Genomic DNA, 72,089 nt, shown 5'->3' with positions numbered 1-72,089 from the left:
TTTAAGAGTTATTTTCCTCAGCATTTTTTGGGTCTCCTTTAGCAAGCAGTTGACTCGTCTTGCATCACTCTCATTTCTTTTCCCAATTTTTGCTCTACTTCTCTTAATTGATTCTCAAAATTCTTTTTGAGCTCTTCCATGGCCTGAGATCAATTCATATTTTTCTTGGGGGCTTTGGGTGGAGAAGCTTTGACTTTGTTTTCTTCTGTTTGTGTGCTTTGGTCTTCCTTGTCACCAAAGTTAGATTCTATACTCTGATTCTCTTTCCAGTTTTTGCTCATTTTCCCAGCCATTTACTTGACTTTTGATCTCTTTGTCAAGGTAGATCTCTGCTTTCCCTGGAAGTGAGGGGGTGGTGGTGGAGTGTAATGTCAGCCACTTTATCCCCCCACAATCTGTGGGCCTAGAGCTCCAGAAGCAGTGGTTACAGCTTCCCCTTCTGCTCTCATCATTCTGTGGGTTAAGCAGCTCCAGAATTTATTTAGAGCCATTTTTTACAAGCTTTTGGCTGGGCTTGGTGGGAGCACTCTAGAAGTCCATGTTGTTACTCTGCTATCTTGGCTCTCTACATTTTAATTTCTTAGAGGCAGTAATTGAAGCATAAGCCTTGTAACATATGATGGTAGTATTAAAAAACACTCAATAGGTTTAAGTAACAGAAGACTAACAGAGATCCCATCCGTGAACTGGTTAAGCATTTCTCCTTTGTCATAGGCTTAACAGGGAAGGGAGGGAAGGAAATAAGCATTTATATAATGTCTACTATGTGTCAGGCACTGTGCTATGAACTTTTTTCTTTTACAAATACTATCTCATTTAATTCTTGCAATAACCTTGTGAGGGAGGTGCTATTATCCCCACTTTACATTTCAGGAAACTAAGTCAAATAGAAATGATTTGCCCAGGGTCACACAGCTAGGAGATCAACTAAGCAGCGCAATAAATAGAGTAGTGGGTTTGGAATCAGGAAGACTCATCTTCATGAGTTCAAATCTGGTCTCAGATACTTGCTAGCTCTGTTACCCTGGGTAGGTCACTTAACCCTGTTTGTCTTAGTTACTCATCTGTAAAATAAGTTGGACGAAGAAATGGCAAGCTCCCCCATTGTCTTTGCCAATAAAATCCCAAAATGGAACCACAAAGACTTGGATATGATTGAAATGACTGAACAACAGTCCATTTAGGTAGTGTCAGTGGCTGAATTTGAACTCAGTTCTTTCTGATTCTAGGCTTGGCATACTATCTATCAGGCCATCAAGCTGCCTACTATTTTCAAATTAACAGTCCTGGATATTTTCTATACTCACAATTGAAAAAACATATACAACAATAAAAATTCAAATAAAACAAGTTTAGAATTCATGTTGGCCACTTTAATATGGAAAAAAGTAAGTTTCTTAATTGTTCTATTAGCCTCATGCTGTATGTCAATAAGACAATAAATATTCAACGAAGCATTAGACACAGAAAATCCCAATTAACATTCATCTGCTTCTTAGAGGAAAATCCAAACTTTCATTTCCAATGTTCCCTTCTTCCTTGAAGGAAAAACAAAAGTCAACTACTCTCACAGGCACCAAATGCTTCCTAACTTTTCTAAGAGTAGATATAGATGCACCAGGATTAGCATTTTAGCACTATGAACCGATATAAAGTTAGAAGCTAGAATTATAAAACACTGTATATCAGAGTTTGAAGTGACCTTAGAATCCCAGATCCAAAAAATGTTGGAGTGGGAAGGTACCATGTTATCACAGAATTTTAGACATGGAAGGGCACTTAGATAATAAAACATCAGAGCTAGAAGGGAAGAACAAAGAATTTTTTCATCTTACACATAAAGTGAGGTCTTGAGAAGAAAAACTGACATATCTCAAGTCACACAATTTAGTGGCAAAAACAGGATTAGAACTCCTTTAGTTATTGCCAGATTGTTATTCTGTTCACATTGTGTCCAAGGAAGTTCATTTCATTCCTTTTCCGAATTTGCCTGGAGACATCTACTTCAGTGAGAGTTTTTCCCTTCCTGATGCCAAAGAAAATTCCCCTATAAGCATCTCACAGCCTTTATTATCCTTGCAGCAAGTGGTCCTTTGGGGAAAAACATGAAATACTAACTTAAAGTGTATGCCAAGTACTAAGAGAGAGAACAAAATCAAGCAGGATGACTAAAGAACATGCTGATTCCAGCCCTTTCTTCTCAATAAGGGCTGTAAAATATACCCTTCTCTCTGAAATAGATTTGACTTCATATAATTAAAAATTCTGTTTAGGTGTCCCTATTTTAGAGGCATAGCAATACGCAAAGTAGGAATAGGGCATTTTAGAAAGGCTGCACAACTTAAAAAAGCTAATTCCATGGTTCCCAAAGTCTAACTCCTTCCATAATTTCAATGTAATAATAATAGTTTAAATTTCTACAGCTTTTGGCAATCCATAAAGTACTTTCCTCAAAACAATCCTACCATATAGACAATGCAAGGGTCATTCCCTTGGAAAAATGAGGATGCAGAAACTTAGAGAAACTAAGTTGCTTGCTCAGAGTTGAAAAGTTAGCAAAGTCAAAATGCTAAAAGTGAAAAATGAAGTCCTCTGTCTAGGGCTCATTCCATACTACTTTCCCATTGTAGTGGGAAAAATCATTAAATTAGGAAGCTATAGACAAGTGTTTTAGTCTTTGCCTTGTTATTTACTGGTTATATGACCTCAGTTAAGTCATTTAAGCCTCTTTGAGTCTCAGAATTAGAGAATGTTAAAGGTAGAAGAAGCTTCAGAAAAGACTCTCCATTTTACAGGTAAAGAAACTAAGCCCTGGGGTAGGGGGTCAAGTACCATACCCAAGGTCGTAGAATCAGTTAGTTTCAGAGCTGGAGCCCATGAGGGTTCTGACTCTTTAGCCAATGTTCTTACCCAGGTACTTCATACATAAAATGGGGAAATGATGATAATTCTTTTTCAAATATAAATATGTTATAATTATTGTTAGTAAGTTTTTATTTTTGCTTCATCATCATCATCATCATCATCATCATCATCATCATCATCATCATCATCATTATCATAAATCACCACCATTCTTTGTGGTACTTTCCAACTCTAATATCAATAAATGTATCTTTGATTCATGTTTTAAGTGAAAAATGAATTTACACCAGCACATCCCATGTGACCAAGGAATTTAAAAAGGTGTGTGTGAGGTGAGGGGAGGAGAAATAGTTTGGAGAAAGGATGGTTCTTTTTTTTTTTTTTTTTTTTTTTTTTGGACATGACCATGGGAGCTTATTTTGCTTGGTAATGTATGCAAATTTGTTACATTATTCTTAATTCCTTTTCATTTGGGGAATGGGTTAAGGGAGAAAAAATGGCTAAAACAAAACAAAAATACAGGTTCTTTCCACCATACATTGAATTTCCCATTGATCCCAATGAGGATCAATCAAAATAAAAAATAAAAAGGACAAAGAACATTTAGCCTATAGAAGACTTGGGTAGAACATCAATAGCACTGAGGATTTTAAAATTGCTTTTTTTCTTCTTGAATACAACACTAGCTCAAAATTAACTAGAGAGGCAAATTTCAGCTTAATATTCAGGAAAAAGATCCTAAAAATTAGATGTTTTAAATGGAATGGGCTGCCTCAAAAGATCGGTTCCTCACCACTGGAGGTCTTTGAATCTAAATGACTTGTCATGGATATTATTGTAGAGGATTCTCATGTTTCAGATATAAATTTGGATAAACTATCTCTGAGGAGACATCTCTTCCATATCTTAGGAGCATGGATAGAAATTTTTTCTCCAGTCAGAAAAACCTTTATTTCTTATTCTTGAAAATGCCTCCTTTGGCGTCAATATTCTAAGGCTGTTAAGACTAATTTTAAACAGATACTGCATTTTCACATAGCTCTTTTTTTTTTGTAGTTAGGTACTTTGTCAAACTTACATAAGACATCCCTCATTTTAGGTGACCACTTAAGTCTCTTTTTCTAAGATAACTAAAAATGTCTTTTTCAAACATATAGAATCATAAAACTAGAACTAAAAGGGATCCCTTACACTGCAAATAAAGAAACTGAGGCCCACATAAGTTACTTGACCATGGTCAAATATAACAGTAACCGAGAGAAACAGGATTCAAACTCAGTTCCTATGACAACTTCAAGTTCAGTGAATTTTCTATTGCACCAGTGCTCTTGGTTCAACACTCCTCACCTCCAACAAAATAATCACATTGCCCTAAATTATCATTTGTAAGGAATAGCATAAATTCACTACTGGAGGAATAGCATAAATTGGGAGGGATAGCTCTTTAAGGGAGAAAAAACATTCTGTAATCAGTATTAGAAGAACAGCTTTGTCTGGATTTTTGTTTCTCTTTTCTTGTTACTTTCCTTGCTACTAACAAGAAAGACCAGATAAGCAATTTACTTCTGTGAAATCATGTTTAGCGTTGCAGGCAACTGAAAGCCCTGATACCTTGTGTTACTCTCTTATGAGGGTGAGTCACTGTGTGCATGTTTCTGCCATGCTTTGTAATCTGCTTCAGAACCCTGATGACTATGAAGAGATAAAAATGCAATATCAATACAGTGTTATACAGGGGAAATATCACTGACTCTTTAGTCAGGGGACCTGGGTGCATTGTTTTCCTTAAATTGTGTAACCTTGTGTAGAAATCTTTCTTTTAGCTTGCTCATGTGTAAAACAGAGGGGATTAGGATAGAACTTGCTGTAAAGTGCTTTGAATCTATAGGTCTTGAAATCACTGCTTGATTCCACAAGTGTTAATTGAGTGCCCACTATATCCAGACCATCAAATTAGGCACAGAGGGGTTGTAGATTGGGATTGACCAGGCTGGTCTGGTACCGAAGGTTCAATATTAGAACAAAATGCAATGCTTGTAGAAGTTCTAAGAGTGAACAAAAGGAGATTTACTTAACCATAGAAGGGGAAGGATGTTCAACTAAGGATATCTGGAAAGTATACAATATAGATACAACTGAGCCTAGCTCTCTTGCTTCTATGTTACTAGGTTCTTACTAGTGAGAAACATCAGGGACCAACAGCTGGGACTCCTTGTGACCTTCCCACCTCCCACCCTCAGGCATCTAGGAATCCATTTCAATAATCTTAGCCTTAGTTCCTCGGAACAGTTAAATCTCAAGGACAGTTTCAATATCTTTTAAGGAAAAAAAAAAAACCTAAGATGCAAGGCATGAGGATATTGTTCCACCACAGAGGAGGAATAAAGTAAGATATAGAAGGATTTTTCAGTCTAGTGGGAGAGATAGTATGTGGACTCAAAAAACTGTAACATAAACTAGAATGTGGCAAATGTTATAGGGTGTTAGTATTGCAAGGGGCATTTGAAGTTATATAATCATATAGCCATTATAAGATGAAGCACCTGTACCCCAGGGAACCTAAGTGACTTGCTTCAGGGAACATACGAAATTGGTGGCAGAACTGGAACTTGAACCTGGATCTTCCAACTTCTAGTACAGGGGCCTTATCATTGTCCCAGGCTGTTGCCCTAAACCTGAAACTAAAATGTAACTCAAATGTCACTTTTCACATTAAGACTTCCATGATGGTTACCCTGTTGCAAACAACTTTCTACCCAGAAGTTATATAGCACTTAATTTATTTTTTTTTAAATTTTTTTTAAAATTTTCACAATATTTTAAAATATTGCTTTCTTATTTATTTTTCAACATTCATTTCCACAAGATTTTGAGTTCTAAATTTTCTGCCCATCTCTACCCTCTGCCCACTCCAGAACAGCATGCATTCTGATTACCCCTTTCCCCAGTCTACCCTCCCTTCTGTCACACCCTCTCTTCCCTTATCCCTATCTTCTCTATTTTCTTGTAGGGAAAGATAGATTTCCATACCTAATTATCTGTATATTTTATTTCCCAGTTCCACATAAAAATAATTTTTAGCATTTGTTTTTAAAACTTTGAGTTCCAACTTCTTTCCCTTCCCATCCATTCCCACCGAAAAAACATGCAATTAGATATGTTACACATGTATAATTATGCAAAAGACTTCCATAAAAGTCATGTTGTAAAAGACTAACTGTATTTCCCTCCACCCTATCCTGCCCCCCCATTTATTCTATTCTCTCTTTTGACCCTATCCCTCCTCAAAAGTGTTTACTTCTAATCACCCCTCCTCCCATTTGTCCTCCCTGATGTCATCCCCCTCTACACTCTGCTTATGCAGTTCTCCCCTACTTTCCTGTAGTGTAAGATAGATTTTCATAGCAAATCGAATCTGCTTGTTATTCCCTCTTTAAGCTAAATATGATGAAAGTAAGGCTCACTTTTTCCCCCCACCTAACCCATTGAAAAAGCTTTTTCTTGCCTCTTTCATGTTAGAGATGATTTGCCACATTCTATTTCTACCTTTCTCCTCCCAATATATTTCTCTCACCCCTAATTTTATTTTTTAGATATCATCCCTTCCTATTCAACATAGTCCCATAATTTTTAAATTATCTCTCCTGGATCTATTTTCCAGGTCAGTTGTTTATTCAATGAGATATTTCACATTGTCTTCTATCTACTTGTCTTCAACTACTCTAATACTGAAAAATCTCAAGAAGTACAAATATGATCTTTCCATGTGGGAATGTAAACAATTCAACTTTAGTAAGTCCCTTATGATTTCACTTCCCTGTGTAACTTTTCATGTTTCTGTTGATTCTTGTGTTTGAAAGTGAAATTTTCTATTCAGCTCCATTCTTTTCATCAAGAATGTTTGAAAGTCCTCTATTTCATTAAATGACCATTTTTCCTGTGAAGTATTATACTTAGTTTTTCTGAGTAGGTGATTCTTGGTTTTAATCTTATCTTCTTTGACCTTTGGAATATCATATTCCAAGTCCTCTGATCTCTTAATATAGAAGCTGCTAGATCTTGTGTTATCCTGATTGTATTTCCACAATACTTGAATTATTTCTTCCTGGCTGCTTGCAATATTTCTCCTTGACCTGGGAACTCTGGAATTTGACTACAATATTCTTAGGAGTTTCTCTTTTCAGATCCCTTTCAGTAGGTGATTGGTGGATTCTTTTAATATTTATTTTACCCTCTGGTTCTAGAATATCAGGGCAGAGTTCCTTGATAATTTCATGACAGATTATGTCTAGGCTCTTTTTTTGATCATGGCTTCAGATAGTCCCATAATTTTTAAATTATCTCTCCTGGATCTATTTTCCAGGTCAGTTGTTTATTCAATGAGATATTTCACATTGTCTTCTATTTTTTCATTCCTTTGGTTTTGTTTTGTAATTTTGTGGTTTCTCCTAAAGTTATTAGCTTCCATCTACTCTGTTCTAATTTTTAAAAAACTTTTCTTCAGTGACCTTTTGAACCTCCTTTTCCATTTGGCTAATTCTGCTTTTAAAAGCATTCTTCTCCTCATTGATTTTTTGGACCTCTTTTGTCATTTGAGTTAGTCTATTTTTAAAGGTGTTATTTTCTTCAGCAATTTTTTTTAGCTTTTCATGATTATCTTGCATCACTCTCATTTCTCTTCTCAATTTTTCCTCCATCTCTCTTATTTGATTTTCAAAATCCTTTTTGAGCTTTTCCATGACCTGAGACCATTGCATATTTATTACGGATGCTTTGGATGCAGAAGCCTTGACTTTTATGTCTTCCTCTGATGTCATGCATTGTTCTTCCTCATCTGAAAGGATAGAAGAAAATACCTGTTCACCAAGAAAGTAACCTTCTACAGTCTTATTTTTCCCCCTTTTGGGGGATTTTTCCAGCCAGTTACTTGACTTTTGAGTCCTTTGTCAAGTGGAGGGTATATTCCAGGGACCTGTAAGTTCTCAGTTCTTCCAAGGTGGCACAATCAAGGGAGAGGGTGAGCTACCACTCAACGTTGAGATCTAGATCAGCTGCTCAATTGCCCTAGGGTCTCTAGACCTAGGGTTCCAAAAATGGATACTGTGTGGCAGTGGCTGCTGCTACCCTGGGGCCAGGGCTAGGGCCAGACCCTGCTCCCTTTTCACCCAGGTGAAAGAGGTTTATCACTGACCTTTGAAGCAGTCTTTGGCATTTGTGAGGTGAGAAATCTCAGAACTGCAGCTGCTGCCCATAATTCTGCCACTCTGAAGCCTGCTCCAGTCCTGTCCCTGTTGAGCCATGCAGCCAAGGCTGGGCTGCACTCTGCTCTGAACCCAGTGAGATAGACCTTTCCTGCTGGCCTTCCAGGCTGTCTTGGGCTGGCAATCTCTTTCACTCTGTAGTTTTGTGGCTTCTGTTGCTCTAGAATTTGCTTAGAGTCATTTTTTTAGAGGTATTTTATGGGCTGTGGGGGGAGAGCTTCTACAGATATTTCCTTCTACTCCACTCATATTTTGTAAATTTTACAGTGATATGTGAATGTACTATCATTATTAGGTTTTGTTTCTTATTCTCCTGCTATTGTATAACTTTCATAGGGCAGGGAATGTCTTATTTGAATTTCCTATTTCCCTCAGTGTATAACACCATGCCCTGCTTATAGATGATGCTTAATAAATATTTAATTGAAATATGTGCATAAATAATCAAACTGCTCTGAGTAACATCACATTTTTCTTATCTGTAAAATGGAGATTTATATTTGCCTCGGCCTAACTAACCAAATTCAGGTGAAGAGCAAACAAAATAAGATCTGTTAAAGTAATTTATAAGATACAAAGTTTGTGTGTGTGTGTACATGTGTGTATGTGTGGATACAATACATATGTCCAAATAATATATATGTGCAAATAATATATGTTGCACAAATAAAATACATGTGCAAATAATATATGTAATATATGCACAATAATATATTACACATATACATATGCAAATAATGATATTATTAGTGTTATTCTTAAAGAAGAATAGCAAAGAAAGAGTTATTGAAATACTTTCATTTCAGTAGGGAGAAAGTACTAGGTATTGATTCAAATGACCTGGGTTTCAATCTTGTCCCTCTTATATGCTGCCTATATGTGAGCTTAAGCAAATTGCTTCTTCCCTCTGATGATCCCGTTCTTTTTCATCTGAAAATGAGGAAATTGGATTACATGATTGCTAAGGTCCTTTCCAACTGTAAATACTATGGTTCCATAACATACAAGGAGAAGAAAACATCAAAATATGGGGACCAAATGAGCAAAAGTAAGAATCAGGAAAGTGGAGAGAATGCTTATGGAATAATGAGTAGCCTAGTTTGTCTTGAGCATGGGATACATGTTAGAAAGTAGTACAAGGCTGCCAAGGTAGTGTGGTACTAGTTTGTAAAGGACTTTGAATGATAGGACAATGAGTTTGGACTTTATTAAATCAATAATGGAGGTAAAAGTGGAAGGACTAGAAGGGTTGCTCTATAACAGCAACAAAGTTAATAATGAAACAACAAAATTAACATCCATTTTTATTGAACATCTATCTTTTATTGAACATCTCCTATATTCATATCTGAAATTGGATTCAGTTAGAATCCTTAGGACCTTACAATTCTGGGATTATAGAATTTTAATTTTTAAAGGAAACTTAGATGAGTATAATACAAAATTTTAGTTCTGGAAGTGGCCAGATCATCTGATCCCATTTGAGACTAGTTTTCAACCCTACCACCACATACCACCTGAGGTTCTCAATGATCTATTCAGTAAATTCAAAGATCTTTTTCAGTACTCATCTTCTATTATCTTTCGTTTGAATTTAACATTGATGACCATCCAGAGAAGAAAACTAAGGCCCAAAGATAGAAAGTGATTTGTTTAAAGTCAAATAGCTAAACAGTGGTAGAGGTAGGGTTTTCTAAGTCAAAATCCAGTAGTCTTTTTATTTCTGTTATGTCATCACATGCAAATTGTGACAATTGTTCATAGTTTCAGCTTTTTGCTTCTGGCAATAAATAAATGGCTTGCAGCATTTGGATACAGGTGAAGGGAAGGAAGTAAACAAAATATTGTTTGACTATCACTTCATGCAGTGACAGTCAAAGGAATCAGAAATTATGGTAGAATGTACAGCTAAAGGAGGTGGTTGTTCAGGGGAAACAATTGAGATTGTGTTTTTATAAGTCACTGATCTGATCAGGGTAATTAGCTTAAAACTATAGAATCAAGAAATCCTCAGATTCTGGTGACCCAGTTAACTAATATTTTTAAGCTTTGCTGAGTGAGATTATTTTGGACCATGAACTTTTTTTCCATAATTGGGATACTTTCACAATAAGGTGTCATGAGATCCAGGGAATCATTCTACTATAATATTCTCTTTTTAAACTATTTTATATATGTGTGTGTGTGTATGTGTGAATTTTTTGCCTCTGTATGTGTGTGTGTGTGTGTGTGTGTGTGTGTTATATTTTCTTTCTGGGTCAGTTTCTTAAATTCAAGAGTTTGCTTTTCTTTGAGGGAGATTTGTATCCTCAGTACCTGGAACAAGGTTATACATAAAGTATTACATTAATGAATGTTTGCCAAAATAAATGACCTTAGCAAAGTAGCAGAATACACGACTATCCTCAAAAATGTCATCTTTATTTTAATATGCCCGCACCAAGAGTGAAGGGAAGCTGACAGAAAAAGAAAAATACCCTTTATAATCAGGACAAAATATGTCAGATATGTAGACAGTTAACTTATCAAGATAAACTAGACAGCTATGTAGAGATAACTAAATGATTTTTAACAGAAATTAAAAAAGAATTTAACAAATGCAAAGGCATCCCTGATTCATTGTTAGGTCTATCTGTCAATCATCAAGAATTTATCAAAGGCTTACTACTGGTAGGCACGTGTGCTATGGGAATGTAAATACAAGCAAAAAGAAAGACAGTCCCTACCCTAAACCTACCTTAAAGGAGTTTACATTCCAATGGGGAAAACAACACATGAAAACAAACTGAAGGGGTGGGGCAAAAAAGGCACCCAGCCTTGGACTATAATGGTAAAATCTGGAGGAGTGTAGTCTAATAGAAAATGCCTGGGGACACTTCTTCAGTTTCTAGAAGACTTCTAATCAGAGGGAAGATGCCCATGGGTGGAGGAATGATCTTGAAAGAAGAGGTTGCTTGGGCCTGGTGGAGAAATCTGGGAAAGTGCAACATATTGGGAAAGGAAGGATAAGCAGACATAATAAAAATAAGAAATACTTTTCAAACTAATTTACAGATTTAATACAGGACTAATGAAAGCATCAATAGATTACTTCATGGAAATAGGTAAAATCATAATAAGATTCTTATGAAAAAATTAACAGGTAAAAATATTAAGATCTATGAAAAAAGATAAAGGTGTATTAGACATCAATACAGCAATAATCGTAGTACCTAACACTCAAAAATGGATAGACTAATAGAACAGGACAAGGAACCCAGGAATAGACCCAAATTATTATTAAAAATTAGTGCTTAGAAAATCCTTACTCAGAAAACAATGACAACTACAAGAAATCATTGTGGGACAGAATAGCAAGTTAATTAAAACTGCTAGGAAAACTAGATAGTGGTATAGCAAAACAATTTTCACATGGTTTGTTTCTGTACCTTACACTATACAACACAATAAACTCAATTACATAAGTGCTCTAAAATAATTTTAAATTACAAATTAGAAAGAAAGAGAATAATAAGGTTGTCTAAATTCTGAAAAAGAGGCACATTTTTATCAATAGAATTCATAAATCATCATACAATTGATGAATTTGGCTATATAAAGAAATCTGAACCACAGTTTAAAAAATCCTTGAAATTAAAAGAAAATAACAGATTAAGAAGAAAATGTAATAAACAAAGCTCTGATATACAGAATGTATAAGGAATTAATACATAAGGCTACTTTCCGTAATGGAGTAATAGTCAAAGGACATGAAGGCATTTTATGAAGAAAGAAGTAAAACTGCTAAAAATAACATTTTAAAAATGCTCAGATTCTCTATTAGTCCTAGAAATGCACACCAAACAGCCTTAAGATGTTGTCTAATGCCCACTAGAACAGTAAAAATATATTAAAAATTATAAAATTCAATTTTTATAGGGTTATGGGGGATAGGTACTCTAATATATTATTGATGGGACTGAAGAAAGCATTTGGAGAGCCATAAGATGCAATGGTGAGTCACAAAACTGATCATAGCTCATGACCTAGGGACTCTATTTCTGGGACTTTATCTTAAAAATATAATAAAAGAGGAGAAATTACTTATTCCTATAAAATGGTCATCGTTGTTCTATTTGTAATATTAAAATAAATTGGAAACAACCTATATATTCAACAACTGAAGAATGATTGAAACTTTTCTTTTTTGGAATCTGTGATTTCAGCACTGAGGAGAGCTCCCAAATTGAAATTGCTTTCTTTTCATGAAGACTGACAAAGCTTCTGTAAGTCCTAGTATTAGAGAGCTGCCTCGGGGCACTGGGAGGGTAAGCAACTTGCCTGTGGTCCCTAAGCTACTGAGTGTTAGGGTAGCACTTGACGCAGGATCTTCCAGATGTCAAAGCCAGGCCTTTATCCACTATGTCCCACTGCTTCTGAATAATTATAATTTAATAAATTACGGCATAAAAATATAATGGAGTACTGTGGTGCTATAAAAATAAATATATAATAGGAACTAGGACTGTCATTTCATTAACCTAGACAGTTCTGTCGTGAGGAAACTCTATCAATGAAGAGCAATATCTTCTCTGAAATTTACATTCAGAGAAAGTGTCCTAGAACACCAAGAGGTTAAGTGACTTTCCTCAGGTCAAACAGCCAGCATGTCAGAGGACGGATTTGGAACCAGGTTTTCTTGGTTTCAAAGCAATCTCTCCATGCACTATGCAAGTCGCCTATCCACAAAACCATGAAACAAAAGGAATAATGAGACATTTATGTCAGGTGATACAGAATGGAATCAGTAGAATCAGAACTGTGTAAGCATTGATACGAAACTATATTAAGGAGAAAAAGAAAGAAGAAGATACGGAGACATTTCAGGGGTTTTCACTTCAGAGCCATTTCAACATATTACCTCTGGAATAAAATAAGAGCTCCTAGTTTTGTATTTGAAATCCCTTCAACAACTTGATTCCAACTTGCCTTTCCAGCCTTATTATGCATGTAACCATTAGGTGGCACCAGTAAGCAAGAAAGGCTGAGTTGTCAACCATTCCCTGAGCCAGACAACCTGTAGGAATGCTCAGGGAATTCACTCCCTTTGCAGGCATGGAGTTCTCTTAGCGACTTGACTGTTATTGAACAATTTGAATGTCACATATAAATTTCATTACTTTTCTGGGGCAGGGGCTGCGGGGAGTTGTATCACTGGTGGCCTACCTGATATTCTGAGGCCTCCTGGACAAAGCATTTACATGATATTAATCTTCTCTGGCCAGTAGTGCCACTATCTAAATCTGACAAGCAGCAGTTAATTTGTCACTAGTCAAAATACAGGTTAGTGGGTTATTGTCAGCTCTTGGAATTTGGCTCCATACATCAGAACTTTCCAACAACATCCAACATTCAAGGCCAAGACTCATTTACTAAGTCCTCTACTGCCAAATCATAGTGGTCTCTGATGGCCTTTATTATCTTGGTAAAATAAAGAAACTCTGCTCCCAGGCCATCCAGTCTGGAATCTGTGTGCAGAACAAATTGCTTGCTTGGATCTATACAGATTTACATTGGTGCACATGTGAGGCAAACATATCATCCATCCATTGTTCTCTGCTTGGTTGTGTAGGCTTTAAAGGAATTTTCATTTTCTTCTCCTTCTATCTCTTTAATCATGTGTTGTGTGAGTGGGGTCATTCAAGGATTGAAAAATAGCAGTAACACCTTAATGAATCTGTGATAGCAGTCAAATCCTACAACAAGTCTTAAATCTAAAAAATTCTATGGATATAGCAAATTTATGATCACTTTTATCTTTTCTAGGTTGATTCTCACACTTTGTTTAGATATTATGTGACCTACTTTGTCAATTCTAAGTTTCAGAAGAGCCTCTTTTAGCTGATACAATGCTTTTAAAAGATTTTCCTCTTGGTCTTCCAGTTTCTTTGAGAAGAAATTGAAGGATTGTACCCCAATCCTGCTCTTGTCTTGAGTCTCATAGCTCCTTTTAGGAGGGGCCTAAACCTCTAGGTCAGCAATCATTGGGTGAGTTCCTTGTTAGGGTCTCTCAGAGCCCACCTCTTCTGGAAAAATCTCTTCACTTTCAATTACCGGTTCCATTAGCTGTCCCTTGGTTTTTACTGCCTGGTTCCTGAAAGCCAAGAGCTCTCTCTGTCTGTAGTTTCTGAATGTGCCAGCCCAGTGTACTTTTGGTCAGAGTGATGGGGCTTTAGTTCCTCATGAGGCATCCCAGAAGCCACTATCCACATGCATCAAAATGTTTCACAACATAACTAAGCTCTCTTACCTGGTCCCCAGGTTACCATTCCCTTTGGTCCTTTCTCTGTGGTAACCGCTGTCTAAGGAACATTCTCCATCCCAGTATACCTGTGATTTGACTGTCCTCTGTGACAATATCTTGCCCCCCCTCTCCCACCCAATAAAAGTTTTTTTAATGACAGGTGAAAAAAATATAGTTATGTCTCTACATAAAACATATGTAGCTACATTAGTACCCAAACATTTCATCTTAGTTTCTCATCTATAAATTTAGAACAATAATAATATTTGCACTACCTACTTCATATTTTTGTTGTAAAGGAAATTGATAGTAAAGCACTCTTTAAGCATAAAATACTATCAGTATGATTATGAATATCTTCATTTTCATGAATTTCTATCTATTTGCAAGTCTGCTATAACTTGGTTTTGTTATTATAATAAGATGACACTTTCTGGCACCCTTAAAATGAAATAGGGGAGTCATCTATCTTTACTTCAGCACAAGTTCACAGAGCATATTTCAAATATTGCCATTTATGTATTTCAGGAAAAAGGAAATAACGCTTTCCAAAGTTATATGAAATGGGATTAGATAAACTTCAAGCAACACTGTCTAAATTGAGACTTGTTTGCCTCATTTGATAAAAAATAAAAATTGAATGAAGTTATAATACCTCAGAATTTAAGTGAAATAAAACAGATTTTCTGAGAGTAGAGCATTGAGATGAGACAGTTTGAGAACATAGAGAGATTCAATCTCAGGGAAATTGACCATTTTTTCAGTGAAGAAGATAATTTCAACCCTGAGATTAGAGAAGAGACCAGGTCTTGAGGTGTCTTTCCTTATCAAACAACATTCAAGAGAATCTGTGGGGCACAGTGACCAAGAACTAGAAGTTCTCAAGCCAAATAAAGCTGAGTATGTCAGACTCTGGAAGACTTAGATTTGGGTGCTGCTTCTGACACATTGTATCTCCAAGGCATGGTCACTATGAATGTAACAGTGTAGTTCTCAATTGCAAAATATAAAAGACTCTCCATATAGAAGGCAGAAGAAAGACATTTATTTAAACACCAGAAAGACAAATCCCAGAATCAGAAAGCAAAATCCATCAGGGTGATCAAAAAGTTAGCAAACATGATCACAGCAGGGGACAAAGCCATTCTTAAACCTCCCCTCCCTTCTTACTATCAACTATCACAACGTGTCAGTTGACCTGTGTCAGCTGGCCTGCGTTCTTTCTCCTCTGATCTGACCAACTCACTCACTTCTTCCCAGTTCTGCTACACCTTTCCTGTTCTGCCTCTTCAGCAAACTCCTCCCACCACATATGACCCAGGCTTCCAGATCATATGGGCCTATTAATTAGTGAGAAAGATATTTCCATTTAAATTACTATTACAGACATACTGGATGTGTGACCCTCAGCAAGTTACTCAATTTTTCAGAGCCCCACTCAACTTTCTGACACTGTGAGTTGGAAAAGCAGTTGTGAAACTGACTGGACATAGGTAGTTTCCTTATCAGGAACTTCCCATATAAAGGAAATCACAGGTCTAGTCCAAAAAAGAAAAACCCAACAAACACTTACCTTCTATGTGATTTGCTGTCCTAGAGAGTGGGAAAAAATACGGTCCACACCCTCAAGGAAGCAAGTGAGCAATTCTTTACAAGACAAGCAATCAGTGCCAGGTTTACTTATAAATTTCCCTCCCCTATTTTGGCTATATCCATTCACCCTTGTTAAAGGGGAAAATAAAATCTCAAAGAAAATGAAGTCTCATCTCTGTCCATTTCCAAGTATGAAATCAGAACATCACTACAAAGGCCTGTAGATAAATTAGGTTTTGCTAACGCAAGAAAGTTTTGGGGAAAATGTTCCCATAAGAAAAATTGCTATCCCTAGGCAGGACAATGGAAATGTTCCTCGGATGTTTGAATCACAACTGTATCTCATTAATTCTCATAACTTTAAATTTCCCTCTCCAAGCATTTTACTACCTATCCCATTCATTTTTCAATGCTGCACAACCCTCAATTTATCCTTTGTTTTCTCAATCCCTTTATTAGATTATATAAATATTAAAAAGACATTATGAAATTCTGTAAATACATAAATTCTTTGTATTCCATCTTGTTGCAGAATGTAGGTGTGTGACCTGCTTGCATGAGCATAGCCTAATCTTCCCCTTGTGTACATATGTAACAAATGTCTCTTGACTAAATGAGAAAAGTATATACTACTGAATTAGTTATTCAATGATGTTGGTGCTGCGGTTTAATCTCCTATTGAGACTACCTAAATTTGGGGAAAAAATAATAATACATTCCTTTGAAAAGGATTCAGACAAGTATTTAATTTTCTCTTTCTTATCTTTATCAATCTGCTTAATGAAAAATACTTGGTAATCTTGCTAACTACTCTTATCCAAAAGTGGATTCTTTAAGGGTTTCTGGGAGGCTACTAAGTGACAGTGGGTAGAATACTGAATTAAGAGTTGGAAATACATTAGTTCAAATACTGTTTTAGGGAAGTGGAGTCAAGATGGTAAAGTGAGAGCTAGCAACTTTTCCTCTAATCCCTTGAAACCTTTTCTATGACTTAGAAAATGCTTCAAACTGAATTTTGTAAAGGAAAGCAAAAAGCAAACAAAAGTCACAATGAGTCATTTTTTTTCTAGTCCAGGACAGCTTAAGAATATAAATAAGAAAATCTGCAGACATTGGAGTGGTGGTTTTCCCGGAATACACAAAACCTGAAGAAGTAGTACTGGGCAGTAGCAGAGGCTGTAGAGATGTGAAGCAGTCCATGACCCAAGGATGGTAAGAGGACTAACACCTGGGAAGAAAGTGTTAGTATTGGGAGCACAATTATATCCTGTCTAGCAGTTCTGTCACCCATTATTCAGTTCCGAGCCATAGTTCCACAGAGAGAGGAACAGTCATGGTTGTAGGGGAACAGGGTCACTACGAGAAAAAGGAGCATTGCACACACCAAAAGGGCAATGAACAGACCTCTTACTGGATCATGTCATGTTTTGGAAGCAGCAGAAACTTACAAGACCCCACACTGAGTTGTAGAAGCAGCAGAAGAGCATAAAGGGCAGGACACTCAGGATAGTCATCTCTACTTCCCACCACTGAGGTGAACAGAGCCCAATTCTACCATAAAATCCAAAGTCAGGAAGTAGACTGGAAAATGAGCTACCAAAAAACCTGACCAAAAATTCTGCCTCAGATATTGTGTGACTCTAAGCAAAATACATGCCCTCTTTCTGCTCCTCATCTGTACATCACAGGAATGTTGAAAGAATAAAATGAGATAAGGTTTATAAAGTGCTTTGTAAACTTCAAGGTGCTCTATAAATACTAGCTGTTGTTATGCAGATAATTCCCCCAGTCTCTAGGGAGAGAGTCCTGATTCAACTATCCCTCAGTCTCTGGGAGAATTTCTGGTTAAAGACAACATCTGTCAGTATCTATTTTGTTTGGGGCTGATGGTAAAATCTTTGAAAACAGTTCAGTCCAACTCTGGTTTAAAGTTATTGAGCTTTTCTTTAGACAAAACTTGTTAGATTTGTTTGCTCCTATCTAAATATACGGTGAAATTCTGTTAGACATGACCAATTATATATAGGTTTTTTTTTTTTTTTTTTGTGGTCCTATAACCTGCTCTATATGTCTGTCTAACTATAATATCAACTGCTGGTTTTAAGGAGGAAAAAATGGGGAGATAGTTTGTGGAGAACCAATGGCTGTCTCTTTCAGGCTCCCAACATGCTCAGACTCTGGAGGGAGTGGATGGCTAGCTGAAAGTCTCATGCTGGGGTGGGGGGAAGCTCTGCCTGTCATCTCCTCAGTGCCCTTCTCTTTAGATAGATGGCTGGACTTTGCCAGTACCTGAATATTCTTGGCTTCTCTTCTTGTAGAAACATAAATGGTGCTGACCTTGTCTGGGCCTGGCACATGACTGACCATTTCGGGTCTCTCTGTGATCTCAGCAGTATCTATTTTGTTTTGCCTACATACTGTCCTATGTGATAAGTCATATCCCAGCTTTGTCATTGTATGAACTAAATTCCAGGTTTAAAAGGTTGTTTTCTTGCCTTACCTGCTCTTAAAACAAAACTATATATTTAAAATTATTTGTAACTAGAAGCTATTTGTAGTAGTTGAAGACATAATAACAGATATAGCACTGATGTGGTAATTTATGCTTACTCATTTGGTCTTCACAACAATCCTATGAGGTAGTTGCTATTATTATTCCCATTTTAGAGATAAGGAAATTAAGGCTCAGGGGATTAAGTGACTTACTTGCCAGCTAGCATCTGAGGAAGGATTTGAACACAAATCTTCTCAAACTCTTTTTGCATAGCCCAGTCTTTTATTCTGTCTATTAGGTCACCTTATAATTTCCTGTATCTTTAAATAAGCTATAGGAACAGAAAATGACTTGGCAACATTTCACCTGTTGGGGAATGGGAATTTTTTATTTTAAACAAAGAAGTTAAATCTCTCTGGCAAAGAAAAAAAGAGACTGAGCTCAAATAATTAATACTAAGAGCCTGCCAGAGTAAAATTGGAATGGATCCCAGAGAGAAATTTTTTTTTTTTTAAAGTTGAGCTACTAGGTATGGGTCTGATTTTATTATTAAGGACTAAATCCTGGCAAGAGTTTGTTTCACTTTGATATATATTTCTATCTATAGATATAAATTAATCCTTAGCTATAAAAAAATGTTATATATAAACATGCACGCACACACATATGCACATACACATCAATTCATATATACATATATAAAGGTTGTATATATTAATCCTTAAATAAATAGATAAGGAATGTGTGTGTGTGTGTGTGCGTGTGTGTATGTATATAATTAGCCCTTAAGTGAAAAAAAGCTAAAAATTGGAATTAGTTTAAAAACAAAACAGGAATATTTCCAGTTTGAATAGAAACCTTCTTTTCCTTTGATCTGACCAATCAGATGACAGGGGAAAAAATCCTGGTAAGTATAATAGGAAGAAAATTGAGTACATGCTAAGTTTAATGGCAAGGAATCTTTGAGTTTGCAACAGATAATTAAATTGAAAATTAGAAAAATGCAACATTTGCAACCACCATCGTTTCTTTATGACTTCATAATCTCTCTCTCTCTCTCTTTCTGTCTCTCTCAAACACACACACACACACACACACACACACACACACACACACACACACACACACACACCACATGTATCCATACTGTGGAATCCAGGAGTTCCCTAAGGCCCTGTACCGACTTTATTTATCTTCCATGCTTCAGTGAAGAATGGTAGGTTTATGTGTCCTGGAAGATGTTTTAAATTAACTTCCTCCCAGTAGCTATTGCTAACTCCTAGCAACTATTCCTGCTGAAAGGAGGAAGTATTTTTAGAAGATCAATGCTTCATTTTGGGAGAAAGCAAAAATTGTCCAGTGGAGCCAGTTTAAATAAATTATTTGGTTGAATTTAATTATTTGGCAAAGAATTTTGTATAGATCTAGTTGTCCTTAACTAAGCACTTAAAGATAATTAGGGTAAAGAATAATTTCTGAAAGAATTAATCAGTATACAATGCTAAATTTAAAAGAGCAAGAAATAGTAGGAAAATAAATACTATACCTAACAGTACAATTGAAACACATGGACCTTGATTTGAAAGCAGATCAGTTTAAGCTTAAGAAATGAATACTATTTTGCTAAAAAGAAAGACTATAGACATGCAAAGAGAAATGCAATGACTTATAACTTCCAATTAATATATCTAACTCAAGAGATATTTGCAAACTATTGAAGATTTGGAAAGTTGACTTAAAATATACAAAGAACAGAGGGGTAGAGCCAAGATGCAGGGTAACAGCATGAACTTTGTAGAGCTCTCCCCCCAAGCCCAGTCAAATATCTGTAAAAAATGATTCTAAATCAATTCTGGAGCTGCAGAACCCACAGAATGATGGAGTGAAGCAAATCTCCAGCCCAAGACAGGTTGGAAGGTCAATGGGAAGCATCTATTGCACTGGGCTGAGAGCAGAATGAAGTCCAGTGTGGGCTGCACTGGCACAGATGGGATCTGAGCAGGTCTAGGGGGACTGAATCTCTGGCACTTGTGGTGGTTTCCAGACTTCATGACCACAAAATGCTGAGGACAAATTGGAAGGTCAATGGAAAAAAACTGTGATCCTGTGTGAGAGAGTAGAGTGGTCAGGGACAGCACCAGGGTGGCAGAGGCAGATGGGGGTTGAGGAACCTGTGGCAGCCACAGCAGCAGCAAAGGCAGCTACAGCCCCTCTTTCTTGAGTTCTAGGCCAACAGATTGTGGGGGAATCAAGCAGCTGACAGTACATCCCCTGCCCGCTTTGGAAGCAGAGAACTACATTGACAAAGAACTCAAAAGTCAAGTAAATGGCTGGGGAAATGAGTAAACACTGGAAAAAGAATCAGACTATAGAATCTTATTTTAGTGACAAGGAAGACCAAAATATGCAAACAGAAGACAACAAAGTCAAAGCTCCTCCATCCAAAGCCTCCAGGAAAAATATGAATTTGTCTCAGGGCATGGATGAGCTCAAGATGGATTTTGAAAATCAGGTAAGATAAGGAGAGCAAAAATTAGGGGAAGAAATGTGAGTGATGCAAGAAAATCATGAAAAATGAGTCAATTGCTTGCTAAAGCAGACCTCAAAAAATGCTGAAGAAAGTAACACCTTAAAAAATAGGCTAACCCAAATGACAAAAGAGATCCAAAAAGACAATGAGGAGAAGAATGTCCTAAAAAGCAGAATTGGCCAGATGGAAAAAGATGTCCAAAAGTTCACTGAAGAAAATAATTCCTTAAAGATTAGAATGGAGCAGATGGAAGCTAATGATTTTATGAAAAATCAAGAAATTATAAAACAAAACCAAAGGAATGAAAAAATAGCAGACAATGTGAAATATCTTATTGGAAAAACAACTGACCTGGAAAATAGATCCAGGACAGATAATTTTAAAATTATGGGACTACTTGAAAGCCATGATAAAAAAAAAAAGCCTAGATATCATCTTTCAAGAAATTATCAAAGAAAACTGTCCTGATATTCTAGAACCAGGGGGTAAAATAAATGTTGAAAGAATCCGCCAATAGCCTCCTGAAAGACATTTCAAAAGGAAAACTCTTAGGAATATTGTAGCCAAATTTCAGAGCTCCTAAGTCAAGGAAAAATTGTTGCAAGCGGTCAGAAAGAAACGATTCAAGAATTATGGGCATACAAACAGGATATGACAAGAGCTAGCAGCTTCTACATTAAGGTATCACAGGGCTTGGAATATGATGTTCCAGAGGTCAAAGGAGCTAAGATTAAAGGATCTAAGGAGGATCTAAGGATCAAAGGAGCTAAGATTCACCTACCCAGCAAAAGTGAATATAATACTTCAGGGAAAAAATAGGCATTTAATGAAATAGGGGACTTTCAAGCATTCTTGATGGAAAGACTAGAGTTAAATAGAAAATTTCACTTTCCAACACAAGAATCAAGGGAAGCATGAAAGGTAAACAGGAAAGAGAAATCACAAAGGACTTACTAAAGTTGAACTGTTTACATTCCTACATGGAAAGATATTTGTAACTCTTGAGACTTTTCTCAGTACTGGGGTAGTTGGAGGGATTATATACATATAGACAGAGGGCACAGAGTGAGTTGAATAAGAAGGGATGATATCTAAAAAATAAAATTAAGGGGTGAGAGAGAAATATACTGGGAGGAGAAAGAGAAAAATAAATGGGGCAAATTATCTCTCACATAAAAGAGGCAAGAAAATACTTTTTCAATGGAGGGGATGAGGGGGGAGGTGAGAGGGAAAAAATGAACCTTACTCTCATTACATTTGGCTTAAGGAGAGAATAACATGCCCACTCAATTTTTCCACTCCCAGACTATAGAACCCAAGATTGTCAACATGTATCTCTTTTTCTTCCTTTATCCTCCCTCAGGGAAAATTGAAATCTTTTCTCTGAGCATAGGGAAAGTATCATTACTTTTATTTATTCTAAATATTTACTTTCTCTTTATAAACAGTGTTAGCCATAGATATTTGCTAGTGAGAGTTTACTTATTGTGGATACAATCAGGAAGAGGATATTGAGATGAAACTTCCTTGGAAATACAGATAAATTTAATATGGAAGTGTTTTGCCACAGCACTATTTCTGTCTAGCGGCTAAGAGCCCTGGAAAATTTTGTTGCAACTTCCCAGAGGAACAAGAGACTGTTTACTCTGAGAAACTCATCTTTTTAACATAAATATCCTCCCAGTATTGTTGTCTGATCAATAATACTGGAATACCACAATCTGCAAGGAATGAAAATTGTAGGTGTCTGTAATAGCAATTGCAAAGAGACTTTAGCATATTTCCATTGATGACTTACACCCAAGATATCATATGAGAAATATCATTTAAGAAAATATGGCCATGAGTACTTACAAAATATTAAAAGACTAGAAAAGTTACTAGCACATTAACCAGATCATATGTGGCAGAGCTATAAAGGAATAGGGAATTCCATGAAATAAGCAATCAAAGAGAGGTTATAAACTAAACATTTAAAAAGCATTTTCCTTTTAACAATCCTAGAAGGTAGGTAGTGCAAGTATTATCACATACATGCAGCTAGATAGCACAGTGGATAGATAGTGTTGGACTTGGAGTCAAGAAGACCTGAGTTTGAATCATTCCAGACATTTTATAGCTGTGTGATGCTAGGCAAGTCACTCAACTTCTCTCGGCCTCAGTTTCCCTTTCTGCCAAATGGACATAATAATATACTTTCCTCAAATGGTTGTTGTGAGGATCAAATGAGATAATATTTAAAGTACTTTGTAAAATACCACAAGGACCAGAATTTAATAATACCTTGAAGAAGCCAGCAAACTTCTGTGTCAACTGAAATGTCATCCTTTGAAAGTACCATATGAATGCTATTTATTATTATCCTCTTTGCACAAATAAGGAAACTGAGGGTCACAGAAGTTAACTACCCTGCCCAAGATCACATAACATGTAAATTTCAGAACTGAGAGTGAACCAAGTCTTCTAAATGCAAAGCTTACTGCAGTGCCTGACACATATTAGGTACTTAATGTTTATTGAACGAATGAATTCCATTTAATGGTGCATCCAAAGGTCACAGGAAAGTCAGTTGACTTCTCTATAACCTCTTCTAGTTATTCCTTATCTGTAAAATGAGAATATTGAACTAGATCTTTGGTCTTTTTTGGCTCATAAGATCATAAATTTAAAGCTGGAATATAACCCGATCTTGTACAGATTTAAGAAACTGAAACCCAAAGAGGTTAAGTTACTTACCCAAGGTTACACAGATACTGAGGGATAGTCAATATTTGAACTCTGGTAGTTGATCCAGGACTTTTCACTACACCTTACTGACTCTCTCATTTGGTTTCTCCCTATTTTGAGGTTCTGAAGCTGCAAGTGGGAAGGAGGCCAGGGCAAGTGTTCTAGTTCTGATAGCTTGCTTTGGAGAAAAATAGCCAGTAGGCAAAAAAACAAAATCAAAAACAAACACCTATGCTCTCTCTCTTTCTCTCTTCCATCACTACCTAATAGCCTATTATGCTCTGATTATGGGTTTCACTTTTTCTGTCCTGTCTACTCCAGAGATGCATTGATGCTGTCTTTGCTTTGTGGTGAGACAAGAGCACTCATTTTCTCAGGCTTTCTTATTCTCTCCCAAATAACCATGGGTCCATAGTTCTCTCTCCATTTGGTTGCCTCTGAAATGACTCCTCTCCCTTTCTTTCAGTTCTCACTGCTAATTCACAGGACCCACTGTCATCCTCAAGTCTTTAGACCCTTTCATCTTGTAGACATTTTAATGAAAGACTTAATGGTCTCTGCTAGTTCCCTAGGGAGTGAGCATTTACTAAAGAAGAAAGCACATATTAAAACATACTGGAAGGAGCAGCCTGAACCACTCATCACTTTTTTAGCACTACTTACACTCAGAAAATGTGGTTGTATTTCCAGAATGAGAAATGGCACATAAAAAGGCAGAACTATGGAGGCCACAGTAAGGAATCCAGTATAGAGGAAGACTCTTGGCTCAGAGATCAGAGGGCCATAGAACATTGAATATCAGGCTGAAAGGATTCTTAGAATTATAGAGCTGAAAACAACTTTAGAATTATAAAATCTTTAGAGTGTCAATGACAGCTTCCAGTCTCCAATTGCCCACTGGATAGCTCCATCTATTCTTCTCAGTATTTCATATCGACAGCACTAAATTTACCTCCATTTCAGACTTTCCTGTTTCTACTGAAGGCTTCATTTGAGAATAAAATCTCAGTGCTATCTTTGATTCTTCCTTATCCTTATTTCCCCTCCAATACCCAGTCAGAAGACAAGAGCTGTTGATTTTTCCTCCATATTATCTTTAAATTTGACAAGCAGTTATTAAGTGCCCATCACATGCAAGGCACTATGCTAGGCACTGGTGATTCATAGATAAAAATGAATGAATGAATGAAGAATGAATGAATGAAAATGTGTTAAATACTTTGTGCCTACTATGTACCAAGTACTATGGTGAGCCCTGGGGAAACATAAAAAGAAAGGCAATCTTTGACCTCAAAGAAATTATATTCTAATAAGGGGAACAACAAACATAAGGTATTGGTATCCAAGGAGGGGTGTTTTGGACTGAGAAGTTATAGGGTTGGTGCAGAGTTGAACCACAGAGAAATTAATTGTCATAACCTTTCTAAGAATGGTAGTATGAATTTGATTATTTTCTCCAAAGCTAGAGGTGTAAAGGGATGGGGACTGGAGAAAGGGTCATGTACTGATTCAGTATTGCATAGAAGTAACTAGAGAGTAAACATAAAAACATTGAACTGGTGAGGTCCTCAAGTAGCTTGTATTCTTCTTTGAGAAAATAACATATACAGTTACTTAACCCCACTTACTAACTGTGTGACCTGGGTAAGTCACTTAACCCCTGATTTTCTCTAAAAATACAAAAACAAAAAAGAAAATAATAATACAAAGATAGATAAAGAGAAAGCAATTTTAAGAGGGAAATCCTAACTACTAGAAGATCAAGAAAGGCCTTGCATAGGAGGTCTCACTTGAGCAAAACCTAGAAATGAGCTAAGGTTTGTTTCCTAGAGGCAGAGCTAGAGCATTCTGAACTTGAGAGATAGCCAATGAGGTGATTAGTTGGTGCAGGGGATAGAGTGTAGGACCTGTAATCAGGAAGACCTTAATTCAAATTTAACCTTGGACACTCTAGCTGCATAACTCTGGAGAACTCACTTAACCTCACCTTGCTTCAGTTTCCTCTACTATAAATAATAATAGCATACCTCCTAGGGCTGTTGTGAAGATTTTTCAAGTACTTAACATAGTGCCTGGCTTATAGTAGGGTCTTTATAAATACTTGTTTCTTTCTTTCCAATGCAAATGCCTGGAGGAAGGAAATGAAGATTTTCATGTGAGAAACAGCAAGTAGTCCTGTTTTACTAGCATGTAGATTGGGTAAGAGTATTCTTAAACTTTTTGAGCAGGAGAGAGTGATAAACTTGAGGAAGATCAGTTTCATAGATTTATGGAAAATTGGTTAGAATTGGAAGAGGCTTGTGGCAGGAAGACCAATTAGAAGACTATTGCAATAATCCAGGCCAGAAGTGATGATTGGCAGAATGTGGGTGGTTGTCATGGGAGTGGAAAGAAGCAGCAGATGTGAGAAAGTTATGAGGGTAGAACTGAAAAAATATTGGCAACTGATTATATATGTGGGGTGAGGGAGGATACTGAGTCAAGCGTGATTAAGAATTTGCACATATTGTTGAATGGTGGTGCCTTTGACAGCAACTGGAAATTTAGGAAGAGAGATGAACTTGTTGGGGTAAATGATAAATTGTTTTGGACATTTTGAGTTCAATATATCTATAGGTCATATGGGGGAAATGTCCAGCAGGCAATTAATGATGTAGATTTGGATCTCAGGAGAGAAATGAAGGCTAAATGTAGAGATATGGGAGCTAAGAAATGAAAATTTGGAGGTGATGAGGGAGATGGAGGGAAAGAGGAGAAGGAGAGATACATAAAGAGACAAAGAAGGGGAAGTGGGAAAGAGAGACAAAGTATATTACATTGAAATAAATATCACTCAGATAGACAGTTTATTTAGCAGTACATGTGGTTGCAAAACAAACCAGGTTCAAGGATCTCATTAGACAAGAACCCAGAACTTTGGTCTTTACCAAAAGTTAATATACAGTTTGGAGGGAGTGAAAAATAAGATGAAGGGGAGGGGATCAGGGGAGGGCATCAGGAGACAGTGAAGTGAGAGTGAGTGTTGGTTGGAGGGGACAGGGAAACAATCAGGAGACACTGAGGAAAGAAGGCAAAAGGCATTTTGTGACATTCATTAAGTTGGGTGACTCGGGATGGGGGGGATATTTTGTGACTTCTCCAAACTCAGGTGACTTTGAGACTTGATTTCACAAAATTGTGGATAAAAGCAAAATTAAGTCATTATTGCTATTTCAATATTACATTAGATCAAGTTGAGGACATTAGATACATCTTTGTAAAAGACGTGGGTCATGGATGATGATTTAGCTAAGAAGAATGAAAAGGAATAGCCTAAGAGCTAATAAAACAATCAGAAATGTTTATTGTGTGTTTTGTACTTAATAAGTGCTTTTCATATTTAGAAATAGTATGAAAATGGAATCAACAACTCTTGGCTACTGTTACAAAAACTCAGGGAAAACAGGATCCAATAGGAGAGGCTTTTGACGACGTGAAATTTCAAGAACTCAAGGAGGTCAAATAGTAAGAAAAGTCAATCAGAATTGGTTAGTAAAAAATCATTAGTAACATTGAAATTTTAGTCAAGGTGAGGGCAGGAGGAGGAAGATATATTTTAAGGTACTGAGGTATTATTATAAATAATAAGGAAGTAAACATAAGTGGTATAAATACCTTTCTAGAAATACCCATTGGATATGAGACAAAAGTGAGAGCAAAGAATAAAACCCATCTCTCTGAGGGAGCTCCGTCTTAGTTCAGGACTAAATGAAACACTCACAATCATTAAATATTTAACACAAGGAAATTTTCTTTGGTGGGTTTTATAAATTCATCAAGTCTGAGGGTCCTAAACTCCATGCATCTGGGACTTCTGTGCCTTTAGATGACTAGTGGGAGACAATGTGTGAGACTGATCTGGTCCCAGGGACAATTTTCCTTCTTTTAGGTAAAGCCTCTTCCTATCAGAAAAATGGATCCCATCACAACAGGTAACCTATTGCCTAAAAACAAAACCAAACCTTGTTTCTACTCTTCTAAATGAGCAAAAGGATGAATCAGTATAGAGAGCTTTCTTTTTCTTTCCTTTAAAAAAAAAGACTTTGGCACTGGAATGAAGAAGAGGTATAAAATAATAGCTTCAGGGGAAGGCAGGATCAAGTGAAGTCTTTTTTTTTTTTTAAGGCTGGAGAAAATCTCTGCATGTCTGTAGGTAACAGATAAGGACTCAATAGATAAAAGAAATCAAAATTAGAGAGGGGATGATTGAATGATTGAAGAGTCAATCTCCTAGTGAAGATGGAAAGAGACGAAAAAAGGCACAAATGGAGGACTTGATCCTAATAAGGACTACCTCTTCTCTAAAACTAGAGCAAAATAAGAGAAAATAGGGAATGATGGGTGCAGAATTAGAGTGAGGACACTTAACAAATTCCTTGGCAAAGTATAACATGATATACTTTGAAGAGAAGTGAGGGGAAGTGGTGTAGGTTGATTGAGGAAAAATAGGAACATATGCCATGGCAGTTCAATAGGAAGTCAATCAAAGAAGACTGAAAGGATTATTGTGTAACAGTGAGGACCCAGTTGAAAATACATGATAATATTTGTATTGGAACCATTCAACACAATTGTGAGACTTCCTCCAGTACTGTTCAGCAATGGCCAAGTAGGAGTTGAGAAAGCTTGTGTAGGAGGGTCATTCAGAATTGGGGTTTGGAAAGAGATGAATGGCAGTAGGACATATGAAGGAATGAAGGAAGGAAATATGTATTTATTAAGCACCTACTGTGCACTGGGCGCTGTGTTAAGTGCTTTGTACATATTTTCTCGTTTGATCTTCACAACAACCCTGGGAGGTAAGTGCTATTATTATTTTCATTTGACACCTGAAAATCCTGAGGTTACACAGCTAGCAAATCTAATGCTGGATTTGAATCCTGTTTTCCTAACTTCAGGCCCAGCACACTATTCAATATGTTACCAGCTGCCTTTAAGGGGGAAAGGAATTCCAGAGTATATGACAGCATAAAGTTAAACTGGTTAACTGTACACATTCAGACCCTCTTCTCATTTATACCTTAGTTGCTCATCATTTCTCACCTGGACTATTATAATATTCTTCTAAAAGTTTGTCTCAGCCTCTTCTCATTTGATTAACCACTCCCTCACAAAGAATTTGTAATACACTGTTTTGATCATGCTACTACCCTGCTGAAACATTTTCAGTGACTGTTTCCTGTAGTAATATTTAATCATGATGCTTTCGCTTATACTACATATTGCAGGCAACCTTCACAATTAGGCTTTTCCTTTTTTTTTAAAGATATTTAGTTCCCCCTCACAAGTAAAGAAAACATTTTAACATTTGTTTTAAAAATTTTAGAGTTTCAAATTCTCTTTCTCCCTCCTCTCTTCCCTTTTTGAGAGGGCAGGCAATTTGGTATAGATCATACATGTACAGTCATGCAAAATATTTTCCTATTAGTCAATACATAGAGTTTTAAAGGAAGAATCTTTTCCTTAGGGCAGCTAGATGGAATATTGAATAGAGTGCTGCAACAGGAGTCAGGAAGACTCATTTTCCCAAGTTCAAATCTGGCCTCAGAATTTACTAGCTATATCACCCTGAGCAAGCCACTTAATGCTATTTGCCTCAGTTTCCTCATTTGTGAAATGAACTGGAGAAGAAAATGACGCACTAATCTACTATTTTTACCAAAAAAACCCCAAATGGGATCATGAAAAGTTGGACATGGCTGAAAAATGACTGAACAATAAAATATTCTCCTTTAAGGGGTACTCTCACTGGTAATATTAATGAGGGGAGAAGAGGCAGGGAGCAGGATTGGTAGCCAGAACTCCTACTCTAAGTCTTTGGTTATTCAGTTGTATCTAAATCTTTATGATCTTAAGGACCATAGCTGTCCATGGGGTTTTCTTGGCAAAGATACTACATTGGTTTACTATTTCCTTCTCCAATGAGTTGAGAGGATCCTTTTGTCTAGTAATCAGAAGTTAAGTGACTTTCCTGGGGTCACACTGCTGGAAAGTTTCTGAGGCTGGATTTGAACTCAGGTTTTCCTGACTCTGGCCCCAGTGCTCTACCCACTAAGTCATGAGTTGCCTCACTCTAGGTCGAACAATCTACCCCACCCCACCCCACCCATACACACACATCATATCATATATACAACCACACACTTGTAGGGAATAAGAGTTAAAATAATGTTTTCCTTACAGCAAGTCCACAAGGTGAGTGTCTCAAGTGTAGTAGGATCATTTCCTTGCTGGGTTTGCTTTGTTTTTCCCCTCTAGGACTTATCACTACTCTATTCAAATATATACTCATGTATGTATGTATGCATGTATGTAAATATACATATACACACATACATATAACATTAAGTATCTCCTGATTTACAGATTCAACTGTGATTATCTAGGCCCCAGGGTTTTGATATGATTGCTTCCATTGCCTTTGATACTTCTAAACAGGAACAGTGTAGGTTCTTCCTCCCTCACACCTCAACCCCTGAAACATGAATGTCTTCCTGGTCCCTATACAAGGAACAAAACCTCTATATAAATCTCTACCCATTGCCATAATTAATCATACCAGATAGGGATTTAGGAATCACTGGATTTTATTTTATTTAAAGACAAAAGGCAGTTCATAATTAATGAAAACAACAGTAAGCAATTGGAAAGCAAAGCTTGTAAGGAGACATTTCCTGATCTGCCTTAAATGGGGAATGGGATCAGTTTTTTCTTCATATTTTTACCCTTTCCACAAAGAAGAAGGTACCATCTATCAGCTTAATTGAAATATAAACTTTGAGCTATTCTCCCTTGAATGGACAAAAAAGGGGAAAAGTCAGACTGTTTCTAACTACTCTGCAATATCACAAATATATCTCATCACTTCTCAAAGACTAGGGTCACTTCTCAGCTCCTTAATCCTATATCCCACAATTGGGATTTTCAGGGCCACAGAATGGTGCATAGGAGTGATGACTGTCCATTAACCGCTCAGTTCTACCTTCCCACTTCTTTCTGGAGTGTTGGGAACATGATGAGCAGTGAACTCTTGTCTTCCACTTTCCCCTCCCCAGAAGAGGAGAAAAACTAAGTTAAAAAAATCACCAACTGGTAAACCCTGGGATAACATCTCCTTGAGTTTTCCATCCCCATAGCACATAACAGATGCTACACTATAAAAGAAAACTCCTGAGCCTAGTTATTTGAACCCTTCATAATATGGTTCCAGCCAACCTCTGCATCCCCCTCTTTGTTCAAACTATCCACCAGCCAAACTATTCTCCAATCCTGTCTTGCCTTCATTTGCCTTTCTATAAATATAACTATACATTCTGTCCCATAAGTCTAGAATGAACTTCTGCATCCCACTCCCCTCCCCACCCTCATCTCACTCTATTAACATCCTTCACTTTTTTTCAAGGTTCAGCTTAGGTACATCTTCTTATATGAAACTTTCCATAATGCCTCCAGAAAGAAGTGATCCCCTTTCTTAATGAATCTCTTAAGCCATTCTTCTTTTAATTGTCCTGTTCACATGATCATTTACAATTTTTATCTTGTATAATTATATTTTGTATAATTATTTATGAACATATATTTTCCTCCTATTTAACTGTAAAGTTCTCAAAGACTATGATGTTCTCTTTCCATTTGTCCCTAGCTCTTAGCCTGGAGTTTTGTACCAAGTAGGCATCTATCAAATACTTGTTATTACTATTTGATGTTAGGAGGGATCTTCAAGAACATTTAATCTAACCCCCTTCTTATTTATAAATGAGAAAACTGAAGCCCAGAAAGGTTGATGGTTTTCTTAAGATCTGGAATTAGTAATTAGGCTTCCTTTTCAAAACCCCATATCCTTTACTGATTCTTGACCTAGAGAAATTCTGTTTTAAGATTTTGAGCTAGGGAGGCTAAGCCAAGATGGTGGAGTAAAAGCAGGGACTTCCCTGAGCTCTCCCCCATTGCCCTCCAATACCTGTAAAAAATGACTCTAAACAAATTCTAGAGCTACACAACCCACAAAATGACAGAGTAAACCAAATCCGCAGCCCAGAAAACATGGAAAGTCAACAGAAAGAGTCTTTTGCACTGGCCAAGGAATGGAATGAAGTCTCACTTGGGCCACATTAGCATAGATGGCCTGGAGCAGGCCAAAGGGGACTGAATCATTGGCAGCTGTGGCAGTTTCCAGACTTCTCAACCCACAAATGTAAAAAAAGTCAATGGGAAACCTCTGTGGGACCTGAGTGAAAGAGGAATGCACTGTCTGGCCAAATCCAGCCCCAACCCTAGGACAGTGGGGTTGATGGCAGCAGCAGCAGCAGCAGCAGATGCTACTTCTGGAACTGTGAGCCCACAGATAGTGGGGGATTGAGCAGCTAATACAAAACTCCTGAAGTCTGGGAGAGTACAACCCTCCCAACCCCCACCCCTACTGGAATCAGAGTCTTACTTTGACAAAGATATAGAAAGTCAGGTGTTTGCCTGGGAAGATGTGTAAACATCATAAAAGAACTCAAACTATAGAATCTTACTTTGGTGACAAGGAAGATCAAGGCATACAACCAGAGGAGGACAGCAGAGTCAAAGCTCCCACATCAAAAGTCTCCAAGAGCAATAAGGACTGGTCACAGGCCATAAAGGATCTCAAAAAGGATTTTGAAAATCAAGTAAGAGAATTAGAGGAAAAAACAGGAAAAGAAATGAAAGTGGTGCAAGAAAATTGTGAAAAATGAGTCAACTGTTTGTTAAAGGGAACCCCCAAAATACTGAAGAAATTAAGACTTTAAACTATAGACTAACCCAAATGGCAAAAGAGATCCAAAAATCCAATGAGGAGAAGAATGCCTGGAAAAGCAGAATTGGCCAAATGGAAAAGGAGGTCCAAAAGCTCACTGAAGAAAATAATTCCTTAAAAATTAGAATGGAGCAAATGGAAGCTAACGTCTTCATGAGAAATCAAGAAATTATAAAACTGAAACAAAAGAATGAAAAAGTAGAAGACAATGTGAAATATCTCATTGGAAAAACCACAGACCTGAAAAATAGATCCAGAAGACATAATTTAAAAATTATTGAACTACCTAAAAGCCATGACAAAAAAAGAGCCTAGACATCATCTTTCAAGAAATTATCAAGGAAAGTTTCCCTGATATTCTAGAACCAGAGGGTAAAACAGAAATAGAAAGAATCCATCGATCACCTCTGGAAAGAGATTCTAAAAGGAAAATTCCTAGGAATATTGCAGCCAAATTCCAGAATTCCCAGGTCAAGGAGCAAACATTGCAAGCAGCCAAAAAGAAATAATTTGAGTATTGTGGAAATATAATCAGGATAACACAAGATCTAGAAGTTTCTACATTAAGGGATCAGAGGGCTTGGAATACGATATTCTGGAGGCCAGTGGAGCTATGATTAAAACCAAGAATCACTCACCCAGAAAAACTGAGAACAATCCTTCAGGGGAAAAATAACATTCAATGAAATAGAAAACTTTCAAGCATTTTTGATAAAAAGACCAGAGCTAAAGAGAAAACTTGACTTTCAAATATAAGAATCAAGAGAAGCATGAAAAGATAAAAAGGAAAGACAAATCACAAGGGAATTATTAAAGTTGAACTGTTTGTATTTCTTTTTATAACTTAATTTTTATTTATTTAGTTTGTTTTCAACATTCATGTCCACAAAATTTTGACTTCCAAAATTTCTCCCCATCTCTCTCCTCCTCCCACCCCAAAATGCCTTGCATTCTGATTACCTGTCCCACCAATCTGCCCTCCCTTCTATCACACCCTCCCCTTCTCTTATCTGCATCTTCTCTCTTGTCTCATAGGGCAAGATAAATTTCTATACCCCATTATCTGTATTTCTTACTTTCCAGTTGCACATAAAAAACAATTCTCAACATTTGTTCCTACAACTTTGAGTTCCAACTTCTCTTCCTCCCTCCCTCTCCACCCATCCCCACTGAGAAGGCCAGCAATTCAATATAGGCTATATATGTGTAGCTTTGCAAATGACTTCCATACTAGTCATATTGTGTAAGATTATATTTCCCTCCATCCTACCCTGCCCCCCATTTCTTCTATTTGACCTTGTCTCTTCCCAAGAGTGTTTACTTCTAATTGCTCCCTCCTCCCATTTGCCTTCCCTTCCATCATCCCCCCCCCCCATTATCCCCATTCTCTCCTACTTTCCTGTGGTGTAAGATAGGTTTTCAAACCAAACTAAGTGTGCTTATCCATTCCTTCTTTGAGTCAAATGTGATGAGAGTAAGCTTCACTTTTTCCTTCTCAGCTTCTCCCTTTTCCCCTCCATTGAAAAACTTCTTATTTCCTCTTTTATGAGAAATAATTTGCCCCACTCCATTTCTCCCTTTCTTTTCCTAATATATTCCTCCCTCACCCCTTAATTTTATTTTCTTAGATATGATCCATTCCTATTCAACTCACTCTGTGCTCTCTCTCTCTGTTTGTCTGTCTCTCTCTATATGTATATATGTATGTGTGTGTGTGTGTGTGTGTGTGTATACACACACATCTGTTTGTGTGTGTAATCCCTCCAACTACCCAGGCACTGAGAAAAATTTCAAGAGTTACACATATTATCTTTCCATGTAGCAATGTAAACAGTGTAACTTTAGTAAATCCCTTGTGATTTTTCTTTTCTGTTTACCTTTTCATGCTTCTCTTGATTCTTGTGTTTGCAAGTCAAATTTTCTTTTCAGCTCTGGTCTTTTCATCAAGAATTCTTGAAAGTCTTCTATTTCACTGAATGACCATTTTTTCCCCTGAAGTAGTATACTCAGTTTTGCTGGATAGGTGATTCTTGGTTTTAATGCTTGTTCCTTTGACTTCTGGAATATCATATTCCATGCCTTTCAGCCACTTAATGTAGAAGCTGCTAGATCCAGTGTTATTCTGATTGTATTTCCACAATACTTGAATTGTTTCTTTCTAGCTGCTTGCAATATTTTCTTCTTGACCTGGGAACTCTGGAATTTGGCTACAATATTCCCAGAAGTTTCTCTTTTTGAATCTCTTTCAGGAAGTGATTGGTGGATTCTTTCAATATTCATTTTGTCCTCTGGTTCTAGACTATCAGGGCAGTTTTCCTTGATAATTTCATGAAAGATGATGTCTAGGCTCTCTTTGGATCATGGCTTTCAGGTAGTCCCATAATTTCATAATTTTTAAATTGTCTCTCCTGGATCTAATTTCCAGGTCAGTTGTTTTTCCAGTGAGATATTTCACATTATCTTCTATTTTTTCATTCTTTTGGTTTTGTTTTGTAATTTCTTGGTTTCTCATAAAGTCATTAGCTTCCATCTGCTCCATTCTAATTTTTAAAGAACTATTTTCTTCAGTGAGCTTTTGAACCTCCTTTTCCACTTTATTAATTCTGCTTTTTAAAGCATTCTTTTCCTCATTGGTTTTTTGGACCTCTTTTGTCAATTGAGTTAGCCTATTTTTAAAGGTGTTATTTTCTTCAGAATTTTTTTGGGTCTCCTTTAGCAAACTCTTGACTTGCTTTTCATGATTTTCTTGCATTGCTCTCATTTCTCTTCCCAATTTTTCCTCCACTTCTCTTACTTGATTTTCAAAATCCTTTTTGAGCTCTTCCATGGCCTGAGGCCATTACATATTTATTTTGGATATTTGGGATGCAGAAGCCTTGACTTTTATATCTTCCCCAATAGTAAGCATTGTTCTTTGTCATCCAAAAGGAGGGGAGGAAATACCTGTTCACCAAGAAAGTAACCATCTATGGTCTTATTTTTTCCCTTTTTTGGGCATTTTTCCAACCAGTTACTTGACTTTTGAGTCCTTTGTCTGGGGACCTGTAAGTTCTCAGTTCCTCTAAGGTGGCACAATCAAGGGAGAGGAGTTTACTCCTCATGAGCCTCCAGCTCTGCCATGCCCCAGGAACTTGCCCAGGTCTGAGATTCAGATCAACTGCTAAATTCCACCAGGGGCTTTAGCTGATGGCTCCAACAATTGAAACTGGCTGCTGCTGCTATGCACAGCCGCCTGGGGCTGGGGCTAGGGGAGGATCCTGCTCCCTTGTCACCAAAGTGAAAAAGTCTTCTTACTGACCTTTGAAGCTGCTTTTGGTGCATGTGGGTTGAGGGATCTCAGAAATGCCGCTGTTGCTGAGGATTCTGCTCTGGAAGCCTGCTCTGGTCCTGTTCCTCCTTATGCCTTGTGGCCATGGCTGGGCTATACTCTGCATCATGTCTGGTGTGACAGACCTTTCCCATGAGCTTTCCAGGTCACTCTGGGCTGGAAATCTCCTCCACTCCATCATTCTGTGGCTTCTACTGCTCTAGAATTTGTTGAGCATCATTCTTTACAGGTATTTTATGGACTGTGGGGGAAGAGCTAGAATACTTGTGTCTTTCTACTCTACCATCTTGGCTCCACCCTCCACCCCACCCCACCCCCCCCGTTTATATTCCTGCATGGAAAGATGACATTTTTAATTCATGTGACCTTTCTCAGTGCTAAGGTAGCTGGAGGAATACATAGATAGATAGAGGGCACAGGGTGAGTTAAATATGAAGGGATGATATCTAAAAAATAAAATTAAGGGATGAAAGAGGAATATATTGGGAGGAGAAAGAGAAAGAATGGAGCAAATTATCCGACATAAAAGAGGCAAGGAAAAGGTTTCACAATGGAGGAGAAGAAGGGGAAGGTGAGAAGGAATGAGTCAACCTTATTGTCATTAGATTTGGCTTAATGAGGGAATAGTATACACACTCAATTGCGTATCTTACCCAAGCAGAAAGTAGGAGGGGAAGGGGATATGGGTGAAGGATGATAGGAGGGAGGGCAGAACGAGAGAGCGATTAGTCAGAAGCAAATACTTTAGAAATGGGACAGAGTCAAAGGAGAAAATAGAATGATTGGAGGGGAACAGTATAGGATGGAGGGAAATATATTCAGTCTTTCACAACATGACTATTATGGAGGTGTTTTGCATAACTACACATGTATAACCTGTATTGAATTGCTTCCCTTCTCAATGAGGATGAATGTGGAGGGAAGAAGGGAGAGAATTTGGAACTCAAAGTTTTAAAAACAAATGTTAAAAAATTGTTTTTATATGCAACTGGGAAATAAGATACACAGGCAATGGGCTATATAAATCTATCTTGCCCTTCAAGAAAGTAAAGGGGAAGGGGATAGGAGCAGGGGATGATAAGAGGAAGGGCAGACTGGGGGAAGGAGTAATCAGAATGCATGCCATATCAGGGTGGGGGGAGGAGAAAGATGGGGAGAAAATTTGGAATTTAAAATCTTGTGGAAATGAATGTTGAAAACTAAAAATAAATGTAAATAAATAAATAAATTTAAATGTAAAAAAAAGATTTTGAGCCAGATTTCATTTACTTCATCTATTACTGAATGCTTATTATTTATAACATATTAATAAGTACCACTTACTATGTATAGACCTATTATATACTGCATACTGTGTATCGACCTGTGTAGAATGTTTTAGTGGATTTCTAACCAATAGAAGTACCTCCAATCATCATATATTACTCTGAGATTCTTATTCATGTCCTTCTCTAGAGCTTCTGTAGTGAATCTACCAATTCATCAGTGATCTTCCTCTGGTTCTTCTAATAATTCATTAATTGTTCAACTCAACACAGATTCTGTGCATGAACTAATCATTCTTACTTATGTGACTTGATACTCTCCTTTCTAGTCATATAAATCATAAATGACATAGTTTATAATGCTTTTGTGTGCAATTCATCATTTAGTAACATGTCATAGTATTATAAACTCACTGTTAAGTCTCTCCAATTGCTTTTGTGTTGCCTACAGTTTGGTTCTTCTGAATCAGTGATATATCATGGTTTTCAAATATAAAGAATCACCAGGAGAATATTGCTTTTAGAATAGACTTTTGTAATTATGGATCATTATAAATCTGCATTATTTCCTAATGATAGCTAGCTTAAGATAGCTAATTTAAAGGTCTGTCAAGTGCTTTACACATATCTTATGTGATCCTCACAACAACTCTGCAAGTACATGCTATCATTACCCCCATTTTATAGATGGGAAAACTGCGACGAACAGAAGATAAATTATTTGCTTATGATCATACAGCTAGTAAGTGTCTGCGAGCAGAATTTAGACTTCAGTCTCCCTGACTCTCTCCACTGAGGTGTCTAAGTGCTGAATGTCATTCTAGATGTTATTGCTTCTACCCTGTTCATTCTATTTAACTGTAACTTCAGCTAATTCTTCATTGCTTATACATAGTACCTATTCAACATACATACATACATATCAGTATATATGAATGCACATATAAATGTATCAACATGCACATATATAATGTATAATATGTACACATGTATGGATATTATGCATAGTGTATAAATGTACATATACACACATACATGTAGTCTTCAAAACTCTAGGAATCCTTATCTCAATTCCCATTTCCAATAACAACCTGATTCCCCAGATGTCTGGCTGGCTACTTCTGGGAAGGTTAAGGTTCTAGTGGTTCTTAAGGTTCTAGTGGTACCTAGGCAGGAAGTAGGGCTCTTCTATAAGACTTATCCAATCAAGCCCAATATCAATTACCAGTCAATAACCTCTCATTTTCATCACTATTAGTCATTATCACTGACACCATAATTTAGCTAATTCACATCATTTAGCTTTTACAAAGAGATATTTGCTGAAAGGATATAGCAAGAACCAAAGCACAAAGCATTTTCTCCAACAGTGGAGACTGTTCCTTGGCCACTCTTCCTACAGGCCTTTCTATCACTAGAGCAACCATTGCTTCAGGTTCTGTCTATTTGTGCTATCCTTTCTGAGATGAACGAGCAGTTGGGTTTTTCTTGAGTTTTAAAATTTTATTTGGGGCTTTTAATTGTTGTTAATAGATATTCCTAAGGAGAGTTGAATTTGCTTAGGCCCCTTCACATTGCCATATTAACCGGCTAGGTTCAAAAACACTAATTCTTGAAGAAGGCAGTATATGGTTGATTGAAGGAGCCCTATATCCAGAGGCAAAGAACTAAAACTTCATCCCAGGCTTTGCCACTGAACCCTGGTTGCCCTGCAGCTAGCTTGTCCACACAAGTCTCTCACTCTCTACAGTGCCCAGGTAGGTCCATCTAATCTCCATAATCTCTTTCTTCTCCAAGTTTTTCTCCTCTCCACTCCTTTCTAACTCAAAGATGTTTTCTATTTTCCCTTCATAGGATTTCCTATAAACATTCTCTGTTCTCTTAATAACCCTTGGATAAGTTGAGAGTTATAAAGATACTATAGTTGTTGTTGTTTTTCCAACTTATCTAGACCAGATAAGGAGTGTCTTCCTATTTAATCTGAGCTCCTCTCTTCCCCTTCTCTACATTTGAATGATATTTAATAACTGAACTTAGTGTACTCAAGTGATAGAGCAGAGAGAGAATGAGAAGGCTGTGGACTAGGGGGAGTAGCTGTATCATGTGGAGCCCTGAAAGCCAGGCATGTGGGTAAAGCTCTTATTTCTCAGGGTTCTCCTCTCTGAGAATATCATGGTGCCAGATCTGACATCTGTTCATTGATGTAAGCCTTTTTTTTTTTCTGGACTATCTTCTGAGGTACATTAGGGGCATTAGGACGAATTACTTAAAGTGCTTTTGTCATTGAAACACATTATTGAGATCATAGGAAATTTTACATTCTTCAATTTCCATCAGTGTGATATCTTTTTTCTCAAATAATGGTCAATTTTGTACATTTTGAATGACCCCTCTTCTGTAAGGTGGGCTTTCAGAAAACAAGTGATTTGAAATGACATTCTTTCCCCTTGACTGCTAAATTTTCATATAAGGTCAAGAAGAAAATAATCGAGAATTTTCAGACTATGTTTCAGGTATTAAAAAACTCACACTATAAATAGCATGTGTGTGCTTTTTAAAAATATGATGGACTCATTTTCTCTGATCATAAAGTCTTTGGCCTCTATTTATAGCTAAAATGTTGCTAACTCCTACCTAGGAATTTTAAAAATAGACTTAGAGAAACAAGATGAGCTCAGACAGCTCTGCTGGTTTTCTGAGTGAGTAGAAAAAAATTTTAAACTATAGGTCTGAAATGCAGGGTTTCTATATGAAGGTTCAGTTATCCCTGAACTGTCTTTAACCCCAGGTCTCTTCAACTCATTTGCCCTAAATTTGTCTACTCATTTTGGCACAGAGTTGCTTGAAAGTGTTCCTAAATCTATAATTTATTTTTCCCTCATAAGTCTCAAAGAATCTAGGCTGCACAGTAGACAGAGCAGTCCCGAGTTAAAATCTTGCCTCAGACATTAATTAGTTGTGTGACCCTAAACAAGTTCCTTAATCTTCTTCAGATTCCTCATATGTAAAATGGAGATAATAATGATACCTATTTCACCAGGTTGTTATAAAAACAAATGAGTTAAATCTATAATACATTCTATAAGTGTTAGTTGTTTTACTACTACTGCTAAGTAATTATTATTAATAATGATAATAATAATAGTAAAAATGAAACTAAAATGTAGACTTCATAGTTGGTATGGTTTTAGAATATAGAATATTGCCAGGCCTAGAGGCCTGTGTGGGCTACCCAAGTCTTCTTACCTCACCTCCGAGGTCTTCGGTTGGCCAAAACCGGATGCTCATATGAGAGAAAGAACGTTCCAGAGTCGAACAAGGGTTGAGCTTTATTTCAGGGTCTCGGTTACAAGTGCAGGGGGATCTTCCTTAGGAGGAAGAGGGGGAGATTTCCTAAGGAGGCTAGGATCTTAAGGGATTGGAAGTAGAAGTACAAGCGGGGAGAGAGGGGGAGGGGAGAGAGGAAAGAAGAAAAGCGGAGCCTACTGTCCTCTTGGCTCCTCACGTGCTAAGAGAGCTTTCAGGCTTCCTCAATCCTACTTAACCTTCAGCCGCATAGTTTGCATCTGAATACCGTGCTGTTAGGTAACTAGGTGTGCCCAGATCCGGGACAATCTTGAGGGCGGGGAGATCTCTCTCCCATCACGTTTCTCACAGGAAGAGGTGGAATTACTCGAGATAGCTCAGTTCACCTCGATTCCCAGCCGTTTCCTGGGGGGGTCTCGTGAGAGCTCTAAGATTTAGAAGCTCCCACCTTTACCCGCCTGAGACTGTCCACACAGAATTGAGCTTCCAATCCCAACAGAATATCAGAAATAGAATTAGAGATATTACTAGGTTGGGTTGACAAGTATTTTTCCCAGAGAACCAAGATCCATATGGTGTGCTTCTTCTTAGCAGCAGACCTCTGACCTGCCATCCCCTTACTGTGTAGTATTTCACTGGTTGTATATGTGGTGGACCACTGGAGAATCTGAGGGTAATCTTCACTCAATGCATGGTCCCTGATACCTACTCCCCCACTTCTGTTTATTTCCTGTTTTAGGCAGGATCATTAACTTGTTCACAGAGAGATAGGGCTGGACTTCAGGAGATGAGCTTCCTGTTTGCTAGCTTGAATGAGACTCTTGATGAACAGTCCACTGTGTTTCCATTCCAAATGAATTTGCACTCAGGATCATAATTCTAGCCCTTCCCTTTCTCTGGAACAAAAGACAAACTATAAAGATTAGGCCTCTACCAAAATCAAATCTCTGGAAGATTCCAGAGCAGTGGTTCTTAACCTTTTCTGTGTCATAGATCCCTCTGGTGGTCTGTGAAACCCAAGTTAAGTGGCAGTCTTTCAAATAAAGGAATATTTTATCTATGGTCTCCTTGTCACTCCAGCAATGTGAAGGACCTTATAAAGCTCCCTGGAATTATATCATTCCTGCTTATGTTTAGGTAAGAGCAACTTTTATCTACTGTAAAATTAAGTAGAACATAGTCAGAACTATGTCAGGCTGAAATGAGTATAAAATCCATATAGATTCAGAACAGTAGGTTGCACAATGGCCTGGCCAGAGGATGCACAAAGAATCTGTGAGGAACTAACCTATAATCTTTTCTTTCGTGACCTTAAAGCCAGTAAAAAGTCATCAGTTTTTGTAAAAATGCCAAAGCAGATTCCTGATGCTGGAATATTCTAGGTAACAATGGAAACTGGCTCCTCTACCCTTTAGAAGCTCCTAGGAAGGGGGCTTCATTAATAGCCCACTCTAGTTTTTCCATCACCATCTCAGAAAACAGATTTCTCTATGGTTTTTATCTCCTCTTTAGACCAAGAGGTATTTTCTCTGTGGCCAAGGTTCTTAAACTGGGGTCCACAAAAGAAAAAAATGGTGACTATTTTAATATAATTGGTTTCACTTATAATTCTAAGTATTTCTTTTTGCATTTAAAAACATTATTCTGAGAAGGGCTCCATAGAATTTATCAGACTGTCAAAGGACATACAAAAAAGGTTAATAACCCAGAGTCTAGGGGAAAGCTAAATCATAGAGATAAATTCTTCTTCCAAGAGAGAACAGTTAGTAACAGAGAGAAAATGCTTTGGTTCCCTTAGTTTCCTCACTAGAAAAGAAGTATTTCTCTCTTTTACTAACTGTTCTCTCTTGGGGGAAGAATTTTCTCTATGATTTAGTTTTGACTCTAGACTAGGGTCTCTTAACATTTTTTGTGTGAGAAAAGTTCCTCCCTCTTCCAATAGAGAAAATATAAGACTACAGAAAAAAATGTCCCTTGCTTGGAACCATTGTGTTCATCCTTTGTTGCTGAAGAAGACCAAGCCATGAGAGAAATTATGAAATGACTTGCACTTGACTTTGTTTTGAGGGAGGGAGGGCTGTGCAAGGTCACTGACCTCATTTCTCCTCTAGAGTCATCTGAATCCAGTGATCTGATATTCCTCAGGATGACTGGAGATGACCTAGGATGCACTGGGAGACCTTGGCCCCTTTAGGCCAAGGTCTGTGCAGGTACTCACTTAGGGTGAGGTAATGCCCATTCATTTCTTAAACACCTGTTTGAGAAATAATCATGGCATGGCCCCTTTAATGAGGCAAAGAAAAGAAAGACATCAGGTTGGGAGGGAAACAGCAACAATTACTATTGATAATCAGTCTGAAGCCAGGAGTATCCAGAAGAGAACTTTTTGGCAGAGGGCAGGGGCCCCATGGTATCTGAGCTTCAGAGTACAGTAGGCTCAAGGTTCAGGGGAGGGGAGAGGAGGAGAGGAGAGGGGAGGAGAGGCGAGGGGAGGGAAGGGGAGGGAAGGGAAGGGAAAAGGAAGGAAAGGAAGGGAAGGGAAGGGAAGGGAGACTAGCCATAACCCAAGTCAACTGAACATCTTTTGGCCACATAAATTTGCCTTCCTTTGGAGAGGAGAAGGAAGGGGAGAGGGAGATAGATAGGAGAGGAGAAACTGCATCTACTCACAGGGTTGTGTTCATTCTTCATTGCTGAAGAAGACCATGCCATCAGAAAAATGATGATATGACTTGCACTTGACTTTGTTTTGAGAGAGTGAGGGCTGTGCAAGGTCACCAGCCTCATTTCTCCTCCAGAGCCATGCTTGGAATCCTAAATAGGATGAGATGACTAGGGCTTTGCCCCAAGGTGCCCCCATTCATAGGTTTCATACTTTGTCCTTACATAAGCAACATGGTTCCCTCTTTGGTGATTTTCTATAAATATACCAAGCAGACCCATGTTATGTTTAGACTCCCACTCTTTTCTTAGATTCACTTTCCCCCGGTGTCATGCCTGGCTTGATTCTTTCCCCTATCTGTTTCCTTCTTGGGTTAGGGGCCATTAACCAAGCTATGGGGCCTGGACTATCTTCATTCCCTGAGAAAATGGATCACCTCCTCTCTAGGTTGGACATTTTTGGACCAACACAGACTGTCTTTTGTGATACTCAGCGTCCAAGGGCAACTAGATGATGCAATGAAGAGAGTGCTGGACTTGAAGTCAGGAAGACCTGAATTCAAATTTGGCCTCAGACATTTATATTTGCTGTCACACAGTACCTGGTACATATTATGAAGTTTAATAAATGCTTGCTTCCTTCTTTTCTTGTCACCCATTTCCCATACTTTTTTGAAAGCTTTTGACTAGGTCCAGACTTCTTTATACTAGATCCCTCCCTCAGTGTTTCTATATTTAAGATCTATCTCATTTTGATGAAGGTGCTCAGATTCCTTAAGAGTCTAGACAATGCTAAGATTTCTTAAGCATTTGGCCAATATGGTGGATTTTTAATAAACTTTGTGGGGTTTTTTGGCTGAAAAAAAGGAAAGGTTTTAGCTAGAGAAAAGGAAGAAGTTTTGCCCTTGAATTTTTGAGAGGGAGGAGGAGAAAGATCCCCCAAGATGAGGGGAACTTTCAGTAAATGGAGTGTGACAGATTGTGCTTAAGTTGGAATTTTCCCTAAAGCTAGTCCTGTAGAGCAGTCAGTAAAGCAATTATTCACTAGCAAGTGTAGATAATCTCAAAAAGCAACAAAATTTTGTTTGCTTGCACTGTTAAAATGGACCATTTATCAGGGGTCAGGAATCTCTGTCTTTGGATGACAGGTCTATCTTTTTCACTTGAATAATGTAATAAAGGGTAGGTTGATTAAGTGGAGAGATATTAGTGGTTTGTGGAGGAGAGGTAAGTAGGTAGGGAAGAAACTTGGGCTTAGAAAATGAGAATGGAATTCAAAGTAGTGGGGAATGTATTGATAGTAGAAAAAAGCATTGGACTAGAAGTTGAAAGAGCTAGCCTATAACTCAACTCTATCACTCACTAGCTATGGGACTTTAACTGAATTAGTTAGAGTTTCTGAGCTTCAATTTCCTTATCCATATAATAAGGATAAATGGACTGTGCTATCTTTAAAATTTCCTTTAGCTCTAGCATTCTTTGTTCTAAGAATCTAAGAATCAATGAATGACCCAACAGAAGAATGATAAAGTCTTTATTAAGCACTCACTCTTTATAAAGCAAAATCAATTCCTGCCCTCAAGGAGCTAACATTTCCATGGGAAAACAATATGGTTGGAATGGTGGCCAGGAAGAGGTACTTTAGTATGAAGAGTTACAGGGGTTACGAACAGGGCTGTAGAGTAAAAGATTTGACAATCCACATATAGAAAAAATATCAGAGTTTATTTAATAATGATTCAAGTTTTCAAGACTGGAAAAGGAATAGGAGGAGGGAAAGGTATTTCCCTAGTAGGCACTATGGTTGGCATGTCTCTGGTAGAGAAGATAGTATAATGCTGAACATTTTGTTGTATAGTTCTTTTTCCATCATGTCCAACTCTTTGTGACTATATTTGGGGATTTCTTGGCAAAGATCCTAGAGTGGTTTGCCATTTCTTTTTCCAGATCATTTTGCAAATGAGGAAACTGAGTCAGATAAAGTTAAGAGATTTGTCCAGGTTCACACAGCTAATTAGTATCTGAGGCTAGATTTGAACCTAGCAGGATGAATCTTCAGCCCAGCACTCTATCCACTCTGTCATCTAGCTGCCCAGGATTGATTATGTCACCTCTCAGAACTTTGTAAGCCTCCAATGATTTGCCTTTGACCTATTGTTGTTGTATACTCTTGATATTCTCAGACAGTTCTATTTCTGATCTTATAAATGGTCCAAAAGTATCTGCAGGCTCAGTGGTTATATGGCCTTATTTCCCAATTTGTGAATTACATGGGCTGACTATCACTGTCTTCAGCTAATATGGATGATCTTTGAGCTCTAGAGCCTCCACTACTGGAATAGTAGGCAGGAAAGTCATAGACTCTGGGTCTGGTTTCCTCTCTTGCCAGAACAGGAATCTCTTTCTGACTGGGCTAACTTTTGTGAACTTCTGGTGTGTTATGTAATCATGCAAATAATTTCTTTATTATCTACCTCTAACAGTATATTTGTATTTGGTCTACAGCTCCATCTTAAAGCCTGCTTGACAATTCTTCATTATTCCTTTCTCTTCTGAAAACCAAGAAGCACAAACTACTCTCTAGACAAGAGTTGGCTATGATGTATGGTCTTTGAAAGATTGTGACTAGTCTCTCAGGTCATTCTGCAGATTGTCAGGTTGTTCAGTTTTCCTACTATTTGGCAGCAGGAACCTGTCCTCTTGTTAGAATTTCTTAGAATAGCTTCAAGAATGCCATTATAATTTTCTCCTTTCAGAGTTCTTCTGAGTTGAAATCATCACTATGCATTACTCCTCCTTTAGCTTATCTTTCAGAAAGAAACAGCCTGGTTGTCGGTCTTAAATGACATTACCTTCTGAGACTCCCAAACACAAAATGATAGGTGAAAATGGTTCTTACCCAAACAAAGACAGAAACCAGGTAAATATTCTGGTGCAATTTTTAATAGCATTATGAGCATGCAGTAAAAATGTTATATCTTACCTTCACTTTGCCTACTACTTAGGCCTCAGCATTCCCTGTACATTTGGCAGGGGATGACTAAAAAGATCAGGCTGCTTGTCTCCCTGAGAGTCATAAGGCATAACTCCAGAATTCTTGATTCTTGTGTTGAACAAAAAAAATTAATTAGTATTAATTAAGTACTACACTCTGTGTTTAAGGTATGAATCTGACAGAATTTTATTTACTTTGGTGTGTGTGTGTATGTGTGTCTGTGTGTGTGAGAGAGAGAGAGAGACAGACAGACAGACAGACAGACAGACAGAGACAGAGAGACAGAGAAAGACAGAAAGAGACAGAGAGAATATCCAAGCTGGTAAAGTTCCCCCATTCCCTCATACATGATTCTACTCCACATTGATTTAAGGTAAAAGTGTTGAAAAGTTGAATAGTGAATAGAGTGTTGGGCTTGGAGTCAGGAGTATCTGAGTTCAAAGTTGGTCTCAGAAACTTACTAGTTCTGTGACATTGGACAATCACTTAATTTCTGTCTGTCTCAGGTTCTTCAACTGGAAAATGTATGATAATTATAAGAACTACCTCCCAGGGTTGTTGTGAATATCAACTATTATAACATTTGTAAAGTACTTACCTAATACAGTGTCTGGCAAATAGGTGCTTAATAAATACTGGTTATCTCTCCTTCTCTCCCCTCATGATATATTAAAATATATGGGATTAACTTCATATTAATACTCACAACTGTCTTTCTTCCTTGACCATTCCTTGCAAGGATTTGAAGAGCCTCTTAGCTTCAAAGAGACAATCTTTTCTGAATAGAAAGGGTGAGTCATAGTGCCATCTCTTCAGGGGATCTAGAAAGAAGAGACTGTCTTGAGATGGACCAAGCACTCAAATGCTTCAGGGGATAGGGAAGATGAAAATCTAAAGAAGAGGTATTTTTTATATTCATTTATATATTTATATAATCCATATTTATTATATTATATATAATATATATACATACATGTATGTATATATGTATGTGTGTATGTATGTATGTGTGTATATGTATATATATATATATGTACATATATATGTATATATTCCCCTGCAAGGGGCCCCTGCAAGTAGTTCAGAGTTTTGCAAATATCTTGGTACATCATTATGCCATTCTTCAGCCTTTTTGCCCAGGAAGGAGAGACCCCTTAGTTTCAGTATCTCATTTACCAGCCTATTTGAATCTCATTATGTCATTGAGCAGTCCATTTATCTAGGGTGGAGAGGCCTCATTTTCAGAAAGGCTTCAGCTAATCTCATCAGTTAGAAACCCATGCTTCTTTCTGACTGGCATTAATTACTTTTTTAGAAAATTAGTATGTGTTCCACCTTATTTTCTTTCATGTATCACCTTTAAGATCTTTGGAATTCTTCTATTCTTTGCTTCTTAGTAACTACTTCTTCTAAACTCTCTTCTTCCAAAAACCTTTGATCTGGTCAGAAGTTCCACTGGAGGAAAGAGATCTTTCAAGACAGGATTTCAAGACAATTCATTGAGTTCAATAGTGAACCTTGTAAAGCCATAATAGAGTTCATAATTGGTTAGCAAGGAACCTGGCCTCCACACACATTTTGATGATGGTGCTACACCACAGTATCTCCATACCTTTAGTATGAAGTAAGGTTTAGTGGTGCTTTCTTTTGAACACATCAAAATGTGGTCTCCCACTTCATACATAAATCTTGGGCCTATAGCAGCTCTTCCAAGCTCTGGGGTTCTATTCTAAATCAAGTTTCTACAATAATCAGTAGGTCTTTCACAGCAATAAAGTGGAATGCATTGAGTGACAGCAACTGTTTCTTGTATCTCAAGTAGGATCTGCCACAGAATAGGAACGCATATAGTATGGACTACCTCTGCTGGGACACCCTGTTTATTCTTTATGCATGCTTATGAATGGCAGTCTGGTCCATTGCATGTGTTTCAGCTGCATATGCTCAAAGTTCAATATTTCTACCATATGGGGAAAGGACAGCACCTCTTTAATCCCACATATGAAGTTCAGGAAGGAAAAACTACTTTGCCACACATTGAGTAGAAGGAAGAAAGCCATATAGAACAGTCTTTACTTTTTCAAGATCCTCTGAGTCACATGATGACAAAAACTGCTGTGAAAATTGGACAGTAGCACACCTTGTGCCATGTGCCAAGATAAGCTCCAAATAGATGCATGAATTAGACACCAAAAAGATCACATCATAAACAAATTAGAAGAAAAAGGAAAAAATAACCTTTCAGTTTAGACATATTCAAAATATTTTTATTGTGTAAAAACAGTTTTTAAAAATTTTTTTAAAACAGTTTTATTAAATAAGTCATTTTTGGGTTAGTTAAAATGTATACTTTCAGTAGGTCTTATTATCAGTGGCAATACATCTGCGACACATTGCAATACTAACTTGGAGAGGGTTGAAATTGCTTCATATTGTGATCTTCAGTTTTAGAAACAGTATATTTCCCCCAAAATCTGTACAGATGTTTTCTCTGATAAAGTTCTCACTTCTAAGATACATAAGGAACAACTTCAAATTTATTAAAGAACCATTTCCCAGTTGATAAATGATCAAGAATAGAAAGGACAGTTCTCAAGGGAAGGAATCCAAGCTATGAATAACTACATGAAAAATTCTCCCAATAACTAATAATTGGAGAAATCCAAATTAAAGCAACTATTAGGTTCCACTGAGTAGCCATCAGATGGGCAAAGTTGAATAAAAGGAGAATGACAAATGTTGAGGAAGTACAAGAAAGCATTACTCATACACTGTTAGCAAAGTTGCGAGTTTTACCAAGCATGTTGAAAAACAATTTGGATCTATGCTCCCCAAAGTTACTAAACTGTATGTACTTTTTGGCCTAGCAATACTGCTACTACCAGGTCTACTCCCTAGAGATATCAAAGAAAGAGAAAAAAGTCCTCTCTTCTCAAAAATACTTATAGCAATGACAAAATATAAAACCACAGGAAACAAAACTGGAAACTAAGAGGTGTCCATCATTTGGGGAATAGATGAACAGATTATGGTATATGAATTTAATCGAATATTCCTACGTTTTAAGAAATGAGGAAGGATGTTTTTGAGAAACATAGAAAGACTTGAATAAACTGAAGCAGAGAGAACTGAGCAAAGGCAGCAGAATAGTTTATACTATGGCATCAGTATTGTAAAAACAAACAATTCTGAAAGACTTAAGAGCTCTAATCCATGCAATAACAAACCATGATTTCAGAGGATTAATAATGACGAATATTATTCACCTCCTGTAAGAGAGATGATGGACTGATATAGAGAACAGGACACATAGTTTGAGACATGACCAATGTGGAAATTGGTTGTGCTTCACAATGCTTATTTGTTATAAGGGTTTTGCATTTTTTTTTTCAGTTGAAGATGAGATGGGAAGAAAAAAAGTAAATGCTTGATAATTGAAAAAAATAGTTTTTTAAAGAAAAGAGCTACTATCTGTATTTTTGCACATATGTGTAAAAATTTCCTCTTTGAGCTCTTAAGGAGTACATGCCTCATATTGTTATTTCTGGGTCAAGATGCTATGCACAGTTCGGTGATTTTTCAGTCATAATTTCAAATTACTTGCCAAAATGTTTACACCAATTCACAGCATCACAAACAGTGCCTTAATGTTCTTGTCTTCCAATGGTCCCTCCAATTTTGTCATTTTATTCTTTTGTCTTCTCTGCAAATCTGATGGATGTTAGTAAGGTGGAAACCCACAGTTACTTTAATTTTCATTCCTCTAAGAACATATAGTAAATTTCACATGTAGTAACAACAGAGACAAAAAAAGATCTACTGAGTCAATGGTTCTTTTTGCTCAGTGGCTAAAATGAGGATTGCTTCATCATCTCAAAGCATTAGTGAACATGTGTCCTTGTAAATTGCCAGGTCTATTCCCAGGGATGCTCTTTAGGATGAAATCATCTGTATGCTTGAATATGAATAAGCCTATGCTAGCGCATATATCAAGTCTGACAAAATCCTTGAAAGTTTATTTAAATTTCTTATCCCTTATAGTCTCAAAGGGTTCAGATCACATCATCCTTTCCTGCTCTCTTGAATGAAGACGGCAGGTTTTATTATTGGAAATTAATTTTACTTATAATTTCATATGGAAAAGAGAAAGGAACAATAGTGATAAGTATGGGATATAAAGATTATGTTTCCACACAGATGAAGGAAAGGGTTTTTTTTCTTTCATGCTTCTCTGCAAAAACAGTTCTCAGAATAAGGGGAAAAACAGGAAACCTATCACCAGAAACCATTCTCAACCAGGTTTTATGTTAGGACTGAGTAAGTAGGTGAGCTAGGTTTCAAGCACATGTGCTTAATTGCTTCATGAATATTAACTTATCCTCCCTGGGAGGAGCTAAAGTTCATTTAAATGCACATGCAATTTATGTGGAAGGAGGGGCAACATATGAAGGGGGGGTAACATGAAGTAGGCATGCCAGGAAGATGTACACCTCAGAGTGAATAGACTCAGATCCTCCTCTCCTGTCTGTCTCCCCCTCCCCTTCCTTCTCCTCTCCAAAGGAAGGTAAATTTGGATGGCCAAAAGACACCCAGATGACTTGGGTTTTACCAGCTAGTCTCTCTTCCTTTTCCTTTTCCTTTCCCTCCTCTCTCCTTCCCCTTGAGCCTACTGGACTCTGAAGCTCAGAGATCTTGGGGCCCCAGATCCCTGCCTAAAGGCTCTCTTCTGGATCCCAAACCGACCCCAAACTTCAGAATGATTATCAGTAGTAACTGTTGCTGTTTCCCTCCCAACCTGATGTCTTTTTTTTCCTTGCTTCATTAAAAGGGCCATGCTCTGACTACTTCTTAAACAGGCCTATTCAATGAATAGGCATTACCTCACCCTAAGTGAGTACCTGCATAGACCTTGGCCTAAAAGGTCCAAGGTCTCCCGGTGCATCCTAGTTCATCTCCAGTCATCCTGATGAATATCAGGTCACTGGATTCAGATGCTCTGGAGGAGAAGTGAGGCTGGTGACCTGCACAGCCCTCACTCACTCAGAACAAAGTCAAGTACAAGTCATGTCATCATTTCTCTGATGGCATGGTCTTCTTCGGCAATGAAGGACAAACACAACAACAACAGCTTCTAGTACTTGGAAAGCATGTACATTTGATAGAAGTCATGCTATTTCTAGTATCTCTGGGAAAAGGTTGAGGGAATAGGAACAGGGTAAGGGAGGACCTGAAATAAATAGGAATGAAAATAGAAATGTGCTGATGATTTGCAAGAATTTTAACTTGGGAAGAAGACCAGATAGTGAATTTATGGAGGAGAAATTTGGGAGAAATGGAGGAAAAAATTGAAGAAAAATCGCTAGGTCTGAATTATTTTTCACTCATGTGTGACATATGGTTATAGGAGAAAGAGCAAGATGATGAAAGCTGAAGAGAAGGACATAGGGAGAAAGAAAAGAAGAAAGTAGTCATCAAAGCAAAATAAGAAAAGGTAAAACAAATAGGTAGTTAGTGAGAAAAGGAAGAGGAAGTAGGATGGAACTCTAATGCCTTTGTTGAGACAAAGCAAGAAAATTCTGATATGTGTGAGCTATTAATATGCAATAAAAGGTCATAAAAGTGTTAAAATGTTTCCCAAGGGTAAAATGTAAACAACAATAAGTAGTTAAAAAATAAGACTCAGAATATCTCTTAGCATTAAGAATCAAGTTAATTTTACTGGGACTTGATCTAGGTGCAACAGCCAAGTGACCATTTTCTATGTAGCTATCATTATTTTGCTATTTTTCAGTCATGTCTGACTGTTTGTGACTCTGTTTGGGCTTTTCTTGGCAAATATGTGAGAGTGGTTTGCCATTTCCTTCTCCAGCTCAATGAGAAAATTGAGACAAACAGTGTTAAGTGACTTGCCCAGAGTCACACCGCTAAGCAAGTCTCTAAGGCTGGATTTCAACTCAGGAAGAGGAGTCTTTCTGATACCAGGCCCTACACTCTATCTACTGTGCCACCTAGCTGTCCTTGTATCTAAAATACAGGAAGAAAAATAGCAGGTGAGACAACCAGAAATTCATATGAAACAAAATTCAAGAGGGTAGTCAGGAGAGTATGCCACGAACTGGGTCAAGCTCCTTACAAATATTATCTTATGTGATATTTGCAAGAATGTTGGGAGACAGCTGCTATTATTATCATGATTTTGTAGATGAGAAAACTGAGGCAAACAGAAGTTAAGTGAGTTGCCTGGAGTCACATAGCTAGTAAATGTCTGAAGTCAGATTTGAATTAAAGGCTTCCTGACTCCAGTCCCAGTACTCTATCCATTGTGCCATGGACTCAGAAATGCAAATGCCCATAGGTTGGAAAACAAGCAAGAGGAACTAGAAGTCATAATGCAAGGAGGCAAATTTGACCTAATCCTTATCCACTTAGACTTGGAGAAGGGGAGGGAAATGAAACCCATGACTGGATTGTCTCATTTTAAAATCCATGTCTATAATTTCAGTAAAGAGGCCCCAATGAGGAAGCCTTATCTATCAATGTAGAGACACAATTGTTCTATAACTTACAGTCTTAGAGAGTTGCCATGGGCCAACAAGAGTGTAACTGATTTGCTAAAACCATATGATCAGCATATGTAAGAAGTAGGACATGAAACCAGGTCATTCTGACTATATGATCTATTCTTTAGGCATTGTGTGATATTGTGCCTCATGAATGACTATATATTATTCCAATTAATTACTATAGCAAAATAGGATGAAGAAAGGGTATCATTTCATGTCAACAAGTTAACATTTTATGTTAACAAGTTAATAAATATATAAAGAAATTCCAGAATCAGAGAGGAGGGGGAGAGAAGCTTAGATGATAACATCTTAGTAAAGACTGATGGAGAGGTGCTTTTGTTATTAGATTATAACAGACTGTATGAATGGAAAGAAAACAACACATGAAGAGTTCAGGAAATAGATCATAAGAAGTGCAAAGAGCCATATTACAATAGTAAATAGGGATCTCAATTATTCAAACATCCACTGGAGCTCATTCTCTGCCAAAAATAGATGACTAACAATTGCTAGACTTGACTTAATGAAAACTTTATCTTTCAAAAAGTGAAGGAATAGATGAGAAATTCTCTGAGAGATATGATTCTCACTTGTATTTCTCACTTATAGGAAGTAGTTGTTGGAGTGAGTATTATGGGTTGGGGGGAGAAAATATGGAGAGGTTTGACCAATGTCTCCTAGAGTTTGTAATAAAGAAGTAAAGTCAGGTACAGGTGAAAATGAACCCTAGATTTTGGAAACAGATTTCAAAATGTTCAGAGGAGGGGGCAGAGCCAAGATGGCGGAGTAGAAAGATGGACATACACATAGCTCCGAACCCACAACCCACAGAACATCTGTAAAAAACGAACTTACGGTGAATTCTGGAGGAGTAGAGGCCACAGAACAGTGGAGCGAAGGAGATTTCTGTTCCAGAGGGACCTGCAAACTTCTCGCAAAAGGTCCTTCACACTGCGGACTGGACGCCGCGGACTGGACGCCGAGACTGGGAGCCGAATACAGCGCAGCACCGAGAGGAGCAGATCCAAGCAGGCTTCAGGGATGGGATCTCCAGCGGCCGCGCGGGTCCCTCCACCCACAGGTGATGGGGGTCAGTGAGAGGGTCTCTTTGGTGGGTCAAGAGGGTAGTGGGGTGCCCCCATAACTCAGGCCCCCTCAGGAGGCAAGAGTGGAGGCAGGAGTAGACCAGGGCTCCCCAAGCAGGCAGGAGCCTGGATCCATTGTTGAAGGTCTCTGCATAAAGCCCCTGAGGGAACTGAGCCTGAGAGGGGGCCCTGCCCCCACCTGAGCACCTGAACTTAATCTCACACTGACTAGCAGCCCTGCCCCCACAGAAGCCCTGAGGCTGGGAAGCAGCATTTGAATCTCAGACCCCAAGCGCTGGCTGGGAGGATCAGGAGGTGAGGTGGGTGTGAGGAACATATTCAGAGGTCAAGTCACTGGCTGGGAAAATGCCCAGAAAAGGGAAAAGAAATAAGACTATAGAAGGTTACTTTCTTGGTGAACAGGCATTTCCTCCCTTCATTTCTGATGAGGAAGAACAATGCTTACCATCAGGCAAAGACACAGAAGTCAAGGCTTCTGTATCCCAGCCCACTGAATGGGCTCAGGCCATGGAAGAGCTCAAAAAGAATTTTGAAAATCAACTTAGAGAGGTGGAGGAAAAGCTGGGAAGAGAAATGAGAGACATGCAGTCAAAGCATGAACAGCAGGTCAGCACCCTGCTAAAGGAGACCTAAAAAAATGCTGAAGAAAATAACACCTTGAAAAATAGGCTAACTCAATTGGCAAAAGAGGTTCAAAAAGCCAATGAGGAGAAGAATGCTTTCAAAAGCAGAATTAGCCAAATGGAAAAGGAGATTCAAAAGCTCACTGAAGAAAATAGTTCTTTCAAAATTAGAATGGAACAGATGGAGGCTAATGACTTCATGAGAAACCAAGAAATCACAAAACAAAACCGAAAAAATGGAAGATAATGTGAAAAATCTTATTGGAAAAACAAATGACCTGGAAAATAGATCCAGGAGAGACAATTTAAAAATTATGGGCCTACCTGAAAGACATGATCAAAAAAAAGAGCCTAGACATCATCCATGAAATTATCAAGGAAAACTGCTCTGAGATTCTAGAACCAGAGGGCAAAATAAGTATTCAAGGAATCCACAGAACACCGCCTGAAAGAGATCCAAAAAGAGAACCTCCTAGGAACATTGTGGCCAAATTCCAGAGTTCCCAGGTCAAGGAGAAAATATTGCAAGCAGCTAGAAAGAAACACTTCAAGTATTGTGGAAATACAATCAGGATAACAAAAGATCTAGTAGCTTCTACATTAAGGGATCAAAGGGCATGGAATAGGATATTCCAGAAGTCAAAGGAACTAGGACTAAAACCAAGAATCACCTACCCAGCAAAACTGAGTATAATATTTCAGGGGAAAAATTGGTCTTTCAATGAAATAGAGGACTTTCAAGCATTCTTGATGAAAAGACCAGAGCTGAAAAGAAAATTTGACTTTCAAACACAAGAATGAAGAGAAGCATGAAAAGGTGAACAGCAAAGAGAAGTCATAAGGGACTTTAGTAAAGTAGAACTGTTTACATTGCTACATGGAAAAACAATATTTGTAACTCTTGAAACTTTTCAGTATCTGGGTACTGGGTGGGATTACACACACACACATGCACACATGCACACACACATAGAGACAGAGTGCACAGAGTGAATTGAAGAGGATGGGATCATATCTTAAAAAAATGAAATCAAGCAGTGAGAGAGAACTATATTGGGAGGAGAAAGGGAGAAATGGAATGGGGCAAATTATCTCTCATAAAAGAGGCAAGCAAAAGACTTATTAGTGGAGGGATAAAGAGGGGAGGTGAGAGAAAAACATGAAGTTTACTTCCATCACATTCCACTAAAGGAAAGAATAAAATGCACACTCATTTTGGTATGAAAACCTATGTTACAATACAGGAAAGTGGGGGATAAGGGGATAAGCAGGGTGGGGGGGATGATGGAAGGGAGGGTATGGGGAGGAGGGAGTAATTTGAGGTCGACACTCATGGGGAAGGACAGGATCAAAAGAGAATAGAAGTAATGGGGGACAGGATAGGATGGAGGGAAATATAGTTAGTCTTATACAACACAACTATTACGGAAGTCATTTGCAAAACTACACAGATTTGGCCTATATTGAATTGCTTGCCCTCCAAAGGGAAGGGGTGGGGAGGGAGGGAGGTAAAGAAGTTGGAACTTAAAGTGTTAGGAACAACTGTCGAGTAATGCTCTTGCCACTAGGAAATAAGAAATACAGGTAAAGGGGTATGGAAAGTTATCTGGGCCTACAGGACAAAAGAGAAGATGGAGACAAGGGCAGAGAGGGATGATAGAAGAGAGAGCAGATTGGTCATAGGGGCAGTTGGAATGCTTGGTGTTTGGGGGAGGGGAGGGGATAAAAGGGGAGAAAATTTGGAACCCAAAATTTTGTTAAAATGAGTGTCAAATAAATTAAAAAAATACAAAATAAAAAATAAAAAAAATAAAAAAATAAATGTTCAGAGGAAAGATAGGCTCCTTTGAACTAAACTAAACCAAAATCCTACAGAAGAAGTCAGGTGAGGTGTAAAAATAATTTTACAAATCTAAATCTAAAGACACAAAGGGAAACAAGCCCAATGAGGAAGAAAAATAACAGTCTTGTGCTGGAACCAGTGTAGGTACAGAGGTATAGTAGGTATAGAGAGAGCTTATTAACCAACCTAGATTTTTAAAAGAAGGAAAGAGGAAGGAAGCAAGGGCAAGTGATGTTCAGTCTTTCCAGTCATGTCTGATTCTTTTTCCTCTTTTGGGAGCTTTCTTGGCAAAGATACTGGAATATTTGCCATTTCCTTCTCTGGGTCGTTTCTTACAGATGAGGAAATGAGGCAAAAAGTGTTAAGTGATTTGTCCAGGATCACACAGCTAGTAAGTGAGGCCAGATCTGAGCTCAGGAAGTTGAGTCTTCCTGACTTTAGGCCTGGCACTCAATCCCCTGCAGGAGTTTCAAAGTGAGCTGAGGAAGAGAGCTAAAGATCCAAAAAAAATATTGTTTTCTTAATTTTGAGGAAATGAGAATCAAAGAAGAAATACGACTGCTCAAAATGGGTAGAAGAGTAATAATTGACTGGAATGGAAAGGCAAAGACGAATAGATGAGTAGAACAATGATAACTGACTAGAAAGGAAAGATAAAGATGTTCAACTCTTATATTTTCTTTACCTAAAAATACCTTTAGATTGGAAGTGACTGGAAATGATTGGAAAGAATTTTTTAAGATGTGATATACAACATAAGTAAAAGCATTGTAAGTGAACAGTTAGCTGCCCTTGATGAATTTAAGGCATTTGATCCAGATGAACTATATTCTTGGTGACTGAAAGAACTGGAGAATGGGAAGTGATATGGGAAGGACAATAGCAATTGAGAAAGGTACCATATGCCTGGAGATGAATAAATGTTCAAATTTCAAAAGAAAAAAAAGTGAAAGGTGTCTGTAAAGAATATACTAGTGAGCTTGCTTTCAATTCCTGGGAAAATTATAGGATAGATTATTAAAGAGAGGGCTTGTGTAAATGCAGTGAGGAAGAGCCAGTAGGGCCTCATTTAGGAAATCCTTACTTTTTTCTTGATAGTTACTAAAATGGCTTATCAAAGAATGCCAGAGAAATAACTTACCTAGATTTTAGTAAAGGCTTTGGGAAAGTTATTTTACTCTTATGGAAACAATAGAGAGATATGAATTAGATATCAATGCAATCAAGTGGATCTGGACCTGATTTAATGGCTTTATTCACAGAATAGTCATCAATCATTCAACGATACCTTGGCAGGTGTCTCCAGAAGAATGCCCCAGAGATCTGTAATTGGCCTTATATTGTCTAATTTTTTTGTCAATGACTTGGATAAGAGTAAAGTTTGTTTACTAATCAAGTTGTAGATGACGCAGTTCTGAGAGGGACAATATATGGAATGAAAGAATGACAGGCTAGAGACAAATCTAATAAGATCAAAACCAATGCAGATAAATATGAAGTCTTATACTTGATGCAGTTAGGTGGTACATTGTATAGAGTGCTGAGCCTGTAGTTAGGAAGACTCATCCTCCTGAGTTTGAATCTGGTTTCAGACACAATAACCATGTGACTTCAGGTAAATCATTTAACTAGGTTTGCCTCAGTTTCCTCATCTGTAAAATAAGCTGGAGAAGGAAGTGGCAAACCCCTCCAGCAACTTTGCCAAGAAAACCCCGTATAGAGTCATAAAGAGTTGAGCAAGACTGAAACAGCTGTATGACAACAAATAGATAAATGTAAAGTCTTATACTTGAGTTAAAAAAAATTAGCTTTTCAAGAAAACGTTGGTGGAAGTATGGTTAGACAGCAGTTATTGTGAAAAAGATTTAGGAGTTTCAGTGAACTTCAATCTCAACTACTATGACACGGCATCCAAAAAAAGTCAATGCAATCTTAGGGTACATTAAAAGAGGGGGGAAAGGAAGAAAAAAAGAAATTTGCATGAAAACTTTGTTGTACGTTTGGAGGGAATAACAAGTTATACATGGTAGATTTGCAGTTTCATGTGCAGTCATCTTTTTTACTGCACTCTGTTATGGATATCGTTATTTTGTTCTGTGAATTGAAAATAAAATAAATTTGTTATACAAAAAAAAGAGAGACATAGCTTCCAAGAATAAGGAAATGATATATTTTTGTTTAGTCATATCATAATTGGAGTATTGGGTTTCTTCCAGATGTCATAGATTATAAAGTACTTGGCTAAGCTGAAGGTTGTCCAGAGGTGGGTAACAAAAACGGTACAAATAAATTCTCTATACATTGTGAGGATTACGGGTATTTAGCTTGGGGAAAAGAAGACGCACAGGATACATAATAGCTGCCTTCAAATATTTTAAGGTCTGTCATTTGGAAGAAGAATTATCCTGTTTTAGTAAGTTTCAGAAGGCAGTGTCAGAAACAGTGGTAGGAACTGCAAAGAGGGAAATTTAGGCTCTGCTTCAGAATAAACTTCCTAACCATTAAGGATATCCAAAAGAGGAATGAACTGTTTTGAGGCATGGAGGGTTCCCTGTCTTTGCAAGTCTTCAAGCAAAGTGGACATGTTATAGTTATTGAGCATGCTGTAGTAGGACATACCCTTTTGGCTCTGAGTCATACTAGATGGCAACTACTATCCCTTCCACTGCTAAAATTTTGTTCATGGTTATGACAGGCCTAGTAATGATGACATTAGTCTTCTCAAGCCCAATCATCCCCACCAAATTCTAGAAAAATCTTTTGCCCTAGACAATTTTCTGCACATAACCATGTAGTGAGTGCTTCTATCTTCTCCCTACCCATCTCCCCACTTAATAATATTTTAATTTTTCCAGTTACATGAAAAGATAGTTTTCAACATCAATTTTTATAACATTTGGAGTTCCAAATTTTTTTCCTTTCCTTCCTCCCATTATCCCTCTCCAAGACAGCAAGCAATTTGATATGTTATACATGTACAGTCATATTAAACTTATTTCTGCATTAGTCATGTTGTGAAAGAAGAATCAGAACAAAAGGGAAAAAAATGAGAAAGACAAAAAATGAAAATAGTATGCTTTGCTCTGCATTCAGACCCCACAGTTCTTTCTCTAGATGTGGATAGCATTTTCCATCATGAGTTTTTTGGAATTGTCTAAGATCACTGTATCTCTGAGAAGAGCTAAGTCTATCAAAAATGATCATTACACAATGTTGCTATCATTGTGTACAATGTTTTCCTGTTTCTTCTCACTTCACTCAATATCAGTTCATATAAATCTTTCCAGGTTTTTCTGAAATCTGTCTACTCATAATTACTTTTCTTTTTTTTTAACAAAAGAAAATGCTCTGCTTCATTCTGTGATCCAGTTCCATAGTCCTTTCTCTGGATATGCAAGGTATTTTGCCTCAAAAGTTCATGGGGGAGGGGGGGTTCATTGCACCTGTGCTGACAGCTGCAAGATGGCAGATAGTGTGGAACTAAAGTGCTGTGAAGGAGCAAAGATAGTGAAGTAGAAGGATGCACCTCTAGAAGCATTCCTACCACAGTTTACAAATTACCTCTAAAAATGCCCTAAACAAATTCTAGAGCAACAGAAGCCACAAAACAACAGAGTGAAAGAAATTTCAAGCCCAAGGCAGCCTGGAAGGCCAACAAGAAAGATGTATCACACAGGACGTAGAGCAGAGTGCAACACAGCATGGGCTGCATGGTGTGGCAAGGACAGCACTGGAGCAGTCTTCAAGGTGCCAGGTGCCACTGGCAGCAGCTGCAGGTCCCAGATTCCTCAATTCACAAATGACAGAGACAACTTCAAAGGTAAGTGAGAAACACTTTCACTTGGGTGAGAGGGGAACAGTGGTCTAGCCCTAGCCCTAGGTGGTGCCAGTTTCCATTGTTGGAACCCTGGCCTAAAAGCCCTGGGGGAATTGAGCAGCAGATCTGGATCTCAGCCCTGAGTGGCAGCCCTGGGGTGAGGAGGAGTGCTGGCCAGCATGGTGGAGCTGGTGAAGGATCTGGAGAGGGAATCCTACTCACAGACCAGAGTGCAAGACAGGAGAGGAAGAAACTCCTCTTCCTTGATTATGCCATCTTGGAGGAACTGAGAACTTACAGGCCTCCAGAGTATACCTTCCCCTTGACAAAGAACTCAAAAGTCAGGTAACTGTCTGGGAAAATAACCAAAAAAGGGAAAAAGAACAAGACAATAGAAGGTTATTTTCTTAGTGAGCAGGTATTTTCTTCTACCCTTTTGGATGAGGAGGAACAATGCATACCATCAGAAGAAGTCAAAGCTTCTGCATTCAAAACCTCCAAAATAAACATGCAATGATTTCAGGTCATGGATGAGCTCAAAACGAATTTTGAAAATTAAGTAAGTGAGGTGGAGGAAAAATTGAGAAGAGAAATGAGAGCAATGCAAGAAAATCATGTAAAGCAAGTCAACAGCTTGCTAAAGAAGATGCATAAAAAATGCTGAAGAAATTAACATCTTTAAAAATAGACTAACTCAATTGGCAAAAGAGTCCTGAAAAACCAATGAGGAGAAGAATGCTTTAAAGCGAAGACTTCACCAAATGGAAAAGGAGGTTCAAAAGCTCACTGAAGAAAACAGTTCTTTAAAAATGAGAATGGAGCAGATGGAAGCTAATGACTTTATGAGAAACCAAGAAACTACAAAACAAAACCAAAAGAATGAAAAAATAGAAGATAATGTGAAATATCTCATTGGAAAAACAACTGACCTGGAAATTAGATCCAGGAGAGACAATTTAAAAATTATGAGAACCTGAAAGCCATGATCAAGAAAAGAGCCTAGATATCATCTTTTGTGAAATTGTCAAGGAACACTGCCCTGATATTCTACAACCAGAGGGTAAAATAAATATTGAAAGAATCCACCAGTTACCTTCTGAAAGAGCTCCAAAAAGCAAAACTCCTAGGAATATTGTAGCCAAATTCCAGAGCTCCCAGGTCAAGGAGAAAATATTGCAAACAGTCAGAAAGAAACAATTCTAGTATTGCAGAAATACAATCAGGAGAACAGAGGATCTGGAAGATTCTACATTAAGAGATCAAAGGTCTTCAAATATGATATTCCAGAAGTCAAAGGAACTAGGACTAAAACCAAGAATCACCTACCCAGCAAAACTGAGTATAGTACTTCAAGGGGAAAATGGTCATTCGATGAAAAAGAGGACTTTCAAGCATTCTTGATGAAAAGACCAGAGCTGAATAAAATATTTGACTTTCAAACACAAGAATCAAGAGAAGCATGAAAAGGTAAACAGGAAAGAGAAATCATAAGCAACTTACTAAAACTGAACTGTTTACATTCCTACATGGAAAAATAGTATTTGTAACTCTTGAAACTTTTCTCAGTATCTGGGGAGTTGGCGGGATTATACACACACACACACACATGTGTGTGTGTATAGGGAGAGAGAGAGAGAGAGAGAGAGAGAGAGAGAGAGAGAGAGAGAGAGAGAGAGAGAGAAGAGTGCACAGGGTGAGTTGAATAGGAAAGGATGATATCTAAAAAAATAAAATTAAGTGGTGAGAGAAGAATATATTGGGAGAAGAAAGGGAGTAATGGAATGGGGCAGGTTATCTCTCATAAAAGAGACAAGAAAAAGTTTTTCAATGGAGGGAAAAGGGGGAGAGGTGAGAGGGAAAAAGTAAAGCATACTCTCATCACATTTGGCTTAAGAAGGAAATAGCACAAACACTCAATTTGGTGTGAAAATCTATCCTGCACTACAGGAAAGTAGGGGAGAAGGCGATAAGTGAGGTTGGAGGATGATACAAGGGAGGGCAAATGGGAGAAGGGAGCAATTAGAAGCAAACGCTTTTGGAGAGGGACAAGGTCAAAAGAGAGAATAGAATAATTGGAGGGCAGGATAGGATGAAAGGTAATATAGTTAGTCTTACAGAACATGACTACTATGGAAGTCTTTTGTAAAACTACTCATGTATAGCCTATATTGAATTGCTTGTCTTCTCAGTTGTGATGGGTGGGAAGGGAGGAAGGGAGAGAAGTTGGAACTAAAGTATTAGAAATGAATGTTGAGAATTGTTTTTGCATGCAACTGGGAAATAAGAAATACAGGTAATGGGGTATAGAAATCTATCTTGCCCTACAAGAAAAGAGAGAAGATGGGGACAAGGAAAGGGAGGAGTGTGATAGAAGTGAGGACAGGCTGGGGGAAGGGTAATCAGAAAGTATGGCATGGGGTGGGGGGAGGGTAGAGATGGGGAGAAAATTTGGACCTCAAAATTTTTTGGAAATGAATAGTTGAAAGCTAAATATAAATAAATAAACATAGAAAGTAAAAGAAAGAAAGGTTTTTGACAGTCTTTCCTCATTTGTTTTCTTCTTCCTTGTAGCACCGATCTTTTCTTGTTCCACTTTGTGCTAGACTTGGAAGAGCCCTCAACTTGGATAGAGGGCATGGGATTTAAATCCTGGTTCTGTCATTTATTTCCTGTGTGACTTTTGCTAAATCACTTAACTTCTCTCAGCCTCAATTTCCTAATCTATAAAATGAGAGGATTGGACTAAATGACCTCTGAGGTAATTTCTAGATCTCTATCTAGGACATTATGAAAGGAAAGGCCCCAGATAACCTACAAATTTGAAAATTAACCTACTGAATAATCCAGACATAACTTGGTGTGTATTTTCCAATCATGACATATATGGGTCAGTATCCAGAAACCTCCACTTTAGATGATTATCATTTTTATGTCACCTTCAGTTTCTTACATTAAAATTCTTAAAATGATCAAAAATCATTACTGTGACTCACCTTCAAAAGTCAGGCCTTCCTTTTGAAGGAAAGAACAGGAAGCACTGAAGCATGGGTTCCTAAAATAAATTTTTAATTAAATGTTAATATGTTGTAATAATGAAGTAAGTACCTGTTTTACTCTTGCTTTATAATGTATCCATTTTTATTTCTCTCTTTTTCTACTTCTTCCAAAGTAAATAGTTTACTGTTGTGTCTGACTCTTCATGACCCTGTGGACCATAATATGCCATATCCTTTGGTTCTCCACTAACATGTTGGACACCATCCATCCAGGGGTTTCTGGTGTCTTTTCTTTTAGTATTTTAATACTGTCCATAGAGTTTTCTCAGCAAAGACACTGTATTGGTTTGCCATTCCCTTCTCCGGTGGATCATGTTTTGTCAGAACTCTCCACTGTGACTTGTGAAACTTGAGTAACTCTGCATGACATAGCTCATAGCTTCATTGAGCTACACAAACCTCTCCTCCATGGCATGGCAGTGATCCAGGAAGGAAAAGTAAGTAGGGCCAATTTCTAATTAGACTCCTTCTGGAATTTCATAGCTTTGGGGACTTTCACAGAGAGCCAGTAGAAAAGAATATCATCAAATCATAACTTAATTAAGAAAATAAGTGCTTCTCTTCTATAATAGATAGAATTACAACTGATTTTATGAAGTAATCTACTCTGGAAAGTATGAAATTTTTTCCCTACTAAAAAGGAGCAGTGTGTGTGCATGCATGCTTATGTGTTCATGTGCAAGGGCAAGTAAAATAGGATCTTTTGCTGTTTTTGTTTTAGTCTAATCAAGAAGCATAATGCCTCTATGAGACTGAGGAGGATCTTTCTCACCCACTCATGAACCTGCCCATTGTGGGAAGCTTGATTAGGGGAATTGTTTTGTAGGAGATTCCCAAGTACCATTTTGTTTTTTCTATTGAGGCACTGGGCCAGAGGGTCATGCCCTCTGGCTCTAAAAAGTGCATAAATACTCTGAGGGTGAGCTTTAACTTTGGGGCTTACTTTGTGTAAAAGTGTGTGTTGGGTCAGATGAGGACTCTGGGAAACTGCTAAAGAGCCCCCCAGCTTTGATAACCCAAATGCCATGTTTCCCTCTCTGGTAACTGGTCAGACAGCTATACCTGTCTGTTGAATTATGGTCAGACAGAGGAAGCCATGTCTGTTGATTACTTTGGGGTTCAGAGTGTTGACTCCCTTGAACTAGGTGAATGATATATGTGTTTGACTAAAGGATTGATACATGTGCTTGACTGAAGTGATTGTTAACCCCTCAAAAGCTGACTTCCCTTTTGTGAATGCAGATCTAAGAACCTGTAATAGCAGCCCCCCTGTGTATGTTGGGGTGCTTACTGATGCAGCATGGATGCATATGTGTGTGCGTGTATGTGTGTGAGAGAGAGACAGAGAGACAGAGAGAGATGGAAGAGAGAAGGGAGGAGAGACAGACAGACTAAATTTGGATTTGAGTCTTGGCTCTATCATCCACTAGCTATGCAACCATAAGAAGCATTACTTCCTTCTGGACTTCAGTTTCCTCATCTATAAAATGAGAGAGGTTTGGGCTAAATGATGTTAAAAGTCACTTTTGTTCTGTCTATGGTTGTACAATTATGTGGTTCCTTTTAGCCCTAACATTTTATGGTTCTAAGGTCACTTTTAATGCTAACATTCTGTAGTTCTATGGAAAGGTCCAAAAAGTCAGAGTTTTGTTTTATTTATTATTTATAGTTCTTATTAAATGAATTAATTAATTTACTATTTTTCATTTATAGCATTGTATCTTTCAACTGTTAAGTGCATAAGTATTTTATATTTTTGTGTTTCTCTTAAGACATCCTGGCCAAGAACTCAACTAATAAATTATATAGCCTTGCTGCATGACTGAGATACCACTATGTTGGAATTTTAAAAATCAGGGCAGGGAAAATGCACTTTATTGGAAAGTCAGGACATGTAGTTTCCAGTGCCACAGGTACTAATTTGTGGAAGAAGGAAAGGAATGAGATGTAGAGTGATTTATTAACTCCACAGGAAGAAGAAACTGGTGCACATATCACAGGAAGCTCTCTTCTTCCCACACTCATTTACTCATTTCTCTACTATGGGTCTATGTCATAATCAACCTGCAAAAATGAGTGAGTATTTCCATATCTCCAGAATTCAGAGTATTTCTAGCGAGGGGCACTATTCATTTCTCAATCTTAGATGCTACAAATTATAACAATTAAAAAAATAAGAGTTCTTCTATAATAAACAGAACTACAACTGCTCTAATGAATTAATTTCCTCTGGAAGTCATGAAATTTCTTCCTACCAGGAAGGATCAGTGTATATGTGTGTGTGTGTGTGTGTGTGTGTGTGTGTGTGTGTGCATGTGTGCATGCACATGTGTGTGTGTGTGTGTGTGTGTGAGAGAGACAGAGAGAGACAGAGAGAGAGAGTGTCAATCATCATGCTTTATGGGTATATGTAGTCAGGGTGTTGGTAATTTGTGTCCCACTAATACTTTTGCAATTTGGTGTAATGGAATTAGTACTGACCTTGAACTCAGAGGATATTAGTTCTAAAATCCCAGTTATGTGACCTTAGGCACGTCACTTAATAGATCTTGGTCTCAGTGACTTAATCTGTTACCAAAGTGGGGGAAAGAAACAAGCATTTATTAAGTACCTAGTGTATGCCAGGCACTGTGCTAAACACTTTACAAACTTTCCTCCATTTGACCCTCACAACAATCCTATGAGGTAGGTATTATTACTATCTTCTTTTTATAGTTGAAGAAACTGAGAACAGCAGAGATAAAGAAATTTGTCCAGGATCACACAGCTAATAAGTGTCTGAGGCAGAATTTGAACTCAGAGCTTTCTGACTCTAAACCCAGTACATGATCTCTATGGTCTTTAGCAGTTCTCAGTCCTGCGATCCTTTCCATTGCTGCTGCTATTATTGGGAGAGCACACTCCTCTCTGGATTGTAGTAGAGGATTATGGGCAAAGCAGTGAACCTCTAACTTCCAGGTCCAAGTGGTTTCTTCATACTATGTTACTATTTCTTCTGTTGCTGCTAATGAAAGTTTATCTGTCAAAGCTCTTTTCATGTGGTAATTTGGAGCTAGAAGTTAAAGATATTCTCAAAAGATGATAGAATGAGGGCCAGAGTCAAGATGGTGGAATACAGGTAGCAATCCAGCAGAACTCCCCCAACATTCCTCTCCAAATAATTAACTCTTCAAATAAAAATTGAGAGTGCCAAAGCCAACAAAAGGCCAGAGTGAGACATTTTTATAGCCTAAGACAACTTAGGAGGTTGGCAGAAGAAGTCTGTGATATCAGAGTAGGAACTAGCTCAGAGAATGGAAGCAGAACCTGAAAGCAGTCATGAAAATGGCAGCAGTAATAATAGCTTCAGAAACACTCAATCCAGAGATAGTAAGGGGGTCAGACAACTAGTCAGAAAGAGATTATAGAGGATGCATTCCTGGCACTGGGTGGAGCTGGCCTCAATTTGCAACTTTATCATTCATGCACAGTTTCGGGTCACAGAGAAGAGTGCTTCTGGTCAGTCACAGGGAAGCAGGGGCCCTTGTTGCAGTACAAGGTCAGAGATGAGTGACAGCACTTATGACTGCAAGGGAGAAGGGGCTTTGCTGTGTAAAGACCAGAGAACATATCAGGAAAGCAGTGACCACACCCCTCCAAGAATAATACCACCAGAGCTAATTCTGAAAGTAGCAGCTGGAAAAAGCTTGAAGCTTGAGACAGTGTCACCCCACCCCCAAGTAAGCAGAGACCAACTTTAACATAAAGTTTAAAGTCAAGAAATAGACTGAAAAAATGAGTGTACAACAACAACAAAAAGAACTTGATCATAAAAAAGCTATTATGGTGACAGGAAAGATCAAGACATAAGTTCAGAAAATAATGTGAAAATAGCTACAATCAAAACCTCAAAAAATGATCCTTGGACCCAAGGTTAACCAAAATTCCTGGAAGAGTTAAATAAAAATATGAAAGTGACAAAGGAACAATTGGGAAAAAGAAATGAGAGTGATGCAAGAGAATTAAGAAAATAGTTAAATTTACAGCTAAAAAGAGGTGCTAGACTTCTGGTAGCAAGGTTCATGGAGTAAGCAGTAAGTTATCATTCTCCCATATTGAATTATAAAAACCAAGAAAATATCACCCCAGGAAAAACCCTGGAACAGCTGTGCCAGCAGGAAGATAGGGAGAAGCAGTCTTTTAGTCTGGGAAGCTTAGGGGATTAATGTGAAAGGGTCCTCTCACTCTGATGGAAGGGGAGGAGTACAGGATGGGAGGTGTCCTGATCCCCCCAAATACCTAGGCACAGTCAGGAGAACCAGGTAACTCCAGCTCAGAAAACTACCACATGTGCTAGGGGGCAGGTGTTCTCCAGCAGTCAAAAATTCTGGTGCTTCAGAACAATCCAGGTGAGCAGGTACCTCCAGAAGCCAGACCCCACCCCTGCCCCAAGAGTTTTAGTGTCACTGACCCCAGCTCAGGACCAGGTAAGCTGACTGACTCCTACAGTCTCCAGCTGCCAACACCTAAAGCCCTAGCACATGAAGCCAGTGATCAGGTCTCTGAACTCCAACACAAGAAGCTTGGGTCAGTGTCCCTTGCACTCTAGCAGGGGAGCACAACTTTAATAGCCAGGAAATAGACAAACATCATGAGCAAAAAGCAGAATCAGACAATGAGCATAGATTCTTTCTATGGGGACAGAGAATATCAAAACACAAATTCTGAAGAGGACAACATCATCAGTATAACCACATTTGAAATCACAAAGGGGAATATGAACTGGTCTCAAGATCAAAAAGCCAGATTATTGAAAGAATTCAAGAAGGACTTTAAAAGTCAAATAAGAGAGGTAGAATAAAAAAGGGAAAAGAAATGAGAGGTATGAGAGAGAGAGAGAGAGACAGAGACAGAAAGAGACAGAGACAGAGACAGAGACAGAGAGACAGAGAGAGAGAGAGAGTCAATAGCTTGGAAAAGGAAGGACAAAAATTGACTGTAGAAAACATTTAAAAAAAAATAAAACTGACCAAATGGAAAAAATAGTATACTGAAGAAAACAACTCTTTAAAGAGTAGAATTGACCAAATAGAAAAGGAGGCACAAAAGCTCACTGAAGAGAAGGACTTAAAAAGTAAAATGAGTCAAATGGAAAAAGAGGTTTAAAAGCTTATTGAAGAAAACGATTTGTTAAAAATTAGAACTGGGCAAGTGGAAGCTAATAACCCTATAAGACATCAAGAATCAGTCAAACAAAAAACAAAAGAATGAAAAAATAGGGGAAAAATGTGTAATGCCTCATTGGGAGAACAACTGACCTGGAAAATAGATTCAGGAGAGATAATTTAAGAATAAAGGGAATGGGGGAGCCAAGATGGTGGAATAAAAATATGGACTTGCTTGAGGTCTTCCCCAAACTCCTCCAAATACCTGTAAAAATGACTCTAAACAAACTCTAGAGCATCATAACCCACAAAACTACAGAGTGAAACAAATTTCCAGCACTGGACAACCTGGAAGGTTGACAGGAAAGGTCTGTTGCACCAGTCTTAAAGAAGAGTGAGGTCCAGTGTAGGCAGAGAAGGACTGAAGCAGGCCACAGGGACTCAATCAGAGGCAATTGTGGGGGTTTCCAGGCTTTAAAACCCACAAATGCAAACAATAACTTAAAAGGTCAGTAGGAAAAGTCTGTTGGACCTGATGAGAAAGGAGCAAGGTCTGGCCTCAACCCCAGGGCAGCAGTGGTAGAAGAAACAGCCAGAGATAGCAATAGCAGCAGCAACAGCAGCAGCAGTGGCAGTGGCTGCTTCCCTCACAGATGATGAGGGGATCAAGTGGCTGATAAGAAGATGATAGCAGGAATGTCTTTTCTGGTGCTGAGACAGGATTCTCTTGCTTTGCCCATGCTTGGATCTGGGTTTCAGTCCTAGGTGGTGGTCTTGGGGTGAGAAGAAGTGTTGGAATGGTGGCATCTGTGATGGTAGTAGAGAGGGAATCTTCTTCACAGTTTCAAGGAAGAAAAGAGTGCTTGAATTCACTCACAGACCAGAGCACAGAGGAGGAGAGGAGTAAATACTTCTTTGATCATACAAATTTGGAAGAACTGAAAATTTTCAGGTCCCTAGAAATATCTCTGAAAATAGTTGCACAAAACCACTAAAACTCATGAAAATACACCCTCCATACTGGAATCAAAGTCCCACCTTAACAAAGAGTTAGAAAGTCAGGTATTTGACTGAGAAAATGAGGAAACAGTGTAAAAAATCCTCAGACTATATGTAGAATCTTACTTTGGTGACAAAGAAGATCAAAACATACGACCAGAAGAAAACAACAAAGTCAAAGCTCCTACATCTAAAACCTCCAAGAAAAATATGAATTGGTCACAGGCCATGGAAGAGCTCAAAAAGAATTTTTAAAATCAAGTAAGAGAAGTAGAGAAAAATTGGGAAGAGAAATGATAGTGATGCAAGAAAATAATGAAAAATGATTTAACAACTTGCTAAAGGAGACCCCAAAAATGCTGAAGAAAATAACACCTTAAAAATAGACTAACCCAAATGGGATATGAGATGCAAAAATCTCATGAGGAGAATAATTCTTTAAAAAGCACATTTGGCCAAATGAAAAAGGAGATCCAAAAGCTCGCCAAAGAAAATAATTTCTTTGAAATTAGAATGGAGCAAATGGAAGCTAATGACTTTATGAGAAATCAAGAAATTATAAAACAGAACCAAAAGAATGAAAAAATAGAAGACAATGTGAAATATCTCATAGAAACAAAAACAGATACAGAGGAGATCATTTAAAAATTATTGAACTACCTGAAAGTCATGATAAAAAAAAAGCCAGATATTATCTTTCAATAAATTATGAAGGAAAACTGCCCTGATACTCTAGAACCAGAGGGAAAACAGATATTGAGAGAATTCACCTCCTGAAAGGCATCCTAGAAGGAAAGCTCCTAAGATATAGCTTTGCCAATGTCACAGAGGATTAATGTTCAGGTGAGAGGCTGGTATTCCATTTGTTCAGTACATTGTCAACAACTTCCATCCTTTGAGGTGGAATTAGCTGAGATGATGTCTAAGATCCCTTTCTGTTCTGAGATTCTGTGATTTTGCAACAATCACAGTAGAATGGAATGTAATCTCCTTGAGGGCACAGGTGTGGGTTGAATATGAAGGGATATCTAAAAAATAGAATTAAGGGGTGAGAGAGGAATGTATTGGGAGAAGGTGAAAGGGAGACACAGGATGGTGTAATTATCTCACAGAAAAGAGGCAAGAGAAAGCTTTCACAATGGTATAACAGTAAGCACTCCAACATACACAGGTTCTTAGATTTGCATTCATAAAAGGAAAGCAAGTTTCAAGGAGTTAAAAATCCCTTTAATCAAGCATATGTATCATTCCCTTAACCAAGCACATGTATCATTCACCTAGTTCAGGAGTATCAGCACCTTGAACTTCAAAGAAAATACAGAAAAATCAAAGATCAACAGACATGGCTTTCTCTGCCTGAATTCAACAGATCCAACTGTATGACCATAGTTACCAGAGAGGGAAGCACCAACATCTGGGCTTTCAAAGCTAGAGGGCTCCTTTAGCAGCTTCCCAGAGTCCTCATCTGGCCAAACAAACACTTCCATTCAGTAAGCCCCAAAGCAAAACATCAACTCAGAGTATTTATGCTGTTTTTAGAGCCAGAAGGCATCACAACCTTGGAGAACCAGTGCCTCATGAACAAAAAGCATGGGCCTTCCCACAAATCTTCCCTAATCAAGCTCCCGTTAATGAGCAGAACCAGTAATGGGTGGGGAAGATCTTCAATCACATTAAAATAATTAAAAATACAAATACATATACTGTTTCTAGTTAAAGAAACTCTTGTTTCTGTACTTTACTTCTGGTAAAAACTCTTCATTGATAAAGTCAAGACTCAATCAGAGGCACTTGATTATACTAAAACAAAAACCGCAAAAGATTCTATTTTGCTTGCCATTACAAATGGAGGGGAGTAGAGGAGAGGTAAGAGGGAATGAGTGAACCTTGCTCTCAGTGGACTTGATTTAAGAAAGGAATAATATATACTTTCAATTGGGTATGAAAATCTATCTTACCCTACAGGAAACTAGAGGGAAGGAAGAGGATAAGAGAGAGGGGTAATGATAGAATGCAGGGCAAATGGGAGGAGGGGTAATCAGAAGGAAACACTTTTGAGGAGGGACAGGGTCAAAGGAGAGAACAGAATGGTGGGGAGTAGGATAGGATGGAGGGAAATATAATTAGCCTTTCATAATATGACTATTATAGAAGTGTTTTTCATGACTACACATGTATAACCTGTATTTAATTGCTTGCCTGCTCAATGAGGGTGGGTGGGGAGGGAGGAAGGGAGAGAATGTGGAACTCAAAGTTTTAAAAATGAATGTTAAAAATTGTCTTTATGTGCAATTGGGGATAGGATTTACAGGCAATGGAGTATAGAAATCTATCTTGCCCTACAAGAAAATAGAAGGGAAAGGAATAAAAGAAGGGGGGTGATAAAAGGGAAGGTAGATTGGGGAAAAGAATAATCAGAATGCATGCTGTCTTGGGGTGGGGCAGGGGAGAGATGGGAAGAAAATTTGGAACTCAAAATCTTGTGGAAGTGAATGTTGAAAACTAAAAATAAATTAATTAAAGGGGAAGGGGAAAGAATAAGTGGTTTACCTGAAACCTATGATGAAAAAAAGCCTGGATAGCATGTTTCAAGAAATCACTCAGGAAAACTGCCCTGATGTCCTAGAATCATATGGCAAAATATTCATCAAAAAAAAAAAATCCAGCTATCACCTCCTACAAGAGATCCCAAATTGGAAAAGCCAAGGAATAATGTAGCCAAATTCCAGAAATATCAGATCAAGGAGAAAATCCTACAAGCATCCAGAAAAAAATAATTTAAATGTCATGCACCACAGTCAGGATT

The sequence above is a fragment of the Notamacropus eugenii genome, chromosome 1 (genome assembly GCF_028372415.1).
Source record: "Notamacropus eugenii isolate mMacEug1 chromosome 1, mMacEug1.pri_v2, whole genome shotgun sequence".
NCBI lineage: Eukaryota > Metazoa > Chordata > Mammalia > Diprotodontia > Macropodidae > Notamacropus > Notamacropus eugenii.
The sequence above is the reverse complement of the archived record's forward strand: the minus strand, read 5'-3'. Positions refer to the sequence as shown.